Consider the following 72,089-nt stretch of genomic DNA (forward strand, 5'->3'; position numbering starts at 1 on the left):
GAACAACATCCAGTAACAATTTGTAAAAATTTTGAGTAAACGAACACGCATATAATAAAGTTCTTTGTGTTCTTGTTTTACACAAATTATAAATGCATTTTATTTATTTTGGGATATTTCGCAATGGCTTGCATTTTAATTGCATCTTTGGACTGATTAAAAATGCAATCCGAAGAGTGCATTTAAATTCAATCCAAAACACTACATCAAAAGCTGTGATTTGGCTCGAAAATGGAGGGCATCCTACCTGTGTGCTGTGGAAGCAAAATGAAGTGCATCTTAGCTGCGCGCTCTCTTGTAAAATTCATAAGTGAATTCATAGGAAAAGATGCACTCCAACGGCAAATGTACCGTACACTTTTAGTGATTCAACTGCATCCGCGGATGCAAACTTTTTGCTAGGAAGTAGCAGCAGTATTTCAAATGGTATTTCAATGGAACAAATACCTCTCATACAACCCACTGTGCCCAATGTAAACAAACAAAGACAGTGGCGCATGCGCTTTGTAATGAATTTTCTGATGTATATACGTCATACAATTGTTAATTGAACAATGTATTGGACGGGATAGCATTTGTTTTTGTGTTGATGCTGCTGTTTGTTGGCTACTCTCTGTCTCAGCTGCTGTGGTTGTTGGTAGCTGATGACTGTTTTGGGTTAATATATTTTTTTTTGTTATTTTCCGAGTTTGTTAATGTTGTTGGTTTCGGTGTGTGTGACTTATGTTTGTTACTCACATAGAGCATTTTGTTGCTACTGTTGTTATTATTTAGTATATCAATAACTTTTGCACGATCTGTTTAACAAAAAAGAGTCAGTCACTAAATGTACGCGCCACAGTAAACAACGTATTAAATTTGCGACGAAAAAGCAACAAATGACGCGTACAACAGTCTAAATGCGCGCCAAAGATTTGAAAATCTAGAATAGTATATTTTTTAATATTTCCGGGGCAAAAGTCACGGCATATAAAATTGTCAATTAAAAAAGGTTCCAATATATGGTTTAAGTGGAACTAAGATAAAGTGCGATTGCCGCAAAAATCAATTGTGATTTAAAATTATTGCATGTCGATTGAAATGATTATTGATGCCGACATCTTCACGCCTATTTCCGAGTAGTAAAGTGCAAAATAACGTGGAAAATTTGTTAAATTAGTTTAAAAACAACGAAAGAGAGAGCTTCTGTGGAATATTTGGATAAATAATAAATATATAGAGTAATAAAAAGTGTATTTGTAAAAAAATACTGTGGAAAAGTACTCCTTAACAAATCCGCTTTAAAGATTGAATTTTAAGCCCCAACGTTTCTAGAAAAAAGGTAAATTTCAAGCCCTCATAAATATTTGTACCAATTCACATCTACAAATCCGGTTAATTAACTAAAACTGTGAGAAAATTTGTTAGATTTGTTTATATGCCAAGGTGAGGCATTTCTAAACGAAAATATAATAATTAGCACACAATTTAAACCCTTCAAAATTATATATTTTGTTACCATTGTGGAACTTAAAACGGAACTAATTTTTTAGATACTAATTCAATTTGTTATATCTACGTAGAAGAAGTAAGTAAATTATGTTTTTATTATGATGATTTTTAATAAAAATTGTTTGGTGTAGACATTGTTGCTAAAAAACACAGTTTCCTCAAGATCTATTTATAATTTCATCATGAGTTTCCTACAACCCATGGTGGAATAAGAAGGTGTTACATCAAATCATACTAAACGTCAAATTTGGTCACAATAATGTATTATTGTGAGTTGCTTGTTTACATTTTGTATGTGTTTTATTCACAATAATGAATTTTGACAACTAGTGTGATAACCAGCTGTTTTTGCCGCTGTACCTGTATTATTGTGCCATGCTACAACCGTTATAAGGAGGTGTTCCGTGAAAAACAGCTGATCATCTAAAATACATTAGGCCTGTTCGATAACTTCGCAAGTAAAAAGTATTTGCAAGTTCTTGTAACTTTTTCTCATTTCTCTTTTACTGAACAAGTTTGTTACCGAACAGCATTTTGTAAAAATTTGTACAAATATGTACAAATTTGTACAAACTTGTGGGTTATCGAACAGACATATTATTGTGATTTACACTATTCCCAAATTTAATAAAAGCAGCAAAAATCTTCATTCATTCAGGGATATTTCCCGAAAAAAGTGTAAGTGATGCCAATTTTTTTAAATAACACTCAAAGGACAGATTTTAGTTGGCCCTTTAGGTAGGGGTCATGGCACAATAATACAGGTACAACGGCGAAAACAGCTGATTATCACACTAGTTGTCAAAATGCATTATTGTGAATAAAATAACGTACAAAAGGTAAACAAGCAATTCACAGTAATGCGTTATTGTGAACAAATTTTGACGTTTGGTGTGGTAAATTGTCCGATTATTGTTATCGATGTAACACCTTCTTATTCCGCCATGGTAGGGGTACAACTTTGCTAAGTACGGGAACGCTTTTCTGCCAAGAAATATTACAAAATAGTACTATATTGCAGATTGTAAAGTGCAGCTCGTATAAACATGTTTTTCTCAAAGTGTTACAGCTGTTCCATAATTTGGTTCCTAATTACTTTTATATACATGTTGATATGTATTTTTTATAAAGCCAATAAACCTTTCTTTAAAGCAAACAATTAACAAACAAATAAAATCAATACACACGTTTGTATTTTTATATTTATAGAATATAAAGTTATATAGAAAAATATAAATGTTTACAATAAATGAATGCTAATTAACATTCATAAGGTTATTTGACCATGTCACTGTGACTGAAATGCTTTCGTCCAGTATGAAAGAAAGAAATATGCGAAAAAGTGTTGAAGGGGATTTTTTGGTGTCTTTTATTTGATTACTGTCAAAATTGTATAACTTTTAATTGAGAATGTTCAAATAACTACACTATTCTGCCAGATTTTAAGTTTTTTTTTACTAAACGCGCTTTGAAAGCTCTCCAACCATAATAGAATAATAAATCTATTATTTTAGAAAATATTAGTTTTATTTGACCTATTTGTAAAGAAAATATTTATTTTTACAGTGTTTTATTTAGCTTGCTTTCGTGTCCGTTTAAGGCTATATTACACCAAATGTCTTCCTTGTGTATGTTTTAAATTTTTTCATCTACATGTTGAACACGTAGTGTGACTCCTACAAGAAATATCGTATATCAAAATGATGTGGGAACTCATATGTTTCTTTTTCATTTAGAGCGCTCCCTATTCAGTTATGTATTTTTGTGTGCAGTTAGTAAATAAATTTATGGAAAAAGAGAATTTAACCAAAAAACTTAGAAAATGAGTACAGAAAATGCAAAAGTGAGATATTTTAGCAAAATAAATAGTAGGCCTGTTCGATAACTTTGCAAGTAAAAAGTATTTGCAAGTTCTTGCAACTACTTGCCAGTACTTCTCATTTCTCTTTTAAGTGGGGTACACACGATCAATTTTGCTCAAATAATCGGTTGCTTGCTAGTGTAGCCGCTAATTTTTGTAAGTCATCAGGCAACCACAAAATATTTTGTGGTTGCTGGACAGTTTGACATTTATCGATATTTCCGAAAAATCGACAGTCAAAACTGATCGTGTGTACTCCGCTTTAGGTTTATTACATTATTGGTCTGTTCCAGTACTGCAAGAATCTACTAATTTTTCCGATAACATAAAGGAAAAAACGTGATCGAAGTCCCGGGCCACACTAGAATAATTTCACTAAAATTTTAACATGAAGTTATGAGTCTCTAGATTGAGTTCCATAGTAGAGTAAAATCATGAAATTGCTGTAATGGGAAATTCGGCCTAAGAACACCTAATTTCATGAAATTTTTTAATGAAATTTACTCTAGTGTGGACCGGGACGAAGAAATAGTAGCTTATTGCAGGTTCTGGAACAGAGCATATGTTGTTTACATTTATAGGTTATGTCAGACGAAAATGTACATGCGGTGTGAACGAAAAAACTAAAAGTAGTATGGAAAATGCGAAACATAAAGAATACGATGTGGATAAAAAGAAGTGTCAGAACATACGAGTTTGATGCTGGTGTAATATAGCCTTTAGTTCAAATCTAGTAACTCATTATACCCTACACCACACTGTGGTAAGGGGTATTATGTCTTTGTGCATTTGCATGTAACATACAAAAGGAAACGAAATAGACCCATAGTTCCTTTTGTCGATGGTCAGACTAGCACGATTTCAACATGGCGACGTCAAGTTTATAGGCGAGGGGTATGAAGTAGTGAAACCCATGTACATGGTTTTCTGTGTTTGTTGTGTTGTCTCTTCTTGTTGTTCGTTGCAAGATTCTTTCTTCCATTTTCTTTCATTTTTATTTTCTCAAGCAAACGTTAACAACAAAGCAAGCATAAAAAGATTTAATAAAAACATTAAATTAATGAAATAGTGAAAATTTAACTATGTATTAATATTAATTTAATTATAAATGTTAATTATTTTGTGCTGTTTTTAGTTTATTTATGTTTGTTTTGTTTTTTTTTTTTTGGTATGAGAAACACAACAAACGCGAATAGTAAAATAAAGAGGACCCGAAAAAATCTTAAATTTCACGTTAACGTGTGTGGACACTAACGAAACTTGAAAAGAAATTTTAACGAAATTGGTTTCAAGAAACCTTGCTAGTCTGACCATCGACTTTGGGGATATACAGTAATGCAAGTTCATATTCTAACAAACCTAAAAAATGAATAAAATCGTTATTAATTCCATATTTTATGTGCAAATACGAAACAATTAATGGGAATTACTATAACCAAAAAAGATTTAAGAATAACATAACAATTTTTTAATTTGTGTGGGTGGCAAAGTTGGTATTCGTACACCTATGAGCACTATACATTTGGCGTTTTTTTATGATTTTTAAAGAAAATTACCGCAAATTTTTGTTCTTTTCGTCTTTTGGAATGCCTCTGCTATAGAGATATGTAAAAATAACGATAATTTAATTAAAAAATTTGCATGAATAACAATTCGTACGAATATTTGAAATACTTAAGAAAAATGTGGTAGATAAGATTACATATGACAATTAATTCCCGAATTTTGGACGAATATAGCTAATAGCAGTCGTTCTACAACAATATTCGAGGTCTAATATGAAAATAAATGTTGTCAGCGTTTGGAAATGCAAAGAAACGTAATCCGGGCTAATAGCACGGTTACACTACAGCTTTTTGTTGGGTTAACCCACTTCATGAGGATTTATTTGCTTAATCTGGTCAAATCTGACCAGTAGTGCGATTCTTTAACACATTTTTTGAGTTACCGACCAAAATCGGTAAAATTAAAACGCAAAATTATGAATGAAGAGTTCAAATAAAAGTTGACAACACTCTTGCTATCGGTAGAACTTTACGACTGCTTTTTATTCGTCGCTAACTTACCGAAAAACATCGGTAATTACCGAAATTATAAGCATTTTAATTTTACCAACAATAGTCGGTAACTCAAAAAATGAGTTAGAGAATCGCCCTACAGATTTGCCATACAAAAATTAAATCCTCTCACGGCTGGGTTTATTTTAAATCCGGCACAAATCTACTAAAAATGCAGTGTTGTATTCGATGTATGTGCAAAAAATGCAACTATGCTCACAAAGAACTAAAAGTTGCAACTGTTTTTACAACAGAGTTTGTCGTGTTTTACACTTTTACGATTGGTCGTATGAGATTTTATGGCCTTTATAAATCTGAAGTTATTCGAAAATTATAAAATTATTTATTTTTTTACATTAGACACTTTTTTTTAACAAAAAGTACCATGATACAAAAATGTATCCCTGCGTGTAAAATATACGAATATGAGCAAAGAGGGGACGATATCTCATACGAGGAATCGTACAAGTGTAAAACACGACTTTATTACATTTTCGGTAAATGTTTTCTTTGCTCACTATTTATGCATTTTGTCCCATATTTGTTGTTTTCCAATCACTCACAATACTGTTTAAATACTTGTTGTAATGCATCAATAGTTACCATTTTAATTTTTGGAAACTATTGTTTGATATTTATGTGTTATTTTGTATGAATACGTAAACAAACATCAGCTGACAGTTTATATCCTCGAAAAGCTAAGTGTTACCAGCAAAGATTAACCCACTGGATCTATTAAACCCAGTGGGTTAACCTTCAATAGTGTAACCAGGGTATAAGATAAAGTAAACACATTTTTGGTTTCCACTTGGTAAAATTCGCAAGTTTCGTTTTATGTTTGACATAAGATGTATTGAAGTTTTAGAATAGGGTTCCGCCGTCTGAATTCCTATAGGGCAAGTATTGATGGCACTGTTCCAAACAACTGCCCTGCATGCGGCACAGGCCCGCATCATACTCTGCACTTTTTCAAAACTTACTCAACTAACTCCAGTAGATCTGTGGCTACTTCTCAACGAAACAGCCACATTCCTAGGACTCTAGATAGACCCACAAGCAGTTTAAACAGAAAGATAAACATACAAACTTATGAAATACTGTTACAACAATAACAACTTTAACGGTTTATTAAAAACAATTCATAAGCCCCTTTAACCCAAAATTATTTTTAAGCGGAACACTTTAAAATTCTTCTGCTGGGGTTCTATTGAGTTTCTTACCGCGGGTGGGAGAAAATTCAATATTTCGAAGGACTAAAATGACTAATGAATAAAGACCCAGACGTCTTTACAATGTGAGTGTTTGTAAAGCACTCCGAAAGTCTAGACATAACATATAGACTGTGCACAGAAACACTTGCTTAATTAACACTTCATGTGGGACTTGAGAATTTTATCTTAAAGAAATCAATAGAAAAGAAACATGCTGCCCATGGTTTGACTATGAAATGTATGAAAACATCTGTCAACCAATTCAAGATAGAGCCATTATCATAATAATAAGCGACAGTTTAAACGTACTCTTAGTTTAAACGTTTGTTTTGTCATTTAAAATGATAGTCAGCTGACTATTCCTACAGACCGAATTTAATACACCCAGTGGGTTTCAAATGTTAATTTTATTGGGTATACGTCAAATAAATCTTCCTAAAGATTGCTAAGCCGGCAAAAAGCTATAATATAAACGGCCACAGTTTTCATTTTGATTAATTACTTTTCCTTCTTCTAGCGAATATACATATTATTTCCATATAATTATATTAGTAAATAAACTGGGAAGAAAAAAATATAAATTGTAGGGGTTTTTTTCATAATGTTTACATTAATTAATAATACTAATTTACCATAACGCATATAATTATTATTGAAATTGCAGTTAGCAATCACTAAATAAGCATATGTCACTGATCAAATAAAAAAACGTATAATTATTTTTATTTAATTTGTTAAAAAATATATAATTGCATATTAAATTCTGGCATTTGCATGTTGTTTTTTATTATTCCGTTGTCTCGACAGTGACTCAAATTTATTTAGTTCATTATTATTGCTTTACTTTTTTAGACAAAACACTTAAAACTGATATAAATTTGATATGGAATATTATCATAGTTATAAAAAACAAAACAATTACAGACATTAAAAAAACAATAACAAGCATATATAATAAAATAAGATTTGGTATAATTTTTATGCAAATTGCGCAAAGGGGATTTTGTAGAATAAACAGAACACATTTTTAAACTTAAATATTATTTGCGGAAATTCAATTGATATCTAACTAGTTTTGTGCAGTTTCGAGTATATGGTATCTTGTTTTTGTTTAACCTAAGACATCAGGAGCCTGAAGTAGTCCTTTAGAGTACGTTTACATTTCACTGCATATACGTTAAATAAAATTTGATTTATGATGAGGATTTATTTAAAGTATACGCAGTGAAATTTACAATTGAAATTCACTGGATTTAATAAAACACGTCATTTATGGTGTGGAACCCATTGAAAAACACTTCTTTTATAGTACGGTTATATTTATGTAATCGAGTGTATATCAAATGTCAATTCCTTTGCGTATACGTCAAATGGAAACTCATTCGAAATTTATTCGATTTCATTTGACTTTTAAGCAATGGAATTGGCAGTTGAAAGCGAGTGGATTTCGTAAATGTAAACGTACTATTACGTCCCAGAAAAAAGCTTATTTATAGCACGGATATACTAGAGCTTTTTGCCGGGTTAACCCACTTTATGAGGATTTATTTGACATTTGCGCAATGGAATTGACATTTGAAACCCAAACTCACTGGGTTAATCCGGTTAAGTGTAACCGGGGTATTAAACTAGTGCTTATTATAGCCGGTTTACGTTCGGTATCGATTCGTGATTTCATGCGAAATCAGGCAAAATTTACCACACAAAAATTAAATCAGGCAAAATTTACCACACAAAAATTAAATCAGCTTATTAGATGCCAGAAAATATTCTGCTAGTTTCCACTCATTCTAATTTTTGTAGCAGTAAATAGGAGAAGAGATTTTTATTCAGCGTAAATTTTTGTTTAAAGAGATGCGCAGGTTTTACTAGTAGGGGAACGTATTTCCATCACAAAAGGGGAAAATAGTGCAAGTAGTATTATTTTACAGTTTCTGGAATACAACTTTTATCAATCGAAATTACTGATTTTCCATATAATATCTGTCAAATAAATGGCGTATTTGCCCCAAAAACTGGTTTATGGTTCAAGCGTAAAGTAATGCCTGATTTACACTATTCATAAATCCTCATCTGGATTTAATAAATCCAGGGGCTCAATTTTGTTTCTATGAAAATGTGAAATGAAAACATTTATAAAGGAAAAAACTGTCAAATGAAAAAAATTATAAAGGAAATATTTTTCATTTCAAATTTTCATAGAACAAGAATCCAGCCCCAGTACAAATATCAGTAGATATACCAAATACCAGTAGACATACCTTTGGAGAATTTAAATTGCAGTCAGCTGAAATTTCTTTTTTGTATACATACACAACATCAAATAAAAAAGTGCACTGCATTCTTTTGCCAACCACACTATAGAATCTGAACAAATATCGAAACTTAAAACAAACTTTTTATTTAATTTTTTTCCGATTTCCCTTCATTTCTTTTTTGCTTTTTTTTTTGTTTGGCCTGCTGAGTGTAATTGACAGTTAGCAAAATGTAAACAAACTGCACGTAAGAATACTTGCAACTTTTGGTACTTTTCTACCAACAGTTGATTGGATTTGGTATAAACAGTGTTGTATACGAGGATTTCAACTTGATTAAAAACAAATCCAGTCAATACGAGGATTTTGTATGGTAATCTGGCAGATTATGACCGAATTTAGCAAATAAATCCCCCAAATGGTCTATTATTGTATTTTGTAAATATATTTGTGGGATCATCTGAAAATAGGTGTGTACGATAACCCAAAAGTTTTTACAAATTTGTACAAACTTTTCCAAATGCTGTTCGATAACAAACTTGTAAAGTAAAAGAGAGCGAATTTGGAGAGAATTTTGGAGAGTTTTGTGACTGAGAACCATGGTGGAATAATAAGGTGTAACGCCAAAAACAGCTGATCTTCATACCAGTTGTCAAAATGCGTTATTGTGAATAAAATCACATACAAAATGTAAACAAGCAATTCACAGTTATGCATTATTGTGAGCAAATTTGACGTTTGACATGATTTGATGTAACACCTTCTTATGCTTGGTTTACATTTACGAAATCCACTCGATTTCAACTGTCAAATCCTTAGGTTAAACGTCAAATGAAATCCAGATGAGATTTCATTTGACGTTTGAGCTATGGAATTGACAGTTGAAATCGAGTGGATTTCGTAAATGTAAACTTAGCATTCCACCATGCTGAGAACTTATAGAACGGTTACACTACAGCTTTTTGCCGGGTTAACCCACTTCATGAGGATTTATTGCTTATTCTGGTCAAATCTGACCAGATTTGCCATACAAAAATTAAATCCTCTCACGACTGGGGTTATTTTAAATCCGGCACACATCCACCAAAATACAGTGTTGTATTCGGTATTTGTGCAAAAAAAATCCAACTCTACTCAAAAAGTACCAAAAGTTGCAACAGAGTTTGTCGTGTTTTACACGTTTACGGTTGGTCGCATGAGATTTTATGGATTTTATTTGAAAATCATAAAATTATTTATTTTTTTACATTAGACACTTTTTTAACAAAAAGTACGCTTGATACCATGATAAAAAAATGTATCCCTGTGTGTAAAATATAGCAATATGAGCAAAGAGGGGACGATATCTTATACGAGGAAAAAGTGTAAAACACGACTTTATTAGTTATTTTGTATGTATACGTAAACAAACATCAGCTGACAGTTTATATCCTCGAAAAGCTAAGTGTAACCAGCAAAGATTAACCCACTGGATCTATTAAACCCAGTGGGTTAACCTTCAATAGTGTAATAGTAAGTTTACATTTACGAAATCCACTCGATTTCAACTGTCAATTCCTTTGCTTAAACGTCAAATGAAATCCAGTCGATTTCAGATGAGTTTCAATTTGACGTATACGCAAAGGAATTGACAGTTGAAATCGAGTGGATTTCGTAATGTAAACCAAGCATAACCGGGGTATTACAAGTTTTTACAAGCAACATTTTCCTTGTAATGCTTTGTTTACATTCGGCGTCGTTTCGTGATTTCGAAGGCGTTTTGTAATTTCGCTCGGAATCAAGCAAAAATTATCATGATTTCGCATACAGAAATTAAATCTCATTTCGTGATTTCAGCGAAATCAACATCGAAATCACAGTACTCATGATATACAACCCTGTTGTTGCCTTAAAAAGTACCAAAAGTTGCAACACTTTTCACGTATCACAATTAACAAGGTAGATGGTCAATTGCTGCAACAAAAAATTCTAGTATCAAAATTTATAAACAATGTGAACAAATATTAAATTATGTACTATGCATGGTAGAATGATAAAAGGTAGTCGCATCTGTCAAATTTAGGAAAATACAGCCCTGTATGTCTGTACGGGAGCGTGTCAAATACAAAACAACAATAGTACATGACATTTCATAATATATACCATTACTTTTTGTGTTTCGAAAAAAAAAAAACATTGGACCTTTTAACAAATATTCGTACTCTGACTGGTAAGGCGCTAAAAACACTTTTGACAACACCGAATTTAAACAATCCCACATTATAGATGCTATGGAAAAACGATTCTTGAAACATACACCACAATAACAACAAAATCTAATGGAACAAAGAAATTACAACAAATGCGTTCCTGGATAAAAGGATCAACAACAGGAACAACAAATGTAGCGCTATTGAAACACACAGGATTGAGTGAGGATTTTATTTCTTCAGAAGCAGCAATAATCATCAGTGAAAACTGAATTCTCAATATATGAAAATTGGGTCGCAACCAACATCTCTACTACAACAACAGCAACAATTATCCGTGCCTAATATTGCATGGAATCAGTCAGATTCGTAAGAATCGTACTACAATCGTACCTGTAACAAAAAACTTATATGTATACAAGGACAATATTCAAGGTCATTCCAACAATTGGCGGGGCAAATCTACAATTTTCCAAGGTTCTAGTATTACAACCAGGCCACGTAATTTCTGACAGCTGATAAATATTCTATGTAGCTGTTTCTTTCCCTATGGTAGTGGCAAATAATTCCCGACATTTGTATTGATATAAAGTTTTGCAACATTTTATTAATAAAAACGCCTTAAAATATAACATACATGTAGTTTCGCTTGATTAAATTTGTTATAATAAATCAGAATATATAATTGTAGTCCGGTCGGGTTGTTGTTGGTGGATTTGATCATGAACAGTTTAACTGTTTTATATGTGGTGTTCCCTGAAAGAATCCAAAGTCTGTTGTTGTAACAATGTTATTATATGTTTGTAAGTTCCTATCCTGCATAATCTGGCTCTGGGTCAATCTCCAGTTCAAGGAATGTGGCTGTTTCGATGGAATCTACTAGTCATTTGAGCATACGTTTTGCGCGGTGTCATCGATCCATGTACTATAGGAATTCAGACGGCTGGACCATACCGAGCGTAGTCGAGCCAAAACTACTCTGATTTGTCGTGCAGCTGACGCTCCTCGGCTGCGATAGATGTACACATATTTGGATCCAACGCTTAGATTTCTTCGCAAAAATGATCGATTTTAACAGCCGTAGCCCTTAAGGTGCTTTCCTTCCTTGCCGATTTTCAACAAGCAAACATTCACCAAATTTGTTGTGGGAATCGACATTGCTCAATAGGACTTTTTTCTTTAAGATTTCTTGCAGATCTTGATAAATATCCATAGCGCCACCAATGGTCAACAGTAATTTTAAATGTATGTATTTGTCGATTGTGTTTGAAGACAGAAGAAAAATTTAATTTTTAAACAAACATTTTTCGTTTTAATTTAAAAATGGAAATTAAATTTAAACTGACATTTTTACATACATACAAATGTAAATAAACACACATACATATAAGCATTCAGTGTCAATTTCTTTTTGACAATGAACGTACTTCAAATTTAAAATTTGAAAAAAATTTTAAACAGCTGTTAGCATGAAACTACCTTTCTTGTTGTACCATGGTACTATGTTACAATCCTATTTTTCAATATGTTCCCATACTTTTGTAATGGTAATGTTAGAAAAAAGGAGAATTCTCAAAAATTGCTTTCCCATACAAATTTCTTAAAAAATACGGGAACGGAAAAATGACAGAAATTGCAAAAACTCCAGCAGAAATGTCAAAATCAACATATCAGCGTATTCAGATGCCAATAAACATGCTGCTAGTTCCTACTAGGCCACATTTGTATAGCAGAAAACAGCGATATTTTTGTTTAAAGGGAAGTGCAAGTCTTGCTGGATTTCGGAGTACGGGAACGCATTTGTAGCACTAAACGGGAAAACTACTGCTAGTAGTAATATTTTGCAGTTTCTGAACACAACTTATATCTATCAAAATTAATTATTATGATGTCTCAACGATAAAATAATTTCTTATATTTTCATTGGTTAGTATTATACACAATTAATACGATATATAGATAATTTGCGAAATAAAGCAGTAATATGCCATTTAGATATGACATCATTAGCCGGATTTAGCACATTATCAGGTTTTATTTGCTAAATCCAGCCAAAATCTACCAGATTTCCCATACAAAAATAAATCCTCCTATTGAGTGGATTTGTTTTAAATCTGGCATAAATCCTCGTATACAACTCTGTTTTTTGCAACATGTTGCTAGAAAATACAAAAAGTTGCAAGCTGGCACAAGAAACAAGGTAGATGCATCGGTGAATTGCTACACTAAAAATAATTTAAAATGTAAAAATTTGTAAGCAAGGTGGAAAAATTAAATTTGTTTTGATGTACAAAGTTGATTTTAATCAACCAAGACTAATATTTACGATGTCTAAACGATAAAATAATTCGTTTATATATTTTAGATGGGCAAATTGCGATAGAATAATTCTTTATTTGCTCTTTAGTTAGCATTAGTAGCATAATGTGCTAACATTTTCAGTATTACACAATAAATTTGTATTTTGACGTGTGTTTTTTGGGACGAATTCAACTTACAAAAAATTCGTTTGACGTTTCAAATTCGATCAGATTGGCTGATGCATCTACCTTGGTAATTGTGCTATGAACAAAAATCAGCTGACTGCTATTTAAATCCTCCAAAATGTATATCTAAATGCAATGAGATTTGTACTGGATTTATTAAATCCAGTCGAGGCTTTATGGCTAGTCTAAATGAGCTATAAAGTTCTATATTGTTGTATATTTTTGATGACTAATTCAATTTACAACAACTTGTTTTAAAAATTCATGTTCGACCAGCTTCGCATATGCATCTACCTTAATTATTGTGATATGTTTGAAATCAACAAAAAATAAGTGTAAACACCGGGTGTATTTCAGGATTTCGTGAAATCCAGTGGATTTTGGAGCGTAAGTGTAAACATGGCATAAGAATTTGCAAGTTTGATCAGCTGATTTAAATTCGAATGGATTGTGGCGGACTTTGCAATTCTTGGCAAAAACATAAACAAACATTTCGTTATTAAAATAATTACAAGATAAAAAAGAGAAGGGATAACTAAATAAATTATGGAAAACGACTTATTTTGTAAAATAACTTATTTTGTAGTTTGTGGTGATTGTTTTGTTTATAAGGTATCAAATCCCAGCAAAAAGCGGCGCATCCATGGAGTAGGAGGAATATGTGGACGGCCAGCCGTTAATATATGATATGGAAAGAGAATTATTTGTGTAGCAATGGAGTATATGTATAATGCTTGGTTTACATTTACGAAATCCACTCGATTTCAACTGTCAATTCCTTTGCGTATACGTCAAATGAAAACTCATCTGAAGTCCAAAGGATTTCATTTGACGTTTATGCAATGGAATTGACGAGAGAGAGTAAAATTAGTGGAGAGAAGTTACTGAGAAATTGCTGAGTACTTGCAAGTACTTTTTACTTGCGAAGAAGTTGGGCGGATAAGATTTGATTTAACAATCGAAGGTTGTTTACGAAAATATTCGATTATCCATTGCCACAAAAATAATTCTCTTTCCATATCATAAATTAATGGATGGCCGTCCACATAGTGTTCCGCATACTCCATGGATGCGCCGCTTTTTGCTGGGACACCTTAGAAATAAAACAATCATCACAAACTACAAAATAAGTTATTTTACAAAATAAGTCGTTTTCCATAATTTATTTAGTTATCTCTTCCCTTTTTATCTTGTAATTATTTTAATAACCAAATGTTTGTTGATGTTTTTGCCAAGAATTGCAAAATCCACCACAAAAAATTCGAATTTAAATCAGCTGATTAAACTTGAAAATTCTTACAAGGAAACTATAAGAATTGTAAGTTCTCAGTCACAAAACTCTGCAAAATTCTCTCAAAATTCCCTCCAAATTAGATCTCTTTTACTTTACAAGTTTGTTATCGAACAGCATTTTGTAAAAGTTTGTACAAATTTTTGGGTTATCGTACAAACCTATTTTTAATATGTTTAAAGTGCAACGTCTAAATGAATGTGACCCAAAAGGGTTAATTGCTATTCATTATAATATTCACATCAAAACAACTAAAATATTGACACAAACTTTTATATACCTAGTCATCACAAATGATACAATATACATCAGTTTTAAGATATTCATTAAATACGTCACTTATCTTCAAAAGAGAGAACAAAATAGAAAATCTCATATCATTCTCATGACTTATTGCTAATATAAGGTGTGTTCGTTTACTCGATAATTTGTACGAGTCCAGTAACTTCTTGTAAACGACTAAGGCCTTTTGCATTGTACTGTAGAGTAAACGAACAATATCCAGTAACAATTTTTATAAATTTTGAGTAAACGAACACACATATAATCTCCACATTTTAAATCCTCAAACTAGACAATGTTGTTTTTCTTAATAAATAGTATTTGTAATTATGATATAATTCAAAAAATGTGGCATATAAAAGCAAAAACAATTGAAAACGTGACCCATTATGTTAGCCAACAGACCGACAACGAGATAAGAGAACCTTTTTACAGTGTTTTATTGTTTTGTGAATTTAATACCTGAATTAAATTTAAGCCTTAGGAATGTTCACGTTTTTTTTTTTTTTTGTGTTCGTTCTTTTTTTGTTTTGTCATTTTTAAACTTGAAACAATGCAACCTCAGCGAAATTCTTTGCAATATATTTTCGAAGTAATAAGACCTGAGGATAAAATTAAGTTAGACGCAAAAGTTTCAAATTCTCGTGTCTGTATTTTATGACTAAGATTAAGGAAATTTTCCATTAAACTATATGTGGTAATTTTAGCTGGGAAATTTGATGATGATAAGAATGTTGTTGATTTTTATGTTAAGGTTGCGATTGCGTTTAAAGGAAATACTTTATATTCGCTGATAATATATTATCTTATTTATAAAAACAAAATCATGTGGATAATTTTCTGCATTGACACCATGCATTTAAAATGAAATATACATATATCGTCGTTTTTTAAGTCGCATTTACATCTAATAACAATGCGTCGTTCAAGTTGTCAATTTTATTTAATATATCTGTCAAATAAATTCCGTATTTGCCCCAAATACTCGTTTTAAATGCTAAAAAACACTTATAAGATGATTAAGTGCATTAATTCGATTTATTTGACATATATTGTATTAAAATGAAAACTTAAATCCACTTCTAAATCCAGCATAGTCTAAACGCACTGTTAGGTGTCAGTGTAAATTAGGTTTTACTTTTTTCTGCGATCATGATGCAATTACTTGACGTTTACACAAGATAGTCTGTCTGCAAATACAACTCTGATTTACTAATTTTCGTAGACAGTAAACATGGACATTTTTGAATAAATGAAAACAAAACAGTTTCAAATACAAAAAAAAGATGACAGAAATGGATCACACATTGAACAATTTGAAATGTAATGTAAACAGAAGTGTATAAAAAGATTATTTTCATTCATAATATTAAAAACTACGTCAAAAGAACAATTGTTTATTTTTTGAAAAGTAATACATGAACCAGGGATAAGCCCCCTCCCACCCACGAAATCAATTTCATGAAATTGTGCGCTCTTAAGGTGAGAATACAATGAAGGTGTGAACAGAATGCTGCCTAATTCATTTGATTTAGGTAGTACTTGGCCTTTATTCTTTTACATGAAACTGAGCGTGAAAAAGCGGCGTATTTCATTGTGTTTCTACCTTGAGAAATTCATGCTTATCCAAACCTGAATTTGTGTAAAGGAATAAAGAAATCCAAAATCTCATTTGAATTAGGTAGTACCTGGCATTTATTCATTTACATGAAATTGGGCGTGAAGCAAGCAACAAAAGTGATTGTGCTCAAGTTTCAGCGTGTGCCATACGACATGTCATAATTCCTGTATATAATACTAACAAATGTACAAAAACAATATTTTATCATTGAAACATCAAAATTAGAAGTTTTTATTGATAAATGGTCTATACCAGAACTCTAAGAATCTAAAAATTTTTACTATTTCTTCGATAACATAAAGGAAAAATTGCAGGTTCTGGTACAGGCATAAAGTTGTGTTCCAGAACATGCAAACTAATACAACATGCACTATTTTTGTCTCGTTTTGTGCCAGAAACGCGTTCCCGTACTAAACTCGAACTTCTCTTTAAACAAACATTTCTGCTATACAAATTTAACCGAGTGGAAACTAACAGCTTGTTTGCTGTCATCTGTAGTGGGATTCTCTAAGGCATTTTGTGGTTACCTACAAAAATCGCTAAAATTATGAATGAAAAGTACAAATGAAAGTTGACAACACTGTTGCTATCGGTAGTACTTAGCGACTACCTTATTTTGCTAACTTACCGGCAAACTTCGTTAATTAACGAAATTATAAACATTTTAATTTTAACGATTGTTGTCGATAACCAAAAAATGCGTTAGATAATCCCACTACTGATTGTCTGATAAGTTGATTTTGACATTTCTGCTAGAGTTTTTTCAAATCCTGTCATCTTTCCGTTTTCGGACTGTTTGGACGAATTTGTATAGGAAAGTATCATTTGACATTTCGCTCATTTGCTAATTTTACCACAAAAAAGTACAGGAACACACTGAAAAACTAATATTGTAACAAAGCAATTTAATTTTTTTTAATTTGTTTACAAATTTTGATATTACAATTTTTTGTTGCAGCAATTCGCCATCTACCTTGTGTATTGTGATACGTGAAAAGTGTTGCAACTTTTGTAGGCAAAAACAGGGTTGTATATCATGAGTACTGTGATTTCGATGTTGATTTCGCTGAAATCACGAAATGAGATTATTTCATTTTTGTATGCAAAAGCATGGTAAATTTTGCTTGATTTCGCGCGAAATCACGAAACGCACAAGACTATTTCGATTGAAAGTCCTTCACGCTAATATTTTTGTTTAGGTTTTCATTCGATAACTTCACAATAAACATGACAGATTGGGTGAAATCACCTGGTCTTAAACGTCGTTTGCATTAGAGCTTTTTGCCAGGTTAATGTTTGGTTTACATTCGGCGTCTTTTCGTGATTTCGAAGGCGTTTCGTGATTTCGCGCGGAATCAAGCAAAAATTATTATGATTTCGCATACAAAAATGAAATCATATCATTTCGTGATTTCAGCGAAATCAACATCGAAATCACAGTACACATGATATACAACCCTGTTTTTGACTGAAAAAGTACCAAAAGTTGCAACACTTTTCACGTATCACAATAAACACGGTAGATGGTCAATTGCTGCAACAAAAAATTTTGGAATCAAAATGTTTAAACAATGTGAAAAAAAATATTAGATTACTTTGTTACAATGCTATTTTTCATTGTGTTCTCGTACTTTTTTAATGGTAATGTTAGAAAAAAGAGCGAAATGTCTAAAACTGCTTCCCCATACAAATTTCTTAAAAAATACGGGAACGAAAAAAAACTGCAGCAAATCAACGTATCAGCTATCGTATTTAGATGATAATGAACATGTTGCTAGCTTCTACTATGCCAAAATGTATGGCAGAAAACAGGAGAATAGGGTGTTATTCGGCGCTATTTTTGTTTAAAGAGAAGTGCAAATCTTGCTAGACTTCGGAGTACGGGATCTTTACACAAATAATACGATATATAGATAATTTTCGAAATAAAGTTGTAAAGTTCTATATTGTCGTATATTTTTGATGACTAATTCAATTTGCAACAACTTGTTTTGAAAATTCATGTTCGAACAGCTGCGCATATGCATCTACCTTGATCATTGTGATATGTTTGAAATCAACAAAAAAATAAGTGTAAACACCGGGATGTATTTCAGGATTTCGTGAAATCCAGTGGATTTTAGAGCGCAAGTGTAAACTTGGCATAATATTCTTTAAGATTTATTTTTGACGTATACGCTATGGAATTGTCATTGGAAATCCAGTGGGTTTACTAAATCGGGTTAAATGCAAACGTACTATTATGCTTGATTTACATTTACTAAATCCACTCAATTTCAACTGTCAATTCCTTTGCATATACGTCAAATGAAAACTTGTCTAAAATCCATTGGATTTCATTTGACGTTTAAGCAATGGAATTGACTGTTGAAATCGAGTGGATTTCGTAAAAATGTAAATGTAAACTCAGCCACGATTAAATTTGATGGAGAATTTTTATAATTTGTGTAAATGTAATAAAGTTCTTGTTCTTGTTTTACACAAATAATAAATGTTTTTTATTTATTTTGGTATATTTTGCAATGGACTGCATTTTTATAGCATCATTAGACTGCATTTAAATTCAATCCAAAACACTGCATCAAATGCCGTGATTTGGATCGAAAATGGACTGCATCCTAGCTGTGTGCTGTGGAAACAAAATGGAGTGCATCCTAGCTTCACGCTCTCTTGTAAAATTCATAAGTGAATTCGTAGAAAAAGATGCAAACTTTTTGCTGTACTCCAACGGCATTTGTACCGTACACTTGTACTGATTAACCTGAATCCACGGATGCAAACTTTTTGCTGGGCTCATATCTGCGACATTTGCGGAACAATAGCATACAAAAAGTTTGCATCCGCGGATGCAGTTAAATCACTAGAACAATTGCCGCTGGAGTACATCTTTTCCTATGAATTCACCTATGAATTTTACAAGAGAGCGCGCAGCTAGGATGCACTCCATTTTGCTTCCACGGCACATATCTAGGATGCACTCCATTTTCGATCCAAATCACAGCCTTTGATGTAGTGTTTTGGATTGAATTTAAATGCAGTCTAAAGATGTTATAAAATGCAAGCCATTGCAAATATCCCAAAATAAATAAAATACATTAACAAAAAATGTAAAAACTCTCCATTAAATTTGATCGTAACTAAGTTTACTTCCTCTTCTCTGCTTTTTATGACATCGAAATTGATATTGCTTCATCATCCAAATGGTTTTTCATTTTTCCTCCTACTTCAGTTCAGATTTCCAAAAAACTCGAACTCCACTTCAAAAATAATTTGCGTCTCGTGAATTACAGCAATGTTCATAACTTTAGTTTATATTTCTTTATTTTTTATAAAACAAGTTCTTAGAATTTTAACACTCTTTCTTGTATTCAGAAAAAAGACTGCGACTGTAGGGATTAAAAAATTGGCTTGCTTGGCTAAGATCCCTAGCCATTGCCAGCGATTGCTTCCAAAATGTATCGAGCGCAGTCCATTTTCATAACTCCGTTTGGACTGCATCGAAGGATGTATTGAAATCATAACTCTGCATTGCACTACTTCCAAACTTTTTTGCTGGGTATTTACATTAGAGCTTTTTGCTGTCTTAGGCCGCATTTACATATAGCAGTTTCACTGGGTATCAAATGCCATAGCGCAAACGTCCAATAAATCCTCATAAAGAAGGTTATTCCAGCAAAAAGCTCTAATGCAAACGCCGTTTAAATGACGTATTTGCCCCAAATACTTGTTTTAGGTGCAAGTTTAAAGTGAGTTTTAATTTAACCTCCTTCATGAGAACAAGATTTTTGGTCAAACACATCACTTATTTGACTTGTGTTCAATTGATTGACAACTTAAACGACACGTTTTATTAAAACATGTTTGATCTCATAAAAAATTAAATAATTTACGATTTTATTTATTTTAAAACCGGCACACAATCACCCACGAACACGCATGTTTGACATAATCGTGACATTCGCTGAAATATCATTGCACCCTTTTCCAGTGCGGCGGCTTGCTATATTGATGTAATAATGCCTTTAATATCACACTGCATGAAACTCCAAACACGTGTTTATGTGTATCAATGCGCGCTGAACCACTTAACCGTCACCTTTTGCACAGTACGACGACGCACCACATGTATATATCATGTCATCCTCAAGTGAAATTTTTCTTTCACAAATTTCTCAGTTGAGTGTCTTTTTAACGCTAATAAAACTTTGCAAGGGTATGCTGTGTCATTGCAAAGTATATGGGGAAGTTTTGAGATGTGGGCTTTTACGAAAATTTCCAAGGAATCGCAAAAAAAGAGCTATGAATATATAATGTGTAAAATAGAATTGTTTTATTTTGAAAAAAAAAATAAAGCCATTAATTCATCTTAAAATTTCCAAAGATGAATTCCCAGGAAAAGTCAATTCGGAATCCCCCCATAAAATTGTACACTTCAATAACACTAACAAGAAGATAGCTACCAAAGAGCCAAAAAACAAGTTTCCTTCTATGGTTCAAAAGAGCGGGAGAAACATCGCCTGATATTTAAGTGCACATATCACCAACAACAGACAGATGTACATGTATGTGTGTGTATATCAGCATCATTACCATCAATCGCTTGGATGCCTATGCATCAATGAATGAATACGTCATACACGTTTTGATGGTTAATGTATTCCTGAACCCTATATTAAATGGAATGAATGATGCTTAACCAAAAGTGTGCGCCTGGGAAAAGAAACTAAGTATGAATGTACTGGAAAAAAAGTTGTCGGCATCTTTTCTTATCTTAACTGTTATGTATTTTGGTTTGTGCGAATCTGTTTTGTAACGGTATACCTATGCTTTATTGTGTCTCCTTTTATTATGCATTATTTTCTTTTGATGCGTAAATTTGGTGAAATTAGGGCAAGTTACATGAATATGGGACTCATTATAAATGTTATATTTTATGTTGAACGGAGGTAGAGGATACTCGAAAAAATACTTTTTCCTTTTTGGGGAATGGAACGCCTTTTAAATGTGTAGTTTTTATAGTGACTTATTTTGAATTAAAACAAAAAAATGACAATGATTGCTAACGTAAACATAACCTAGGTTATATAAGCATACCCAACAACAAAATAGAAAACGTCCAATGAATAATCCTGAAATAACTTAAGCAAGTAACCGAAATAATAAGCATAATAACTAGGATTATTTTTACGTATACGCTATGAAATTGACATTTGAAATGGAGTGGATTTATAAATCTTAATGTACTATAAATTATATCTGGTATAGCACTAAAATGCATAATTGTACGTTTCCATATGCATAACCGGATTTAATAAACCGACTGGGTTTCAAATGTCAACTCTATTGCATATACGTCAAAATAAATTCTCATAAAGAGTGTTAAACACTGTTTGCATTAGAGATTTTTGCCGGGTTAACCTTCTTTATGAGTATTTATTTTGACGTATACGAAATGGAATTGACATTTCAAACACAGTGTTTTTTTAATCCGGTTATATGCAAACGCACTATTAACCTGACAAAAAGCTCTAATGCAAAATCCGATTAAATGTAAACGTACTATTAAGCAAGAATACCATGTCGCTTATATACCACCGAGACATTTAACTTCCTTTATGAGGATATATTTGACGTACATATATGCAATGGAATTGACAATTTAAATCAACTGGTTTTACTAATATATAATAGTACGGTTACACTAGAGTTTTTTGCCGGGTTAATCCACTCCGAGAGGATTAATTTGACGTTTGCGCTATGGAATTGACATTTGAAATCCAAACCCACTGGGTTAATCCGGTTAAGTGTAACCTGGGTATAAAATAGAAGAATATAAACGTACTATTATAACCTTCGTTGAATAAATTCTATCATAATTTGTTCATATTATTCGGATTTCATGGTCAATAGTAATTGGCCAATGGATAAAAATGTTATTTTTGTTTGTTTACTGCCTGTTTATGATAAAGTGTGTTATCTTCCAATTGGGTGGTCGGTCGGTTGGCCATATCATGATGTATTATTATTTTGTTTGGTGACACTAAAACAATCACCTACATATGTATGCACCAAGGTTTATGTGATGTTTTCAAATACATTATTTTTGAGATAAGATAAAACAAATTTGGCATTTGATTGTTTTTTTATTCAGTGATTTTGTGTCAAATGGAACATGGAATTGTGCAACATAATGTTGAAGTAATTGAAACATGGAGCTTATCTTTGGTATTATTTGATAACACAACAAACGGTGGAAAACAATATATGGTCACACTTGTTGTGTAGTATTGTAGTAATAATAAAGAACATAATTTTTAATTTATTTTTGAAGGTGGTATTTAGTAAAACGATCAAAACACAACATTAATCTTTAAGAAACTTAACTGTTATAGTACGGTTACACTAGAGTTTTTTTCGGGGTTAACCTAACCCACTTCGAGAGGATTTATTTGACGTTTGTGCTATGGAATTGGCATTTGATATCCCTACCCACTGGGTTAATCCGGTTAAGTGTAACCGGTGTATTAAGTAGTTCAACCCATGGTCAGCTAACAGCTGACTAATTTTTTCCTTTTTCCAATTCTGTCAAAAGCAGGGTTGAAATTTTTTACTGTTTTTGGCATTATGCAATAATAAAGGTAGATATATCGGTGAATTGTTCCAACAAAAAACTTCTGCTGTTATACAATATCTTAAAAATGAGAGCAAGGACAAAAAATGTATATTTGCGTTGGCAAAATTAATTTGTTGATTTCTGAATAGTAATACTTGCTAAAAAACGATTTGTCAAATATTGAAATTAATTTAAATTTTTTCTAAAAGTACAGGAACGGAAAAATACAAATATTGTAAAATATCTAGCTGAAATGTCACGTATCTGCAAATCGGATGCCAGCAACCACGATGTCAGATCAGCCAAACTTGTTAAGTAGAAGATAATAGGTCATAAGTTTGGGTACAAATTTTGCTATTTTTTTAATACTTTTCTAGCAACAATATTCTAAAGTGATTTTTATTTCTTACTCTATTTGGTACTTTGGAACATAAACAGTAAAGTTCCATGTGTGTTTGTAAAACCGACAGATACATCTACCTTTATTATTGCTCCATGCCATTTGACGTTTTAAGCCATGGCTACAGGGTTGTATTTTTGAGAGATTTTTTTTTTAGGTAGGCCAAACATTAGATTTGTTCCAGAACTATTTTTTTTACAATTTTTACCACTTTTACACATTTTACCCGAAAACCCGTTCCCGTGTAAAAAATAGTAACATGGTCGCCGCCTTCTGATTGGTGGGTTGGCATTTGTTCAAGTTTTTTTTACGTTTTTTTTTTTTCATTTTTCCATTTCCGTACTTTTGAATAAAGTTGTATGTGTATCTCATTTTTCACAGTTTGCTTCTTTTCTACTTTTACCATTAAAAAATTACGGGAACACACATATTATTTGTATCATAGTTGAACCCAATAGGAAAGCTTTTCAATTGATATTTTGGACAATTTATCGCTTAAATACTTTAGTTATCTATTAATATTGATAAAATGCATTGTTTGCGAAAAAAAACACAATCTCATTTGTCCTCAAAACAATTAAAATTCTAGCAAATTTCTTGATTTTCGCTTGCGAAAAACAAAACAATAGAAATGTTAATTTAATGACAGTCATCATAAATATAATGTTGTCCAGCTGCAAAAAAAAAAAGAAATAAATTAGTATAATAAATAGCTTTTAAAATTTAAAAGATTGTGAAGTCAGATAAATAGGAATAGAATACACACATTAATAACAAGAATATTATTCCGTTTCTTCCTTTCAAAACCAACTTTCGATAATCCAGATTTAACCAGATTTTTTTATGTTCCGGTTTTTTGAAGCTTTAAAGATAGTAACTGAATTGTAATTGAATGTGTACGCAGCTTAATGCGCATAAATGTTTCAAGAGGGCTGTTCTTCCCATTTAACCTGGAGAGCTTTTGAAATAATGATTTTATAATTCCTCAAAATTGAATATTTGTTTTTATTATAGTATATTTCTTTTTATTATAGTATATTTTTTAATGACGAAGTAAATAGCTAGATATGTTAATTAGGTTAATTCTTCTGCAATTTATTATTAAATATTTGAAATATTGTTTAGAAACTGTCTAGCGGCAACAAATTACACGAATAATATACAAATCCCATTCCATTTATTTAGCTAGGTGTATAATTTTTATTTTAACCAGATTCTGAGTAATAGCAAGAGTCATAAAGTGTTAAACATGTTTGCACTGAGGTTAACTGTTATGATAATATTTTTGCATAAATTATTGTTTAAGCGATTGCTATTGAAAACTCATCACAACTCAACGGAAATAGCATTGCCATGTTTATATCAAACGGGATTTAGTAAAACTCCTCGTTTAAAACGCATTTTACACTTGCACTTAAAACAGGCATTTTGGGAGTTTACGTCATTTATTTGACAGATATTATGTGTGTTCGTTTACTCAAAATTTGTACAAATTATTACTGGATGATGTTCGTTTACTCTACAGTACAATGCAAAAGAACTTAGCCGATTACAAGAAGTTACTGAACTTGTACAAATTGTTGAGTAAACGAACACACCTATTGTTAAATGACGCATGTTTTATAAAACATGTTAAATGTAAAATGCGTTAAAATCGTTTTCCCAAAACATGTGACAGTTTAAACCAGCAAACGTTCATCGTTCGGTTGAGGCATTTGTTGCACACTGTTTAGTATTTACTTGTGAGGGTGCCCGTTACTGGGGCTCAATTCTGTTTCCATGAAAATGTGAAATGAAAACTTTTATAAAGGAGAAAACTGTCAAATGGAAAAAATTATAAAGGAAATATTTTTCATTTTAAATTTTCATAGAACAAGAATCCAGCCCCTGGTTTAAACCAAACCCGTTTGTTGGTATTGATATGGTTACGAAGTTTTTCGGCAAATCACACACACGCGACCCGAACGCAAAGTAAGAGAGCACATGTTTTGATTTTTTTTACTTCAGTTTTGTACTGAATGTCATGCAAGCAGGTTGATGCCGCTTTATTTGTTTTTTTTTTTTTTTTTTTTTGGTACACTGAAAATATTTTGCAGTTGTACAGCAAATATGTGGAGGGAAGAATTTGAAAATGATTTTTGGTTTTGTATTAATATTTTTAATGACGCAGAATGCCTCGTCTGCAATGCAACAATAAAAAATGTAATGACGGGAAATGTGCGAAAAAAATAATATGAGTGGATAATTTTCACTGTGAGGTAGAAATCGATGTTGTTTAACAATTTTTATTTTTTTATCTAAATTTACCCGAATTTCGTTAATTTTATTTTATTATATTTAAGTTAAGACCCTAATGTAAAAATATAAAAAAGAACGAAATCGCTATCATTAATTAACTCTTAGCAATCGCAGTTTTAATAAAAGAACCTGAAGTGGATACTTTTGACTGTGATTCACTGTATATTATTTTTAATTTCAGTCATACAAAGCAAACGCGCCAACAATATACAGTGGCACAGGAAAGTATACATACACCCTGCAAAACTGCAGTTTAGGCTAAATCGTTGGGGTTTTTACAGCAACAACTGCTCTGTGTGGCTCCTTGGTGACAAAATAACCATAATTACACAAATTTATTTTAATCTAATACGTACATTTAATACAATTAAAGAAATTCAATTTTCATAACACAGAATAGTATACATACACCCCAAGGAAATACGAGTATTATCGTAAAATTTATGGAATTAGTAGCAAAATTTATACATTTTTTAGTTTTGGCGAATGTCTCTAGGTGTGTGAGATATATTTTAGAGAAAAGACAATAATTTTTGGGGGTCAAATGCCGTTACTTAGGGTCAAATTTCATATATGCCTCGTTAAAGCTGACCCTTGCTTAATTTTTTGCGTTTTTAGGTATTGTACTTTATAAAAAGTACAAAATTCGTATCAGATGGCAAATCTTGAGACCCTAAAACGCTTTGAAGTTGTTTTTGTGCATAATATACCTTCCTGAACGCAGATAAATGCACGTTTTCCCTCAGATTTCTCAGGAAGTGAATAGATTCCGCGAAATTCTTGGTGCAAATTACATATAGATGGCCTTGAATTGCCTTGTAATATTGTCGGATACAATGCCTGGGCATTAATTGAATCAGAAATGTGACATATTTTGTTACAAACCTGTTCCCAAAGCTTCTAAAGCAACAAAATATAATCACTACCAAAAAACCATGAAATTTGTACTGTGAACAACGTCGTTTTCGTATTATGATCATTACCGTTACTATAGGCGCGAAACGTTTCGTATAATTGTACATTTCTGAGTCAATTGATGCCCAAGCATTCTATCCGACAATATTACAAGGCAATTCAAGGCCATCTATATGTAATTTGCACCAAGAATTCCGCGGAATCTATTCACTTCCTGAGAAATCTGAGGGAAAACGTGCATTTATCGACGTTCAGGAAGGTATATTATGCACAAAAACAACTTCAAAGCTTTCTAGGGTCTCAAGATTTGCCACCTGATACGAATTTTGTGCTTTTTATAAAGTACAATACCTAAAAACGCAAAAAATTAAGCAAGGGTCAGCTTTAACGAGGCATATATGAAATTTGACCTTAAGTAACGGCATTTGACCCCCAAAAATTATTGTCTTTTCTCTAAAATATATCTCACACACCCAGAGACATTCGCCAAAACTAAAAAATGTATAAATTTTGCTACTAATTCCATAAATTTTACGATAATACTCGTATTTCCTTGGGGTGTATGTATACTTTTCTGTGTTATGAAAATTGAATTTCTTTAATTGTATTAAATATACGTATTAGATTAAAATAAATTTGTGTAATTATGGTTATTTTGTCACCAAGGAGCCACACAGTGCAGTTGTTGCTGTAAAAAATCCAACGATTTAGCCTAAACTGCATTTTTGTAGGGTGTATGTATACTTTCCTGTGCCACTGTATTTTTTCTATTTGAAAATTTTGCCTTCTTAGGCGAAGATCATTTTTAGTATTAATTTTTTTTTTTAAATTTATTAATCGAGCTTTTTTATGATCTATAATGCAAATGAAAAAGGAAAGCCGACGATTCGAACCAACCACTATGTTTGGCTCTGAACGCTAACACGCCGTGACAACTTTTTTCCTGTGTTTTTCATTTCATACTCAATATGAAAATCATCACCCTGTTCTGTTCTGTCAGTGTAATTTTACCCACACATAAACATTTAAGCGCTCGCTCTTCTTGGTCGGCTATGGTTTAAACGTATTATAAAACTCGTTTGAGAAACATATAGTACGTTTACATTCCACAAAAAAAAAAATGGAAGTTGTGCAATGTGGAGTAGTGAAAAATTCGCACCGTTCCACAGAGGGGAAACATAGGCCTAAAGTTGCTCAAAACTCAAAATATGAAAATCGTTTTTTTATGAAAAAATGTTGATAAACGGCAACCAGACTCTTTTCTACATTTGCTATAACCATCCTCGACTGTGTAAGATTAACCAATCCAATGCAGCAGTCGATTGAACTCAGCCATACTGAAAACAAAAAGTAAATTTTCGAAAACTAAGAAATTAGGTGAACATTAAAATGACATTATTTTCGCGAAATTTTATATTTTTCAAGATTTATTGTTTTTGTACAGTCTCCGAACAAGATTAGCATTTAATTTTTTCAGATTGATTTTACATCTTTGCTCTTTAATAATGGTGATACATATCCTCTTTGTGAAATTTTTTTTATGATAATTTTTAAGATTACTACAATTTCAATAGTGAAAAAGTCTATTTCCCCGTCGTTTCCCGACCATAGTTTCTTCTAATGTTTTATGCACTTGAGTCTCAAATATCAGATCCAATCATAAAAAGTTGCGCATATTTGCGCCATTCCGAAAAAATCTAATTTTTCTCAACTAAAATATGAAATATTTTTATATGGAATTGCAAGGTTTACTCACACTAAATTTTGCTCCGCCTTATAACCGGGGCTCTTATTTATCAGACTAAACCAACACCTATCAAATATCTTTGCATTATTCAGAAACATTCACGGCTTTTCTCATGTGAATTGAAAAAAATTTCATTTAAGTAGGTTTCAAAAAATAAAATTTGGAATGAAATATATGTATATGGGACTATATATACATCTGTACCGATTTGTTTGAAAATTGGCTCAATGTTTTTTTAGGCTTGTTCAGGTTGCATGTGTCAAATTTCAGTGATTTTGGTGCATTTTTATCTCATATAAGATGCGAATATATATGGAAGCTGCATCCAAATCTGGACCGATTTTCATTATTTTCTATATGATTAATCCTTATACATAAGATATGCTTTGTGCAAAATTTTATATCAATCGGACTATAAATGAGCTTTCTAGGGCTTTTGATCAACTTTCAACACAAATTTCCCCTCTGTGCGTTCGCAGTTGCTTAAATATCCCTATTAACAAACCAGTTTGTGGATCCCTACAAGCAGTGACATCATTTCTTCCAAACACAAAAAAGAGTGTATAAATTTCTAAGAATTTGTTATAAAGAAATTACAAATTAAAATTGTGAACATTTTTGCGGTAATTCAAGAGACGGAAATAATTTTTGGAGTGGAATCCATGTTGAAATCTGAACTGGTGATGGAAAGTCAATATAAAACACCTTCTGGATGATGAAGCAAAATCAATTGCGTTTGTATTAAATGGAAAGCGGAGTAAATAAACCCAGCTGTGGTTGAATTTGACGGAGACATTTCATAATTTAACGTAAGGTAATAAAATTCTTAATATTCTTCATTTACTCAAATAATAAATGCATTTTTTCCAGCAAAGAGTTTCCATCCATGGATGCAGTTAAATCATTAGTACAATTTTACAAGAGAACGCACGGATAGCGAGTACTCCATTTTGCTTCTCAGCACGCAGATATGACGCAGTCTATTTTTAATCCAAATCACGACTTTTGATGCAGTGCTTTAGAGGCATTTAAAGAATATATTTTAAATCAGTCTTAAGATGCAATAAAAATGCAAGCCATTGCGAAATATCCAGAATATATAAAATGTTTTTTTTTTGTGTAATACAAGAATATTAAAAACTTTATTACATTAAAACTTGGTTTAGACTACACACTTATACGATGATTAAGAGCATTATACCCCGTTTGCGCTTAACAGGTTTTATTAAACCCACTGGGTTTCAAATGTCAATTCCATAGCACAAATGTCAAATAAATTCTCATAAAGAAGGTTAACCCGACAAAAAGCTCTAGTGCAAACGCCGTTTTATATCGATTTATTTAATATAATTTGTATGAAAATTACAACTCAAATCCACTCGATTTGCTAAATCAAGCATAGTCTAAACGTGGTATAACACAAATTATAAAAAAGTCTCCATTAAATTCAATCGCAACTAAATCTACTTCCTCCTCCTCTGCATTTTATATAACCGACACTGATTTTGCTTAATCATCCAAAAGGTTTTATATGTTGCATTCCCATCACTAGTTCAGCTGTCGACATGGACTTCAACTTCACTCCAAAAATAATTTCCGTCTCGTGGATTACCACAAAAACGTTCCCAACATTAGGTTTTATTTCTTTATTACATAACAAAATTCTTAGAAATGTATACACTCTTTTTTGTCTTTGGAAGGAATGATGTCGCTGCTGGCAGGGATCAACAAATTGACTTGTTTGTACGGATCTTTAAGCAAGTGTCTATATAGTTGGGCGTCATTTCTTTATTAAATGACGCTGAAATTTAGTCCAAATTCACACGTTCGAACTGGAATGACAAATTATTCCCCTCTACTCCCTCGCCCATACTCTCAATTATTTCACCATTTACTTTGAACGTGTGAATTCGGACTTACTCAAACTTTGGATGTGTTTCGGCTTTACAGTTGTGAAATATTTTTTTCTAGTCTTAATGGAATCATTCTTCAATACATAAACATATATAAACGAAGGCTTCATTCCTTCATGAATTTTAATTTAAGACCCGCTTGGCTATCCACAAAGATAAGCTTTGTTCCGTACTTTTTAATAGTAAAAATAGTAAAAGAGAGAAAGAGAGACAAATTGTTGTCACACAAAAGTTTTTTCAAAAATTTCGGGAACGCAAAAATGGAAAAACGTCAAAAAAGCTGGAACAAATGTCAAAGTCGGCGGACCAGCCAATCAGACGCCGGCATCCATGTTAAAGACGTATACGCAAAGGAATTGACTGTTGAAATCGAGTGGATTTCGTTAATGTAAACCAAGCTTAAGTTAAAAGTATGTTTGTATGGCCAGGTTTACATCACAGGTTTTTGTTGGGTTATACATATTTACGAGGATTTTTCGGCGTATACGCAATGGAATTGACATTTTAAAACCAGTGAACTTGTTAAATCGTGCCGAAAACTACTTTTCTAGAACGTATATTTTAATGAAATTTCTTTCAGAAACTACTCAAGTGTGGACCGGGATTAATTTAATTTATTGACCCTCATGGCGTATTACATTTACAAGTTACACACTTACATTAGATTTATATTAATAATACGCCACCACTCTCTATTTTACGCAAAAAAACTGTTAAAAACAACTGGGTAGTAGGTCTTATAGCTATATTACATTACGTGTATTTCATGTGTATGTTTTGCATTTTTTTACATCTACATGTTGTACACATAGTGTGATCCATATAAAAAATTTCATCTATCAAACTGATGTGTGAACCCATGTGTAACTTTTTCGAAATAGAGCCCTTCCTATTTTTAGCTGTGTTCCTTTACTTACCTGAGGTTACCATTTCAACCATTTGTTACCATTTTTAACCTGCAAAGCGTTCCTTAACCCCGAAAAGTGGCAAAACTGGAAGCAATTTTTAAGAGAGTAAGAGGGGAGAGAGAGCGAAAATGGCTTTCTCTTCTACCATAGGCTACCAGCAAAATTTCTGCAGGTAGAAAATGGCAGAACTGATTTTTCGACGAAAATTGATTTTTTTATGCTTTTTCTGACATTGCTGCCGGATCTACCATTTTTCCGTTCCTTTACTTTTCTGGTAAAAATGTTCATGAGAGAGCAATTTTGAACAATTTTGACACTTTTCTCTTTTACCACTCTTACCATTAAAAAAGTAAAGGAACAAAGCTTTTGTATGTACAATAAATAGAAAACAGCTGATTTGTTTGTTTTGATGAAAGCAGAAATTTGCAAAATTTGCTGAAAGAAATAATTTCTTAAAGAAACATAAATAAATCGATTTGATAAAGTATTTGTTTACATTTATTGGTTATGTCACACAAAGAAACATATACTGGTGTAATAGCAAAAATTATAAATCATATGTAAAATGTCAGTTTTCGCACACGCACAAAGAATTACACCAGGACAAACAAATTCAAAACATACACATGAAATACACGTAATGTAATATAGCTATTAATTGTAAGAAAGGACGTGTCAAATATTCCGAATACATTATGAAGGAAATATTTTTCATTTCAAATTTTCATAGAACTAGAATGAATGTCTTATGCCAGACTATGAAAATTTTCATTAGAAAATTCTTTGTTATTCTCTTTTAAATTTTCATTGACGTCCACACACATTTATGAAATTATATGAAAATATTGATATTTTCATTGCTTTGCATTGGTTTGAGAGTTACAAACTTAAACTCAAAGAATAATTTTCAGATTACCCTATAAACCTCTTACCCAAGGCACATTGAATAAGGTAACCGATTCGACAAATAGCAACAACAAAAAACCTCTTGTTGTACACTTTAAATGTCAACATTTGTTATGTTTTAGTATGAAGAATTGTCGTTGTATGTTGTTTACAACAACTTTTTTGACATTTCATGTTCAATCAGCTGGCGTGAATCGGCTACCTTATTCAATGTACCTTGCTCTTACCTATAAACTCATTTTCAATCCAGGGGCTTGTCTTTTGCGTCAACAAAAATGTTTGGTAATAGTACGTTCACACTATGGCTCTATCTTAATCCCAGCAAAAAGTTTGCCTCCAAGAGGCAGTTAAATCATATGTACAAGTGATCTGGAAGTGCATCAAATTATGCATTTTCACTCATGATTTTAACAAGAGCGTGACTACTGAAAGATGCACTCCATTGCACTGCATTTTAACTGACCCTTTGGCACTGCATTTTAACTGACCCTCTGGCACTGCATTTTAACTGAACTTTTGGCATTGCATTTTGACTAACCCTTTGGGGGTAGAATAGGATGCAGTTCAAAGCACGTGTTTTGATACATTCTGCGGAATGTGTGCAAGCCATTACAAAATATCCCGGAACAAATAAAATGCATTTATTATTTCTGTAAAACAAAAATATTAAGAACTTTATTACATTAACACATATTATGAAAATTCTCCATTGAATTCAATAGCAACCATGCGTGTTTCCTCCGCTCTCCATTTAATCCAGGCTGAACTGTTCTTGCTTCATCTGCTAAATGGGTTTGATATTGTCTTCCCATCACCAGTTAAGATTTCGACATGTACTCCAACAGCACTCCATTGGGAAATTTTCTTACCAAAAAATGTTCGCAAATTAAATATTTTTTATTAACAAATTTTTGGAAAAGTTAACACGCTTATCTCTTTTTGGAAAATGTAGATATGTACAAACTGATTTATGTACTTGTAGGGATCTCTAACAACTGCTAATAAAATGTAGCGAACGGAGTGCCTTTTTCGCGACTCCGTTTGGACTGCATCCGGATGCTGTTAAATTGTGAGGAATTGGAGTGCCTTTTTCACGACTCCGTTGAACTGCATCCGGATGCTGTTAAAATGTGACAAGTGGATGTGATTCTTTGGATTGCACCCAAATGCAGTTAAAATGTGAGGAATGGAGTGCCTTTTTCACGACTCCGTTTGAACTGCATCTAAACATACCGTGAAAGAACTAGTCCACACTGCACTATTTCCAATTTATTTTGCTGGGATATTTAACAGCTGTTTTCATACATTTCAATTCAAATAAATAGAGGTGGAGCATTTTAAACCTTGTTTACACTGCCACCTAAAACAACTTTTTTTGTCAAAAATAATGTTTTGTTAAAACTTTTAAGAGGTTTTTACATGTAACGTATTTTATAAAGACGCATGTCATTTAAGTTGTCAATTATGTCAAATAAATGACAAAACATCTGTTTTAAATACATGTGTTATTTGTTGATTTATTTGCTATTCAAAATGAAATAAAATGAAACAAATATAAAACCGATCTTATGTAGGGATGAATAAAGCCCTAAACACATCCAACGTTTGAGTAAAGTTTTGTGTCATTTCTGGTAGAAGAATAAAGAAAAATTGAAACTTGGCAGCACTTTGTCTTTTATTCATCTACCAGAAATGACACAAAACTTTCCTCAAACGTTGGATGTGTTTACAGCTTAATAGTAGGGTTCTAAATTATTGGTAAGCAATTACAATCATATTGTTGGGCGCCAAAATAAGTGATGGGCGTCGTAATGTGTGATCTGTCCCAAAATATGCAGATCAGTAATTGTTGTGTTCTAAATTTTTGGAAAGCCTACAGCATACTCGTGTAGTTTGGGCGCAAAAATAGATTGTTAGATTCTACATTCTTGGGAAATATAATACATTTGAATGTTTAGTATTGGGGTTATTGTGATTATAATAATAAACGTTGGGCGCCAAAATATCTAATTAGCAGCAGTATTATGTTTTTCTTTTTTATACAGAAGAGGAAGAAATTAATGGCTATTTTGCACTATTCAGACTATATTCGTTGGAATATTCAAAAAATAAAAAATGCAGATTAAAAGTCAAAAGTCAGATCACAACAATTGTTTGTGAATGATATATTTTTCTTAGAATCTCAAGTTCACTTGATTTTAGGGCTATTTGCTCATGTTAGTTTGTCTTGTGTGTAATAATTGTGGAATCAAATTCCAAAAGTTTTTATTTGCTCTTTTTTCTTATTTTACACATTCTACAGTTTTAAGCCCAAGTAGCCTGAATCATTCTTTGTACAATATGGTAGCTGGTTGTCGTGGAACCTCTTTAAATTATTGATCCTCCTCCACTTTGGTAAATCCAGCATTCTTATAAAATGTTCTTATCAATTTCTTCGGACACCCGTTGCATTGTATTTGACATCTACATATATTCATATAAATGTCAATTTTTTTATTCATATACACTTGAAAACTGACTTATATTGTTGTTTTTGTTGGTTAACTAACTGGAAATAGACAATTAAAATCAAACCTCCGTAATAATTGATTAGTGAACAAATTAACAAAACTTTTTTTATCACCAAATAACAGGGTATAATTGCACCCACAGACACAACTAGCAACATGTACACACATATATATGTATAGTGTAAGTGCATATTTACTGTTATCAAGTAAATCCAATTGAAGTATTTGCAATATGAGAAGAATACCTGGCTGAATGGATGATCAACAACATATACTACATACATACATGCACATATACGAGTACATTGCCTGGACTGGCACTTCACATACCGTGATTATCGGCCACATTGACGTTGTCCATCCATATAGTAAGTACTTCTATGTAGCACTCTCCAATACTTAATAGTGGTGTATTGTAGTTGTTTTACTACTGTTGTTTGTTTCGTTTCAATAAATCGAAAGAAAATACAACAATAAAACAAAACGAAAATCGCGACACAAAACAACAACAGTCGCCGATACCAATTTCAGAGCCAAAGGCGCTTAATTCAATTTTTGGTATGATCAGTTAATGTTGGTCAATCACTAAGAACGGTTGACTGGTTTTTTTTCTGTGTGCTCCTCCTCCTGCTTTATTGGCGCGACACGAAGTTAAAAAAGAATAATTTTTAAAAGGAACCGTCAACAAAATATATTACTGAAAAAACAACAAAACTTTTATAAAAGACTATTTATTTTTAAAGGTAATTTTTATGAATGAAAATGATTGATGATCTTCTGTGTTGTGTGTTGATTTAATTAATTTTTATTGTGCTTAAAATACCTCGTGCAAAAAAAAAGGACTTTTGTTAAACAAATAAGTTTCAGTGAAGTGAAAAAAAAAATAATTTGAAACCCAACAGAGTGTGATGATGAATATTAAGCAGTTTTTTAATATGAAAAAAATACAATAAAATGAGATCCTGCTAACAATAAATGAAAAATTGGTCGAGGTTGAATGTTAAATAAAAATAATAATAAATGTCATTATTCGCAAAATAGGGGACTTACTCAACGATATACATATAATATAAACGAAATTAATACCAACCAAATGCCAAAATACTACTGATATGACTTTTCTTTTGATATAAACACGGTTTAACATTTGCAATGTCATATCCCAGCAAAAAGTTTGCATCCGCGAATGCAGTTGAATCACTACAAGTGTACAGTACATTTGCCGTTGGAGTACATCTTTTCCTATGAATTCACTTATGAATTTTACAAGAGAGCGCGTAGCTAGGATGCACTCCATTTTGCTTCCACGCACACAGCTAGGATGCACTCCGTTTTCTATCCAAATCACGGCTTAAAATGCATTAGATTGAATTTATATGCGTTCTTCGGATTGCATTTTTAATCAGTCTAAAGATGCAATTAAAATGCAAGCAATTGCGAAATATCCCAAAATAAATAAAATGCATTTATTATTTGTGTAAAACAAGAACACAAAGAACTTTATTATATAAACACAAATTAAAAAAGTTTCCATTAAATTCAATCACATTTGAGCTAACTTCCTCCGTTCTCGATTTAATCCAAGCGCATCTGATTTTCTTTCATCATCCTAAAGTTTTTTATGTTGCCTTCCCATCACTTGTTCAGCTTTCGACATGGACTCCAACTCCACTCCATTAAAAATTTCCGTCTCGTGAATAACCGCAAAAATGTTCGCAACTTAAGTTGTTATTTCTTTATTTTATATCAAATTCTTCGAAATGTATACACTCTCGTTTATCTTTTAAAGGGATCAACCAACTGTTTTTTTTTTTTCTGTAGGGATCTCTACAGCAAATGCTTATAAAATGTATCGAACGGAGTGCATTTTTCATAACTCTGTTGGAGTACATCGACAGATGTTGTGAAATCATAACTCCAATTGCACAACTTCCAAAATTTTTTGCTGGGATTGGTTAACATTGCGTTTACACATGACAGGACAGTTGAGTTCATGTATCGATTGTCAAAACTCCAAAACTCTGTGACGTCCAGACAACTGCGAAAACAGTTGTAAACTTATGAATGGAAATCGTCGATTTCTTTTTGTTTTCAGTTGTCATATTTATTTAGTATTTATAGTACGTTTACATATAACCGTATTTAATAAATCCACTGGATTTCAAATGTCCGTTCCACTGCGTATACGTCCAATAAATCCTCTTAACGGAGGTTAACCCCACAAAAAGCTACAGTGTGTATGGCGTTTTATTTAAAAAATATCTTGCAATAGTCTGGAGGTCTACGTCTTCAATTATTGACAATTAATACATGTACTCCATTGTCCAGTCCATTGTAAACCAAGGGTTATAGATCCTATCCCAGCAAGAAAGTGTGCATTCGAATATGTAATTTAATCACTAGTACAAGTGCAGCTGCACTGCATCTTTAAACATGAATCCACTTATGATTTTTATAAGTGAGCTCTGAGATAAGATTCCATTCTACAGCACGTCTTATGCTTGGTTTACATTTACGAAATCTACTCGATTTCAACTGTCAATTCCTTTGTGTATACGCCAAATAAAAACTCATCTAAAATTCATTGGATTTCATTTGACGTTTAGCAATGGAATTGACAGTTGAAATCGAGTGGATTTCGTAAATGTAAACTTACTTTTATGGTTGAGTGTTTTGCATTAAATTTTTTTATCAATTCATGGTCAAATCCTCAATAATTTTTAATTACAAGATTTTTAGTACTGGGGTTAACCCCTTAACACACATTTTAAAATAATAGTGTTCCAGAACTAAAAAGTTTTTACAATTTTCCCTGTACTACAAAGAGTTGCAAAATGTCCATTTCTCTTTAGAAACATTTTACATCACCAATTAAGGTGAGCAAAAGATTGTAAAGCTGAAAACACATCCAACGTTTGAGTAAAGTTTTGTGTTGAGATTTGAGAAAAAAAACACAACAGGGCGACGCCGACATCAAAGTCCAGAGTTGATCTGTTTGCCGGCATGTATTTCAAATGAATTTGAATTTTTCGGCATCATGCACAACAGTGTAAAAACGGCCAAAACGACACAAAACTTTTTCCCAACCGTTGGATGTGTTTTCAGCTTATGGGTAATTACACGATATGTTTTTTACATATGAGTTGTCACTTTTTATATACAAAATGTATATGCAAAGTGACAATGCATATGTAAAAAACATATCGTGTAAAGTACCCATTAACATGTTTGCCGGCTTCTGATTGGCAGGTACGCCGATTTTGTTCCTTTCATTTTTGACAGTGGTCCGTCCCTTTTCTTTAAAAAAATGGTAAAAGTTGGAAAAGTAGTGAAAGCTGTGAACTGCTCTCATGTCAATCGTACGCTTACATAAGTAAAGCAACAATTTTGGAGTAAAAAGTTGTAACACTTTAAGATTCTTGCACGTAAAGAAGCAGAGCTAAAGTAAGAAAACATACCAAATGTCTCCATTCAACAGTAACTGAGTTTATTTGCTCCCCTTCTCCCGTTTTATATAAGCGCAACTGATTTTGCTTCCTGACCCAAAAGAGGTTTATTATATTGTCTTCCCATCAGCAGTCTAGATTTTGACATGGACTCCAACTTTACTCCATTAAGAATTTCCTTTTCTCGAATTACCACTTTAGGTTTTTATTTTATAACAACATTTTGGAAATGTACAGATTTTTTGGTCTTTAGAAGAAAGGATGTTGCTGTTTGCGGCGGTCTACAAACTTGCTTTAAACAAATGCTAAAAAATTGTATCAACATTGTTCGACTTCCAATCTGTGTTGCTAAAACACCGTTGCATTAGAGCTTTTTGCCGGTTTAAACTTCTTTATGAGGATTTAATTTGACGTATTCGCCGCAACGGAATAATTTACTGCTCTATTCCAGAACCTGCAAGAATCTACATTTTTTTACTACGAGAACAATTTCTCCTTTATGTTATCGAAAAAATAGTAAAAATTAGTAAATTCTTGCGAAAATCACACTTTTTATAACAGACATTTATTTCTGTCATTCTCGAAAAAATTTTAAAAATTTCATTTATTGTAACATGTCACGTGTTCACTTATGAAATGTTTTTACACGTCAATTTTAATTGACGTCTATATTACATGTTAAATAGTTTGTAATTAGAGAACGTTACTGAACGTGAAACAATGAAGATATCTAATAAATGTAGATGATGACATTTTTCTACGCACTGAGTACATGAATAATTGCAAAACATACATATTTCTCGTGTTTATTTCACATGAATTTGCATTGCAATAGCTGTGCCTTTTGCTCGATATTTTGTAATAAAATTATTACAAAATGTTATTGGATGTAGTGTTTTTATGCAACTTTTGACAGTTGCGTCATTGCAAATGTAATGAAAATAACTATTTATTCGACCCTGTTTATATTATAGCCTTTTGCCGGGTTACCCTTCTTTAGGAGGATTTATTTGAACTATAAGCAATGGAATTGACATTGGAAACCCAGTGGGTTTGTTAAATCTGGTTGTATATAAACGTACTATTATATTATTACCAGATAACTTACTTCTTAGAATTGATAATAATCGCTGAAGCATATAATCTAATAGTACATTAAAAAAATCCATTGGTTTTACATTAATACACGTCAAATAAATCTTCATAAAGGAGGTAAAAGAGCTTTTTCCCGGGTTAACCTTCTTATTTATTTGACGTTTGCGCTATAGAATTGACATTTGAAACCCAGTGGGTTTATTAAATCCGGTAAAGTGTAAACGGGGTATTAATTTTATACTTAATCCGGATAGTGAACTATAAAGTAAATATGGCTTAAGTTATTGAAAGTTTATTTACAATAGCTGTGACTTTTTAATCCATATTTTGTAATAATTTTATTAGCTGTGTTCCAGAACTAAAAAGTTTTTACACATTTTACTCCAAAAACCGTTCCCGTACACAAAAAAGTTGTAAAATGTTCACTTCTCTTTAAACAAAAATGGCGCTGAATGACGCTCTCTTTAAAAACTTTTTACACGACAAATTTGGGCGAGTAAAAAAATAGTAACATGGTTGCCGGCGTCTGATTGGCTGATACGCCGACTTTGACATTTGTTCCAGTTTTTTGACGTATTTTCCATTTTTCCGTTCCCGAACTATTTCAAAAAACTTGTGTGTGAAAACAAATTTTTTGCAGTTCTCTCTTTTACGAGTTTTACTATTAAAAAGTACGGGAACGAAGCTATTATTTACATTAAAGTTTAAATGTAACATTTTCTACTTTCCCATTAAAAGAAAAGTAAAGCCTGATTCAAGCTATTCATAAATGGATTTAACAAATTCTGTACAAATCTTATGGGCCAAATACATACGGTGCGTTGTGTCACGCGTTGCGCGTTGAAAACAACAACCACATGAAAAATGTGTGAGTGATGCCAAGTTTGTTCTTGAAGTTTTCGTGTGGTTGGTGTAACGCGACGCTCAACGCGCCGTATGTGCCGGGGCCTTTACGGTATACATGGCCCCAGCACATACGTTCCGTTGTGCGTCGCGTCACGTGTTAAGAACAACAACCACATGAAAAAATGTTAGTGATGCCAAGTTTGTTCTTGAAGTTTTCATGTGGTTGTTGTAACGCGACGCCCAATGCGCCGTATGAAAGTAAAGTTTTGTTTCTGGTAGATGAATAAAGGCAAAGTGCTGCCAATTTTCATTTTTTTCTTTATTCTTCTACCAGAAATCACACAAAACTGTTAAAGGTAGCTTAAAACGCCAGCGTCGTGGTTTCAATCTGTCAAATTTTTTGTTATAGTACACTAGAGTTTTTTTGCCGGGTTAACCCACTTCGAGAGGATTTATTTGACGTTTGCGCTATGGAATTGACATTTGAAATCCAAACCCACTGGGTTAATCCGGTTACGTGTAACCGGGGTATTATTGTAAATAAATTGTATGAAAACGTAAACAAACATATTGACATCTTGAATAATTTTTGGCAAAAATAGTGTTGTTGTTATGCTACTTACGTGACCTAGTAAATAGATCTGAGACATAACTTTGGAGGATTTAAATGGCAGCAGCTGATTTTTGTTTATGTATACATACACAACAGCAAACAAAAAAGTACATTGCATTCATGGCGGAATAAAGCTGAAAACACATGCAACGTTTGAGTAAAGATTTGTGTCATTTCTGGTAGATGAATAAACGACAAAGTGCTGCCAAGTTTCAATTTGTCTTTATTCTTCTACCAGGAATGACACAAAACTTTACTCAAACGTTGGATGTGTTTAGGGCTTAAGAAAGGTGTAACGCCAAAAACAGCTGATCATCATACTAGTTATCAAAATGCATTATTGTGAATAAAATCTCATACAAAATGTAAACAAGCAATTCACAGCAATGCATTATTGTGACCAAATTTGACGTTTGGTATGATTTGATGTAACACATTCTTATTCCACCATGATTGCATTCTTTTGCCATCGCCATTAAATAAACAAATCAAACAATACAACTTACAATATCGAAAATAGCTAAACTTCAGCTGCCTCTCTCAGATCTGTTTGACAATAATGTTTTTAAAAAATGTTTACTTATAAAAATCACCAGTTTATGCTATACTGGTATTTATGCTAATTTTCTGTTTTTGCTGTGGGCGGAAATCTCAAAAAAAAACGTATTTTTTGTGGCAAGTTGTTTTAGAGTTCACGATCTTTAAAATTTGTTCACTATCAAGGTAATCAACAACAATAAGCAGTTTTTGCATTGCTGTTATACGATTTTTGATTTGATTAGTATGCCACCGTGGTGCAATGGTATGCACACCCGCCTTGCACACATAAGGTCGTGGGTTCGTTTCCCCGGCCAGGCAACATCAAAACACTTTTCAACGGTGCCCTATTATAAAATCAATCTCGATTTATTTGACGTTAAGGCCGTGACAGAATCAGCTCGTTGCTTGCTTTCAAATGTCAAATTATATGGGGGACGCCGGCTCTGGCCTTCCTTTATAATTTGACATTTGGGGAAGCAAGCAAAGCAAGCGACGATTGATTCTGTCACGGCCTTGGCATTTGGGAAGCAAGCAAAGCAAGCAACGATCGATTCTGTCACGGCCTTTAAATGTATGAAAGAAATCCATTAACACAAGCATTTAAAACAAGTGTTTTGAGCAAATATGTATGTTACTTTATTTGAAAGGTATTCAAAGGAATTGATACTTAAGGTAAAGTCTCTTTAGGCAAATATTTGCTCCAGCGACCGGCAGTGTGAGCAAGTGAGTTTTGGGAACTCACGTCATTTATTTGACAGATATTTTATGGAATTGACACCTTAAATGACGCATGTTTTATAAAACATGTTAAACGCAGTTTACACTTGCATTTATAAAAGGTGTTTTGGGTAATTTACGTCATTTATTTGACAGATATTCTATGAATTTGACAACTTAAATGATGTATGTTTTATAAAACATGTAAGATGTAAAAGTCGCTTTAGATGTAAAAGCGGCTATATTTTAATAACAATTGAAAGTAGTTTGGTGTAAATGCTACTTAAGTCAAGATAGAACCATTATCCCGGCAAACAATTAACATCTAAAAATGCGGTTCAATCACTAGTACAAGTGTACTTGAATTTAATAGAATATGCACGTCATTTATTTGGCAGATATTAAATGGAATTGACAACTTAAATTACACGCTTTATAACAACATTTAATGAGTAATTGACTGAAAATTATGCTAAATCATGGCAATTAGATTTATGTTCATCTTTGGTATGTCTTATCAAAATGGCAAATTTCAGGGGAAATCCAATAAGAAACTACATATGTATATACAAATATACGTTTACAACAAGAAGTTCAACACCCTGACAAACTTTATTTACCTATAATCAAATATCAATATTAACAGTTTATCACCGGCAGGCACCACTACCGCTTGCTGCCTGCCGCCATATCATAAAACAAGAACAAATTGCAAGCAACGAAACAAAGTGTTCTATTCAGTCAGTCACATGTAGCAAATTTATTGAGGGCCCATATAATTCCCAATTGATGTCATTGCGCTTAACTGGCTAGAACCACATATAAAACCTTAAGCCGAGTGCTTTGTGTTTTAATTGCAAAAAATTATATGTATGATTTAATGTCTGAAAGCATATAAGACCAATATTTAAGAATGATTAGGGAATTCTGCAAACAAATTTATGAACTTATGGCGATATCAAATATCGTCTGATAAGGTAATCGAATTTAAAAGATTTCATAATTTGTGGTCAATATGCCAAAAACAAATTACCCACAATTTATCTCGAGGAATTTATGAAATTATTGCTTGGCTTTGGGTCATGGACGCGATTCTAGTAAATATATATTAGATAATCTTTAAATGGTCATACGACAGCAAAACGTGTTAGTTTTTGACATTTTAATGAAAACTGATATTTTTAATTAATTTTAAAAGATTTCATAAATTAGGTGGTCATTATCACAAAATCAATTGACTTATTTTTCTCCCAGAAAAGTTCTTATCGATTGGTTTTTTGGCTGATGTCCAGAAAATGTACTTGAGATTATTTAATTGCGGTAAGAAAGTAAAAAAATAATAACGACTATTTTGCAATACTTTTGATAATAATCAAGGTTATTACACGAGTACTCAAGTTGATAAGCAGAGTGCATTTACCTGAATGTTTAATATTAAATTACCCAATTCTAATCGGTAGTGATTTACAAGTGGTGGGTTTTCTTTTGAAACAAAGGTCAATGGTATGATTTGATTTGAAGTGGCGATAAGTGTAGTCTGAATTGTATTGAAAATGTAAATGCGCGTATAGACTATACCCTTTTATGGTGATAAAATACATTATAGTACGTTTATATATAACCGGATTTAACAAACCCACTAAATGTCAATTCCATTGCTTATATTTCCAATAAATCCTCAAAAAGAAGGTTAGCCCTGTAAAAGGCTATAATATAAACATGGCCTTATATAGATTTTTTGACGTAAAATTTATGAAACGTACTTGTTCTTAAAATAATTTACGTTCTTATAATTATTTAATTTGATAGATATTCACCCTGCGTTTACAAAAGACAGGACAGTTGACTTCATGTATTGATTGTCAAAAAACCAAAACTTGCCTCTGTGACGTAGGCGTCCAGACAACTGTAAAATCAGTTGTAAAATTATGAATGAAAATCATAGATTTCTTTTTGTTTTCCGTTCACATATTTTGTTTTTGTACCTATTCTTTTGTTTTCAACACATTTAAATTATCATCTCACTTCTTTTTTTACAAAATGTCAAAAATGTGTTAACCCTACTGTCTATGAAAAAATGATGGACAGCTGGGAGACAAACGACAAATGTATGTATGTGTTACTAAATCAGAGTTGTATTTGAAGACAAACTGTCTGGTGTAAACGCCTAGTCAATAGAATTGACAGCTTAAATTATGTGTTTTATTAAAGAATATTTGAAAATGCGACTTATAGTACGTTTACATATAAGATTAAAAAAACCCACTGGGTTTCAAATGTCAATTCCATTGCTTATATTTCAAATAAATCCTCACAAAGAAGGTCAACCCTGCAAAAGGCTAAACACCTTCAAGAGGATTTATTTGACGTAAACACCTTGACAGTTGAAAGCCGCCACTAAATGTCAATTCCATAACGTATACGTCAATCAAATTCTCGTCATAAATCCAATTGGTTTTATTTGAATTATATGTCATGGAATTTACATTTGAAATCCAGTGAGTTTCGTAAATGTAAACGTTCTATTATAGGCCATTTAGATATAAGTTAATTAGACGGATTTAGCGCATGTTTGCATCAACAAAAATCAGCTTATACTACGTTTACATTTACGAAATCCACTCGATTTCAACTGTCAATTCCTTTGCGCATACGTCGAATGAAAACTCATCTGAAATCCATTGGCTTTCATTTGACGTTTAACCAATGGAATTGACAATTGAATTCGAGTGGATTTCGTAAATGTAAACCTAGCATTACTGCCATTTAAATCCTCGAAAATGTATATCTAAATGCTGTGAGATTTGTATTTTTTAAACCTTGTGGAGGATTTATGAGTTGTCTAAATCAGTCATTAACCTCCTTTGTGAATTAAGAATTTGAATTTAACTATATGTTAAATAAATCTCATATTTCCTTAAATCTCGAGCATTATAGTACGTTTACATCACACATTTGGAAAATATGGTGGATTTACCAAATGTGTGATGTAAACGTACTATAATGCTCGAGATTTAAGGAAATATGAGATTTATTTAACATATAGTTAATCTAAATGCACTGTAGCAGTTTATCAAACATACTTGTCTATATGTAAACATGATTTTAATAGTACGTTTAGATTTACGAAATTCACTCGATTTCAAATGTCAATTCCTTAAAGTATACGCCAAATAAAATCCAGCGGATTTATAACTAGGATCATGGGATAAGTAAAGAGGTAGATCTAGCTGAAAACAATTTATAGATCCCTGGTTTTTCCTGAATTCGTATTACTTCAAAATCAGCAAACACAAAAGCAACAAGTGGGTTGGTTTATAATACTTTTTTGGGCATTTTATAAAAAACGCGAAAAATGAATGAAGTGTCAAAGTTTCTCCATATAATCGAATTGTGGATATGATGAAATTATTGTTTCAATGCAAAGCTGAAGTATTTCTTCCATGCAAATATTCTAAAAACAGTTTTAAAAATCGTTGAATTCGATTGTTTTTAAAATTGTTTGGCATATTATTCAAACAGCACCCATACACAGATTGTGTATATAATTATGAAGTTTTACAGCCTGTTTCACTATGTCGAACGAAAATGAAAACGAAAGAAAAACAACTAAACTCGTGTACGATTTTTAAATTTTGTAGTCGTTTTAAAGCAAACACAAAGTCAATATTGCTATGAGAGCCAAAGTTTGGGTGTTTTTCGTTCGCAATCATTTTCTTTCGACATAGTGAAACAGGCCCTTAGTAACACTCGAAAGAAAAAGAAAAATAAACTAACAGAAAGCTTTAGGCAACCTTTCTAATTAAACCATGACTAGGATTTATTTGACGCATACGTTATGCAATTGACATTTGAATTCTAGTAGATTTATAAATCTAAATGACTATAATAGTACGTTTAGATTTATAAATCCACTCGATTTCAAATGTCAATTTCATAGTGTATACTTCAAATAAATCATAGTTTTAAGTCCACTCGATTTGATTTGGCATTTACACTATGGAATTGACATTTGAAATCGAGTGGATTTCGTAAGTTTAAACGTACTATAATCCTCATTTGATCCGCATTTACATCACACAGATTTTAACATAGCCCGTCATTTAAAGTGCCAATTCAATTAAAAAACTGTTAGATGTAAATTCAGCTTTAATTGGTCATCTTTATAAATATAACTGTTGGCCCATTTGATTAATTGATCGATTTGAACAATATCCTCTAATGTGAGTCTATCAATATTATTTTTTTTCATACACATTTTTCACCTAATTAGATACCAATTAATTTTTAATTCCACCAAGAAAAACGTGATTTTGCAAAAACTAAAGCATTAACGTTTTACGAAAGTAAATAAAAAACAATAATAATTTTAAATAGTTAATCATTTGGCATTAAATATGCAACAACAACAAAAGAGTAAACACACCTCCACAAATACACAAAAAATATTGTTTACTAATTAATAGCCAAATGTAAATTGAAATGATTAATTAAATTTATATATATTTTTTGTTTTCATGTGCAGAGATGTCCACAGATACCATATCGACATCGAAAGAGAAGTCATGTTCAGTGGCAACTCTAAGCGACTTTCACTCAAGGTAAGTTAAAAAAAAAAATTATTAATTTTTGAATTGAATCGTAAATGATTTGTGTTCCATTGTATTTAGGACAAATCTCACCGAAAAAGGCCAACAAATTGATGAATATGATCCCTTTGCCAATCGCGATCAGGAGAATGGACAATCAACAAGTGGTGCCTTGGCCCATTTACTAAAATCTTCATTGGGTACGGGTATTTTGGCCATGCCTTTGGCTTTCTATAATGCTGGTCTAATATTTGGTTTAATTGGTACCCTTGTTGTGGGTTTCCTCTGTACCTATTGTGTGCATATTTTGGTAAGTATTTAGAAAACGGTTTTTGTTTCTTTCAGTGTAGTTAAACAAATGGGGGGGTTTCACACCTAGAGATTGATAATGAGAAAGTTGCACGTCATTGCCGTTACACTTGTCTGAGAGGTCCATTATGATTGAAGTGTTCATTTAAGTTGATGTTTGATTAAATTAATTAATATTTAACAAAATACAATTTATCAATAATTAGTTTTTTGTTTGTTACTTTTTATTTTATTACAACAAATATACAGTAATGAGTCGGCATGTGTAAATTAAATTTTTTCTACCACTGATTGATCACTCTATTTGTGTTTAAAAAACGGAAAATTAGTTCAAGGCTTGTCAAATGAGATTCATTACTAATATCATATCATTGTAATATAATTGTAAGTGTTAAATTCTATATAAAAATGTTGTTAAATGTCGAGCAGTATACCTATAACGAAATTGACTCTTTGGAGTTGGTTTTTAAAAACCAATTACTTTGCTTTTAGCACAATTGTATTTTTTAAGTACGTAGTTGATAATATGTGTCCTATCAATAACTTCGTTGTCTTATCAATAATACTTATTCAGGTTAAATATACAATTAACGAGAAGTCCATTGGCAAGAAAACATGCATACATAGGTACCAACTGAATTTGTTGACTATCCTCAAGAGTTCATCTTTATTGATGACGTTAATGTCAGTTTTATATATAGTTTATATTATCATTATACATACATGACTTTAGTTCATATTAAAAGATGAATTAGTTAACATTTAGACTAGATATAATATTGTTTATGTTTTCACAATTTGTCGTCAAATAAATGAAGATAATGGCACGGTTACACTACAGCTTTTTGCCGGGTTAACCCACTTCATGAGGATTTATTTTCTTAATCTGCTCAAATCTGACCAGATTTGCCATACAAAAATCAAATCCTCTCATGGCTGGGTTTATTTTAAATCCGGCACAAATCCACCAAAAATACAGTGTTGTATTCGGTATTTGTGCAAAAAAATCCAACTCTACTCAAAAAGTACCAAAAGTTGCAACTGTTTTTGCAACAGAGTTTGTCGTGTTTAACACGTTTACGATTGGTCGCATGAGACTTTATGGAGTTAATAAATCTAAAGTTATTTGAAAATCATAAAAATATTTTTTTTTTTTTCATTAGACACTTTTTTAACAAAAAGTACGATTGATACCATGATACAAAAATGTATCCCTGTGTGTAAAATATACCAATACGAGAAAAGAGGGGACGATATCTCATACGAGAAATTGTAAAAGTGTAACACACGACTTTATTAGTTATATTGTATGTATACGTAAACAAACATCAGCTGACAGTTTATATCCTCGAAAAGCTAATTGTATCCAGGAAAGATTAACCCACTGGATCTATTAAACCCAGTGGGTTAACCTTCAATTGTGTAACCGGGGTATAATGCACTTTAATATCGTATAGTCGAAACGCACCTTTAAAGTCATCTGTCTCAATGATTTATACGTCCCGGTCCACACTATAGTGATTGCATTGAAAACAAATTATGAAATTATGCGTTTCTAGATCGAATTCCACAGCAGGGTAAAATCATAGCTCTGTTCCTTTACGTGCAAGAATCTTCAAGTTTTACCACTTTTCAAAAAACGTTTCTTTACTTCAGACACCAACAATTCATATGGCAGCAGTTTACAACTTTTACTACTTTTGCCGGTTTTACCATTTTCAAAAGTAAAGGAACAGACCACATGAAATTGTTGTAGTGGAGAATTCCATCTAATAGCCCATTATGATATGACTTCATTAGCCGGATTTAGCACATTATCAGGTTTTATTTGCTAAATCCAGCCAAAATCTACCAGATTTCCCATACAGAAATAAATCCTCGTATTGAGTGGATTTGTTTTAAATCTGGCATAAATCCTCGTATACAACTCTGTTTTTTGCAACATGTTGCTAGAAAATACAAAGAGTTGCAAGCTGACACAAGAAACAAGGTGGATGCATCGGTGAATTGCTACACTAAAAATAATTTAAAATGTAAAAATTTGTAAACAAGGAGGAAAAATGAAATATGTTTTGATGTACAAAGTTGATTATAATCAACCAAGACCAATAATTACGATGTTTAAACGATAAAATAATTCGTTTATTTATTTTAGATGGGCAAACTGCGATAAAATAATTCTTTATTTGCACTTTAGTTAGCATTAGTAGCATAATGTGTAACATAATGTGTGATCAGCTGATTTAAATTCAAATGTTTTGTGGCGGACTTTGCAATTCTTGGCAAAAACATAAACAAACATTTGGTTATTAAAATAATTACAAGATAAAAAAGAGATGGGATAACTAAATAAATTATGGAAAACGACTTATTTTGTAAAATAACTTATTTTGTAGTTTGTGGTGATTGTTTTTTTAAGATATCAAATCCCAGCAAAAAGCGGTGTATCCATGGAGTATGAGGAACACTATGTGGACGGCTAGCCGTTAATTTATGATATGCAAAGAGAATTATTTTTGTAGCAATGGATAATCAACTAATTTTCTTAAACAACCGTCGTTTGTTAAATTAAATCTTATCCGCCAAACTTCTTGTTTGTCAAATCAACTGACTTCTTGCAAGTTTTTTGCAAATTGTTGTTCGATAACATTCTGCAAATTTTTAGCTTCGAGAGAGGAAAATTATTGAAGAGAAGTTACTGAGTACTTGCAAGTACTTTTTACTTGCGAAGTTATCGTACAGACCTATTTTTTAATGAAATTAATGCTTGGTTTACATTTTAGAAATCCACTCGATTTCAACTGTCAATTCCATTGCTTAAACGTCAAATGAAATCCAATGGATTTCGGATGAGTTTTCATTTGACGTATACGCAAAGGAGTTGACAGTTAAAATCGAGTGGATTTCGTAAATGTAAACCAAGCATAACTCTAGTGTGGAACTTACGAAATCCAATCGATTTCAAATGTCAAATCCATTGTTTATTCTTGGTTTACATTCGGCGTCGTTTCGTGATTTCGCGCGGAATCAAGCAAAATTTATCATGATTTCGCATACAAAAATGAAATCATTTCGTGATTTCAGCGAAATCAACATCGAAATCATAGTACACATGACATGCAACCCAGTTTTTGCCTAAAAAAGTACCAAAAGTTGCAACACTTTTCCCGTATTACATTAAACAAGGTAGATGGTCAATTGCTGCAACAAAAATTTTTAGTATCTAAATGTGTAAACAATGTGAAAAATATATTAAATTACTTTGTTACAATGTTATTTTTCATTGTATTCAGGTACATTTTTAATGGTAATGTTAGATAAAAGAGCGAATTGTCAAAAATTGCGTCCCCATACAAATTTCTTAAAAAAATACGGGAACGGAAAAAATGACGGAAGTTGCAAAGACTCCAGCAGAAATGTCAAAATCATCGTATCAGCTGTCGTATTTAGATGCCAATGAACATGTTGCTAGTGTCTAATAGGCCAAAATTGTATGACAGAAAGCAGGAGAGAAGGTGGTATTCGGCGCTATTTTAGTTTAAAGAGAAGTGCAAGTCTTGCTAGATTTCGGAGTACGAGAACGCATTTTTAATACTAAACTGGAAAATTACTGCAAGTAGTAATATTTTTTTGAACACAACTTTTATCTACCAAAATTTATTATTACGATGTCTCAACGATAAAATAATTTTTTATTTTTTTCATTTCATACTATACACAATTAATACGATATTATGCTAAGTTTACATTTACGAAATCCTCTCGATTTCAACTGTCAATTCCATAGCTCAAACGTCAAATGAAATCTCATGTGGATTTCATTTGACGTTTAACCTATGGATTTGACAGTTGAAATCGAGTGGATTTCGTAAATGTAAACCAAGCATTATGATAATGTTACGATAATTTTCGAAATTAAGTTGTAAAGTTCTATATTGTCGTATATTTTTGATGACTAATTCAATTTACAACAACTTGTTTTGAAAATTCATGTTCGATCAACTGCGCATATGCATCTACCTTGATTATTTTAATATGTTTGAAATCAACAAAAAAATAAGTGTAAACAGCGGGGTGTATTTCAGGATTTCGTGAAATCCAGTGGATTTTGGGGCGCAAGTGTAAACTTGGCATTAAACTTCATATGAAATCTAATGGATTTGAGATGAGCTTTTCGGTTTCGTAAATGTGCTATAATAGTTATTTGTAATAAGTCCCAATTTACATTAGGCGAGTTTACTTGCGGCAATTGTCAGTTTGTAGGTGAGAGAGGGTGCTGAGAGGCAAAGGGTTACCATATGCCTCACCTCTCTCTCCTACAAAATGACAATTGCCGCAAGTAAACTCGCCCAATGTAAATTGGGACTAAGGGTAGTGTCCATGGCAGAACTACCAGGTAGTGGTATCACACCAGCTGATCGAATATGAAAAGTCAAATCCCTTTATAAAAAAATTATTTTTGTTGTAATTTCCCCAACAACATAAAGAAAGTTTTGACATGACATATTCAAATTTTTACGATGCCACTACCTGGGTAATTGTGCCATGGTAGTGTCATTTAAATTTGATATGTTCCTTTACTTTAAAAAATAGTAAAAGTGGCAAAAGTAGCAAAAGTTGTGATCTGGTCTCCTATCGATTGTATGCTTACATCAAGTAAAGGAACACTTTTCGAGCAAAAAGTAGTAAAACTTGAAGATTCTTGTACGTAAAGGAACAGAGCTATTGTGTCATTTAAATTGTCAATTCTATTAAATATCTGCCAAAGAAATTACATAAGTAAATACGAAGGTGTCAATGTAAATAAGGGTTTATGTATAAACGTACTCTTATAGCACGTTTACAGCGAAGTAGATTCCAACTGTCAATTCCTTTGCGTATACGTCAAATGAAAACTCATTTAAAATCCATTTAATTTCATTTGACCTATAAGCAATGGAATTGACAGGTGGAATCGAGTGGATTTCGTAAATGTAAACGTACTATTAGTTGTCATGGTTAAACAAATCAAAGTAATTTTGAAAATATATTATTCCACTTTAAATCCCACGAAGAATGCCCGTAATTTCTACGCGTAGTTATCTATGAGTTCATAGATATCCCCCGTGTAGGCAAAATTTCATAATTTCAATCCATAGGTAACGTTACCGGGTCAAAAACGGCCGTGTTTTTACGAAATCATGAATGAAAATCACCAATGTTACCACATGTTTTCAAAATGTACACACCTCGGTAAATGGCAAGTAGAAATTACCACAAGCGTAGGTAATGATAACTAATGGGTAGCTACCTACCCGGTTACCTAGGGCTAGAAATTACTGGCAGAAGTCCGATATATATGTTCCTACGTTGTTATAGTACGTTTAGATTTACGACATCCGCTGAATTTCAAAGGACAATTCTATAGCGTGGATTATGATTTTTTTTACTTATAGGCAATCTAAACTTACTATTACTCCCTTCTAATTGGAAATTCTTTTTGTTGATTATTTTTTATTTAAAAACGCACTTCTATTTTTTAGGTTAAAACCTCTCACAACATTTGTAGAGATGCCAAAGTGCCAGCTTTAGGTTTTGCCGAGACCGCAGAAAAGGTATTCGAATATGGTCCAAAACCATTAAGACCTTGGGCAAATTTTGCCAAGTAAGTACAGGAAATTATTACAAAAAACATTTAACAACGTGTAATTTGTAAATATTTGTTTCTCCCCTAGACAATTTGTTGATGGATCTCTGATGGCCACCTACTATGCTGCTGCATGTGTTTACATTGTCTTTATTGCTACCTCATTTCATGATGTTATCAATTATGATTTGGGTCTAAACTGGGATGTACGCATTTATATTGCCCTAACATTGATACCATGTTTGTTTATTGGACAAATTCGCAATTTGAAATGGCTTGTACCTTTCTCCGCCTTGGCCAATGTCTTTATTGTGATTACATTTGGTATTACGCTGTATTATATGTTCAATGGAGATTTGGTATTTAGTGATAAACCCTATGTGGCGAAAGTTACACAAATCCCCTTGTTCTTTGCAACTGTAATCTTTGCGATGGAAGGTATTGGTGTAGTAATGCCTGTTGAAAATTCCATGAAAAAACCACAACACTTCTTGGGATGTCCTGGTGTTTTGAATACAGCTATGATAACTGTTGTTTCGCTATATGCTGTTATTGGTTTCTTTGGTTATGTACGTTATGGGCCGGAAGTGAGAGGCAGTGTTACATTGAATTTACCCGATGGTGCACCGTAAGTTTTCGATGGACTTTTTTTCTTTTTTGAGATGAGATATTTTATAAAGGTTGGTTTTTTTTACAGTTTGGCCGATACTGCAAAATTATTGATGGCTATTGCAATTCTTTTCACCTATGGCCTCCAATTCTATGTTCCCAATGATATTCTATGGAAGAAAATCAATCACAAATTCGATCCCAAAAACCACAATAGAACACAAATTTTGTTGAGAACTGGTATTATTTTGATTAGTGGTGGTGTTGCTGCTGCCATACCTAATTTGGAACCTTTCATCAGTTTGGTTGGTGCTGTATTCTTCTCACTGTTGGGTAAGTGGAACATGTAAACGGGATTAACACTTAGCACTTAGGTGTATTGAACGTACATTTACAACAAAAGGGTTTTGGTAATGTTGCAATTCCATAGTATGTCTGTCTAATAAAACACGTTAATTAAGTTTAAAATATGTAATTTAGGAAAACGTGTTTTATTAAAACAATTTTGTTGCAAATAATATAAGAATTATTGTTCCACAAACATCCCAAATTTGTTGCAAATGTACCTCATGTTTACTCTTTAAAAAAATTTTTCTTAAAATGCCTATTATATTTATGTCTATGTATATGAAGTAAATGCGCTATTATGTTTATAAATGATGTCAGTGCATTATTATCTTTTTGTTTATGTACATGATGTAAATGAGCTACTATCTTCATGTTTATGTATATGATGCAAAGGCGCTATTATGTTTATAAATGATGTAAATGCACTATTATCTTTATGTACATGATGTAAATGCGCTATTATGTTCATGTTTATATACATGATTGGTCTGTTCCTTTAGTCTGTGTTTAGACACACAAATTTGCCGGGAAAATAAATTGAGTTTTTTGGGAGAGAGCGGAGAGGAAAGAGCTCCTCAAAACTCTTTCCTACCCCCTATTGCCTAAAAACTGAATTTACTTTCCCGAGTAATTTGTGTGTCTAAACACGGACTTACTTTTAAAAATGGTAACAGTGGCAGAAAATGGTAAAAGTGGTAAACTGCTTTCATATAAATTGTATGTTATTAAAAGTAAGGGAACACTTTACAGGTTAAAAATGGTAAGAAATGGTAACCTCAGGCACGTAAAGGAACAGAGCAGATGTAAATGCGCTACTATCTTCATGTTTATAGCTGTGTTCCTTTACTTACCTGAGGTTACCATTTTAACCATTTGTTACCATTTTTAACCTGCAAAGCGTTCCTTAACCCCGAAAAGTGGCAAAACTGGAAGCAATTTTTAAGAGAGTGAGAGGGGAGAGAGAACGAAAATGGCTTTCTCTTCTACCACAGGCTACCAGCAAATGCTCTGTTCCAGAACCTGCAAGAAGCTACTATTTTTTACTACGATAACACTTTTTCCTTTATGTTATCGGAAAAAATAGTAAAAATTAGTAGAATCTTACAGTACTGGAACAGACCAAAAATTTCTGCAGGTAGAAAATGGCAGAACTGATTTTTCGACTTTTGTTTGACGATTATTTCACAAAATGGACGAAAAACCGAAGAAAAAGTCGAACACTGACAACACTAGGTGTGTCTTTTTACGTGATAATTTGTAATAATTATTACGAAATGTTGCTAAATGCTGTCTTTTTACACAAAAGTTCAGTAAAAGAGAGCGAAGTGAGAGAAAAATTTTGACAGTTGTTTGCTGAGAAATTGCTAAAAGTTGCTGAAAGAATTTTTCCCAGCAACATTTAGCAAGTTCGATCAGCTGTTTTTTAATCATCTGCTAATGGTCGGCTGCTCAATGTTTATCTTATTTGTATGGAAAAAATACTATAAATATTACGATTCAGGTTTATTTATTGATTATTTTATTAATATATTCATTATTTTTTATTTATTTTGCTTAAAATTGAAGAACTTCTTAATTGCTTTGGAGTTATTTTTTCGTTCATACATTGGCGCCAATGTTTTTATTTTGGTTATCAACTGTTATCTTGCTAAAGTTTGCTAAATGCTGTCTTTTTACTTTTTTCTCTATTTTCGTATCAAAGAGCAAAATCTCTCTTACTCTCTGAAAAGAAGTTACTGAATAATTATTAATGAAAAAGTAAAAAGACACAACTACTAACAGCCAGTTTCTGTATGTCGAAAGAAGAATGTGTGCGAATGAAACACGACCAAACTCTTGTGTGTTTTTCAGTTTTTTTTTGTTTTGAAGCAAAAGCAAAGGTAAAATTATTTCGAAAACTAAAGTTTGGGCGTGTTTCATTCGCACACATTCTTCTTTCGACATACAGAAACAGGCTGTTAATTAAAAACTGTGAAATAAAAGACGAAAATTGATTTTTTATGTTTTTTTCTGACATTGCTGCCGGATCTACCATTTTTCCGTTCCTTTACTTTTCTGGTAAAAATGTTCATGAGAGAGCAATTTTGAACAATTTTGACACTTTTATCTTTTACCACTCTTACCATTAAAAAAGTAAAGGAACAAAGCTTATGTATATAATGTATATAAATGCCCTATTATGTTCATGTTTATGTACATGATGTAAATACGCTATTATCTTCATGTTTACGTCTATGATGTAAATGCGCTATTGTCTTTATGTATATTATAGCTTTGTTTCAGAACTAAAAAGTTTTTACAATTTTTACGACTTTTACACATTTTACCCGAAAACCCGTTCCCGAGCACAAAAAAGTGGTAAAATGTTCACTTCTCTTTAAACAAAAATGGCGCTGAATGGCGCTCTCTTTAAAAACTTTTTACTCGACAAATTTGAGCGTGTAAAAAATAGTAACATGGATGCCGGCGTCTGATTGGCTGGTACGCCGACTTTGACATTTGTACCAGCTTTTTTGACGTTTTTTTCCATTTTTGCGTTGCCGAACTTTTTGAAAACACTTTTGTGTGGCAACAATTTTTCTCTCTTTCTCTCTTTTATTATATATTAGGTCTGTCTGGTTACCCTAAAATTTGCAACAATTTGTAAAAATTGTACCTCTCTCTCTACCTCTCTACTACCTAGCCCATAAAATCAATTTTCTTTCCCATTAACTTTAAACGTCTAAACATCTACTAAAGGAGGTTAAAGACGCATTTATATCTAACAGGTTATTTAAGTTGTCAATTCCGTTGAATATTTACAAATTAATGACGTATTTCCCCCAAATACTGGTTGTAGGTGCTAGTGTAAATTAGGTTTAATTCAGCAAAAAGCTCTACACGAGACATGGCGTTAGTGGCCATCATAAAACCTAATTTATTCGACGATTTAAATGAGGCATTTTATTGAAAATAGTTTGGTGTAAATGCGACTTTAGCGTTAGCCCCCTACTATTCTATTATTATTTGTATTCATTTATTTTAGATTTATATAATTTTTTTTTATTAATTTTCTTCTTCTTTATCGTTTTAGGTATTTTCGTGCCCAGTTTTGTAGAGTCTGTCTACTTGTGGCCCAATATGGGTTTTGCCAAATGGAAGCTTATCAAAAATATCTTATTGGGTATTTTGGCCATTTGTGCTTTGGTGGCCGGTGCAACTGTCAGTATTGAAGAAATCATTGACATGTACAAATAATAACATATACCAATAATATCCTCGCCCACACTAACACACATTCCCACAGAGTTGTAAGCCATAAATTAGAGCTAATAATATTATTTAGTTATAATTTTTAATATATATATTTTTTATAAAATAAAATATTTTTAACAATAATAGTTAAAATATTTTTTGTATTATAAAAATGTATTGTTATTGTGCTTGTTTTTTTTGTAATGTATGTATTTATTATTCCAAACGAAAAAAATGAGTAACTAAAATTCTGTTATGTATTGATTTTTATTAAATTATTAGCCATAGGAATTGAAATTAAGGTGCTTTCTGTTTAATGCAACTTAATAGACTGCCCTTGCAAATTGATATTATTTCATAAGTTTTTTTTTATTTTTGTGTAATTTAGAATAAGTTATGGAAATTCTCTAGGGACCTGTGTAAAAAAAAAGTTAACAGTTAATTTTCAAATATTTTAAGACAATATCTAACCTCAAACTTGATTTCCCCAAAATTTTACACAAGCCCTTAGTAAAATGTTTCTTCCCTATAATTACGCGCACAACTTGTACTTAAAATACATACATACTGTTATAAGTTTTATACATAAATACATATGTATTATTAACATGATTTTAAATAATTATTTTTAAGAAAGCGAAATAAATTGAAATGAAAAACATTTTTTTACAAAAATCACTCAACGGATTTTTTTAACGCATTATTAAGATTTTTATTTATTTTTTTAAGGTTTGTACGAATTCTGGCGCAGAATAATTTGGATTTATTTCAAGATTTTTTATTATTTCTTTATTTTCAGCGAAAACAAAAATAAAGTTATAACAAATGTAAACATCTACAAAAAGATATGGAATTCTGTTAACGATTTATGTATATATTTTCTCATAACAACAAATAAGAAATATTATTAAATATTATTTCTTTATATGAGAATAAAAACCGCTGTAACTATTGCGCCCATCGGCAATTTTGTGAACGAGAACAGATTTGAAACCAGTTTTTTTTTTATTTATTAATCGTCAATACAAAGGAAGCCTTATAGGCCTATTATACATGTATTGCTGTATAAACTAATAAAAAAAGACTATTTTATAATTACATATTATAAATACAATTCTATTAAAGAGTTAAGACAATTAAGTGGCTCCTCCTTTAGTTTTATTTTAATTAACAATTGTAGGGAAAGTTCAATCTTTTTTAGGAATTTTTGGAATTTTGTGAATACAAAGCAAAAATAAAAAAATGCTTAAAAATGAAAATAAAACTGAATTCAATAAAAACATTTAGATTTCAAAAAAAAAAACCATGGCGCTAAGTGCGTTAAACTCTATACCAAAAATCGTAGATGGAGTTGCAAAAGATTTTTGGTTTTTATCAATGAACAATCGTTATATTCAATTGGTAACAGTAAACAAATTGCAAAAAAAAATTTATTTATATTCAAATTATTTTTTATTCCTCATCAAAAAATCGTTTATCGACGTCTTCTAAATTGCGATGAAGGAATATTATGTTGTTAATATTTATATTTCGTGAGTCTGAGTGCCTATCGACTATCAAGTTACGGGATAAAGAAGTTGTTTTCTTAGCATACGCAATACTGGCGGGCACGGCCAAAACTTTACAACTAGTCTTATACAATAGTGGAAATGTATGTCTATTTTGATACCACCACGAAAGAACATTAAATTTATTATCTAAAGTAACTTTTGTGCTTTCATACATTTCCATTTCCCGAATTACAGGATTCATATTTTGTGACTGGGTGGTAACAAAATCTGAAAAAATGTCATCTTTTGTAGTTTCTTGATGATTCTCCTCCATACTACCATAACTTGATGATGGTGGGAGATATTCATTGTAGGTATACATTATCTCCATGCATTCATATTTGACTTTTTTTCGTTCCGTCTCATTGTATATTAATAATTTATTCGCAGGTGGAAAAAGGTACAATGCGATTTTATGAAGGCTGCTTAAATTTGGCACAATTCTCTCATCGAAATTCTTGAGGAGTTTTTTTTTAATTTTTTTAACAATACCCAAATCATTGGAATTAGTTGTACATAGTTTCTTTAAACGATGAATATAAACTATGACCAAATGAAGTGTTGCATTGTGTTCATCCCGTAGAACTTTTAAAGCATCGGCTATTGGTTCAAGAAGCTCGACTATTCCTTTTATTTCATTGGAATTTATGAGGGAAATTTTGTCCAGATTATCTGCTTTTTGTAAATCGTTGTAAATTGCATGCCAATTTTTATCAATAAAAGAAAACTTTGTATAAAGATTTGTCCAACTAGGTGAGTAGTTGTTTTCTAAAGACGCAGTAGGTATGTAGGTAAAATGAGCGAGATGAGCGCAGTTTATATATAGAGTCATGACAGCGGGCAAACTTTTTAAAACCTCGCATACAGAGTCTTGAATTAAACTGGAAATACAAATGATGTGTTTGACAGAACCAAGCGCAGTTTTCATATTCGTTTGATTGTCTGTCACAATTATGGCTTTTCCTCCATACAAATTGCAGTTGAATTTCGCAAGCAAGTTTTCAGCTGCTGACAAAATGATATCACCTGAAATAACTGGGGGAAATATGTCAGGACATGAAGTTAGATTTTGCTCTTGCTCAACTTACTTGGGAGTGTTTTAAGTCTAATTCGTAAATGCCTGGCAAATAGCGTTCCAAAGTTCACATAGTGCATGGAAAATGTTATAAAGGATTCATTCCGATATGTACCAGACCAAATATCTGCCGTCAAAGCAAAACCAGTATCTTTAATGGAACTTATTTCGGATGATATTTGCTCAAAGCGGCCTTCGTAAATGACATCGATTGTGTTGGAAATCGCTGTTGTTGTTGGTATAATACTATTCACATTAAGCTTTTTTCCATATGTTGCTCCAAGAGAGAGGCAAAATTCGATTAGTTTTTTTAAACCTGTATCTTTGGTTATTTTTAATGATCTACAATTCTCTATAGACCATTCCGTAAAAATTCGTAGAGCATCTTTTTTCAGTTCCGAACTCAGCTCCCCTTCAGTTGGTGCTGCTGTTACATCGATTCTGCTAGACTGGGAAGTTCTTTCCTGAAAAGTGCCCAAAGAGAAGAAAAAGAAGAAAATTACACTTTGGTCTTAAAGACTTTTTGCATTACTATGTATGAATAATAAATAAATAAAAAATTAAAGATGAAAATATTAATTTTTATTTTTTTAAGTTTTGCCTTTTTAGGGCGAAGGCCATTATTTGTGAGGGCATGAGAATAACCATTATTTGTGAGGGCAGGAATAACAAAAAACTTTGTCATTTGTGTCCAAATGACGAAAATTGTCTAGCAACAACAACATCTAATATGCCTGATGATGTTAACCTAACCAGTTAACGAAACGATCGTCGCATAGCGGTTGATGTGTATGTAGGAATTCGCTAGATATCAATTTTTCAATGTAAATCTCCTTAGGTCATATAGTTCGATTAATTAAATTAATTAAAAATCTCGAAAATATTGATTATTTCCGTTTTTTGAATTGAATATGGACATCCGGAGAAACCGTTTTGAGCACATGTCAAAAGGGCCTAGTTTTGTTTGATTGCATCAGATTATTGGCCAATAAACTTTTTAATATAAAATAAAGCGTATTCCACTAAAGGCTTCTTGAAAAAAATCCACTTTGATTCCCAACAACAGATCATCCTAAAAAAAACGTTAACAAATCTCCACAGTAACAATATAAATTACTTACCTCTACATTATTTGGTTTTGCAAATGACATATCATTGACAAATTTTTCATCCGTTTTGATCTCACAACTCAACTCCATATCACTTAAACATTCATTATTTTCCATAGATTTGGCCTCCACATCAGCTTCATCGCTAGATTTTCTTGGACAACATATATGATTTAAACTTGTTTCTGAAGCAGTGTATTTAAGAACAGTATGACATAAACGGCAAGCCAACAGATTGGAGGATATCTCTTCGCCCAAGTGATTTTCAATTTTTCCAAATTTTGCCCAAAAACGGCCAATTCCTCGTTTCCTATTTATTCTGTAATCCCCATTTTCTATTTTCGATTTTATTGAAATCAAATTGTGCTCATCAGTCGATGCAACTGAATTGCTGTTGCTATCCATCTTAAACTGTATTTCATAAATAAATTAAAAAATATATAAAAATATACAGTTATATAGGTACATAATTAAGTTGACTAATTATTGCAAGACCAAAAATTACCCCCTGTTTATGTATGTATTTCGAAACGAAAATGTGTGCGCATGAAACACACCCAAACTTTAGTTTTGGAAATATTATTTCCTTTGCGTTTGCTTCAATACTTACGCATTCATTTTCTTATCGACATACATAAACAGGCCCTTACAAAATTTTAAATAAAACATCATTTTATTGGTATAAATAAATATCATTATTAATATTTTTGTTGTTTATTAATAAAATAAAATAAGAAAGAAGCTAAAATTCACTACAAATTTTCTTAAAATTGACAAAAAGGAGAACAACTCATTAGTTGCACTGTCAACTAAATAATTGCAAAATTTACAATTTTTGGTTCTAATATTTCGTATGCCGATCTTGGGAATCAATAACAGCTTGTAAACGTCTCGGAATTCAATAAATAAGTTTCGGAATGTAATGTTCCAAAGATATTTTTTGACATACTTCTTTAATGCATTTTATTTAGTCCCTCCTGTTAGTGGGCGACCTATTCCCGAATTTTTTCTTCAGGTATACCCATGAATTGTCGATGTTGTTAATAGGTATCTAGACTTTGGACTGGGGTGTCAATGACTTTGGTGCAGTTGTATAACAACTAAGGCACACATAAATAAGATTTATGCTTAGGAGGTTCGTTGTCTTGTTAGTACTTATATTGCAATTTGTTTTTTTTTTTTTTTTCAGGGTCGACAGGACCAAATTTCTTGACGCTATTTTTTAAATCATGTTTTAAAACATCTAATGGTTTGTTCCTTTACTTTTGAAAATGGTAAAACCGGCAAAAGTAGTAAAAGTTGAAGACTACTCCCATATGAATTGTATGGTTCCTGAAGTAAATGAACACTTTTCGAGTAAAAAGTGGTAAAACTTGAAGATTCTTGCACGTAAAGGCCCAGCAAAATTTTATGGAAGTGGTTCCATAAGATGCCATGATTTCACTGGATCTTTTGCATTGGTTCAAATGAAGTCGTGAAAGATCCGATCTTTTCATCAGCATTTGAACCCATTCGAAGGAAGTCGTGAAAGATCCGATCGTTTCATTAGCATTTGAACCAATTCAAAGGAAGTTGTGACAGATCCGATCTTTTCCTTAGCATTTGAACCAATAGAGATCCAATAGAGATGAAATTTGTGTTTTTATTTTTACACGTGTATATATTCTTTTATTTATCTAAATATGAACGTTTAAAGCAATGTAAGATTTATTATGCTAGGAAGTCCCAATCATTGAGCTAAAAGTAGAGTCGGACTGCACTCCTTGGTATTAGTCGTGTTCCTTTACGTGCCTGAGGTTACAAGTTTTTACCCGCAAAGTGTTTCCTTACTTTTAAAAGCATACAATTTATATGAGAGCAGTTCACCACTTTTACCATTTTTGCAACAATTACCATTTTTAAAAGTAAAGGAACAGACCAATTATAAAAGTTCTTTGCCTGCTCTTGAGAACCCTGCTCAACAAGTCGAACTGTAGATCCCTAAAAACAACAAACATTTCCAAAACGTTGTAAAATAAAATTCACGAAATAGTAATCTGCAGTTGGAGTCAATGTCGAAATCTGCACTGCATTGATGGGAAGTAAAATCCTTTTGTAAGATGAATCAAAACCTGTTGCGGAGGAAGTTAACTCTGTTGCGTGCAGCGGCGGTGTTTGGACTGCAACAGCTGGGACGGCCGGAAGTCAAGTTTCTCACTTAAATTTCCAACCTGTCGCATGCCAAACACATCGTTCCCGAAGTCTGGAAAATAGGCCAGCTACTGAAGCCCGAAAAGGATGCCAGCAAAGGTGAATCTTACAAACCGATTTCGCTTTTGTCGCCCGTAGCAAGGACCCTTGTGGCTATAGATCTTCCAGCATCATAAATAACTTTCCAGTTGCCGATCAATAGCATAGGATCCGTAAGCAGCACGACAACTGCGCTGAAGGCCATCTCCATATTAGCAGAGGACTCTCTCAGAGTAAGCCGTGCTCATAATCTAGAAAGAGAAGTCTAACGTTACAAGAGAGTACCTCTAGATCAACAAGCCTTTCAACCAGGTTCAAGTAGCATTCACACGAATGCAGTCGCAGATGCAGTAAACGGTTATCGTGTGAATGCGGACCTTGGAGAACATCCACCATCTATCGCAGCTGAGAAGCGCCAGCTGTCAGGACAAACCAGAGTAGTTTTGGGTCAATACGCTCGGGATGGTGCAGCCGTCAAAATTCCTATAGGGCAAGTACTCATGACACCGTGGAAAACATCTGCCCAGCATACAGCACAGGCCCCCACGACACACACATTAAACCTATGCTTCTACGTAGGTTTCATGCTGCTACAACAACGACACACTGCTCCTTTTCAATTGCTCTACCAATCCTGCTAAGAAACTTAAGTTTGCAGCTTTGTGGTTACAAACCATATAAATAGCGAAATAGCCACATTCTTACGACTGATAGACCCAGAGTCAGATTAAGCAGAAAAATGAGAATACAAACATATTAACTACTGATGTAAACTTTATGATGATAAATAAATTATAGTTATTTCATTAATTCCTTTGAATTAATAAAATAAAAAAAATGAAAATCATTTTTCAATACAGCATTTTCCATTTTCCGAACAAGACGTGAAAATTACATGCCAAAGGGTTGGTGAAAATGACATGCCAAAGGGTTGGTGAAAATGACATGCCAAAGTTTAGTGAAAATGCTATTCTTGGGAATTGGTTAAGATGGCATACCAAAGGATTGGTATAGATGCCATGCCAAAGAATTATTGAAGATGCCATTCCATCGAGTTAGTAAAGATGACATGCTTAGGATCTAAAAATGAATTGCATCTTTTGGGGGTCACGCTCTTGTAAAAAGAATGAGTGAAGATGCTGAAAAAATGACATTCCATTTCACTTGCACCCATTCTTGAATAGCATCTTTGGCATCGAACATTTTGCTGGGGGAACAGAGCTTAAATAAACCTCCTCTGTTATTGTTTCCTCCAAAATCTGAATGTTACCAACGTCACTGTTTGGTATACAACAATTTACGGTATGTATGTATTAAATTTTTGTTTTCCATGGCAAAATGTTCGATGCCAAAGATGCCATTCAATCATGGGTGAAAGTGATCTGGCATGTCATCTTTTTAGCATCTTCATCGATGAATTTTATATGAGCGTGCACCCCAAAAGATGCTATTCATTTTTGGATTCAAAGCATATCATTTACACCAATGCTTTGACATGTCATTTTCACCAATGCTTTGACATGTCATTTCCACCAATGCTTTGGCATGTCATTTTCACCAACCATTTGCAATGACATTATCATTACGACGAGAGTTTTAACAACGTTGGTTGTGATTTCGAGTCTCCGACAATATCAAGCCTATTGTAAATTATTAATCTTATATATTTAGAAAAAATTGTATAAATAAAACACAAAATTCATCTCTATTGGATCGATGGAATGGGTTCAAATCAGTGATCGCCAAAAACACACATTTGCAGATTATAACTTGCGATAGTGTGAGTGGAACAGAGTGAGGCAGAGAAAATTTTTGGGTCTCTCTTGTGCTCTCAATGAGCGTGAATTTGTTGTTGTTCACAACGTGTTGGCATCTACACAGGCTGTGAGCGATAACAAATTTACGCTCACTTAGAGCACATGGGCAGGGATGCCAGATAAGTTTGGTCGAAAATCGGCACTTTTCGGGTGCCAAAATCGGCAAAATCGGCAAAAAATTTTCAAAATCGGCAAAAAATCGGCAAATCAAATAACGTTTATTTCAGTTCAAATTAATGCCATATTTAATAAGCATAAGTTAAAAAATAAAATTTTAAGTGCAACAAAATAATTAACAATTCATAAACCAACAACCACGAAATGTGTTTCAGACAATTTGGAGTCGATTTAGCAATGTCCGCCCTTCTGTCTGTCTGGCTGTCTGGTGCGCACGATAACTCTCGAACGGATGAGCCGATTTTTCCAAGGTTTGGCTTTCGTTATATTTTGTCCAAACTTAGTTTAAGTTCGAAGATGGGCAATATCGGTCCACTCCTTCAGGTACCTCTCCCACAAAAGTTCGAAAATGTTCGGAAAATTTGTGCGTACGATAACTCTTGAAGGGAATAACCTATTTGGTCCATACTTTGCACATCGTGAAATGTTTACCAGACTTAGATGAGGTTCCAATACGTAATAAATCGGTCCACTCCTTCGGGAACCTCCCATACAAAATTTTGGAAAAGTTCAGTTTAGGACCTGCTTTCAGATCGCTTTGATTTTTGTTGTGGCAACTTGTATTCACTTCCCCCATACGACGGTACAAGTTTCATCAGGGGCAAGTCCATACTTCCTCAGAAAATAGCCTGAAAGGTACAAAAAAGCCCTATGACACCGTGTGTAGTGGTTGGAGCGCAAGATAACTCTCGAACGGATCTGCCGATTCAGTTCTAAATGTGAACTTCTTAATATTTTTAATAAGCCCTACCGGTCCACTCCTTCAGGTACCTCTCCCACAAAAGTTCAAAAATGTTCAGAAAAATTCTTCGCACTTTAACTCTTGATGGGAGTGACCGATTTGGTCCATACTTTACATACTTTATGGACTATATTTGTCCACTCTTTCGGGTACCTCCCACACAAAATTTTGGATAAATTCACTTTAAGACCAGCTCTCAAATTACTTTGATTTTTGTTGAAGCAACTTGCATTCACTGCCTCAATTACGACAGTAAAAGGTTTTTCAGTGGCAGGTCTATACTTCTTGAGAAAACAGCCTGCAAGTTGTAAAAAACCCCTATGGCACAATAGGTAGTGGCTGGAGAGTTCGAATACTACGTTCGTCTACACTTTGGATATCGTAATATTTCTTCGAATATTATATGGAATTCAAAGCTGGTGCTTTTAGGTCCACTCCTTCCGGTACTTCCCTATCTATCGGTATCCCCGCAAATTTTTGAGCTTTAATCCCACCCATATTTTTGTCGGTTCATACGCCCAAAATTTTGAAAACTCTCCAAAATACATAAGTTTTTTTGGCAAAAAACCTATTTCAATCCACACAAGCTGAGGGTATATCTCTGTCGGCAAAGCCGACTGATACTTTTTTACTTGTTTTAAGTAGTCTTTAGTAAAGAGAATTCCTTCCATCGAGTCCCTAACTAATCGATCTCGCACTTGTTTTTATTTAAATTTACTTGGCTAGAAACTTTTTCCACATTTGCTGAAGAATGTGCCAAGACTAAAACATGTTTAATAAATTTGGACAAAATAGGAAATAATGATTCAGAATTTGCACATATTAGCTCACGTTCAAGAATCTTCAAGTTTTACCACTTTTTATTCGAAAAGCGTTCCTTTACTTCTGACAAAATGCAAGTCATATGAGAGAAGTTTACAACTTTTACTACTTTTGCCGGTTTTACCATTTTCAAAAGTAAAGGAACAGGCCAATTAATTCACACATTGTTTTCCAAAATTCTAGCAACTCTACGTTTTTATCTTTAAACAAATTTTTGAAATTTGATTCTTGCTTTTCGTTTATGTTTATAAAGCATTCGTATTCCTTTATAATGTTGAAAAATGAATCTTGTGTGCCATTTATTATAAAACTTTGATTTATTGAAGCTAGGCACTTACATTTATTTTCAAAATTAAACCACTTCAAAATCTGAGCACAAAGTTCAATGTAAAGTTTGTGCAGTTTTTAATTATTTCCACTAACCCACTTTTCGACAATTTCGTTTTTTGAACAATTTCCTTGACGTATATACTGAAGTACACGTTATAGTAATCAATCATACAAACTGTTTTTATAAAATGTTAAAAAAATTTTATTATTAATCAAACTCCTCTTGACGATATAGTTGTCTTTGTTATTCTAACAAATTAGTTCTAGCAACCACAATTTTCATACAAAATGGAAATTGTATGTGAACAATTTGCCTTAACTAAAAATCGGCATTTTAGGGGTAAAAATCGGCAAATCGGCATTTCTATTTTTTTGGACTAAAAATCGGCAAAATGCCGATAAATCGGCAAATCTGGCATCACTGCACATGGGCTCTCTTGTGAGTCACAATGCCTCCTCCTGGAGTGGAAACATAAACAATGCGTTAACCGAACGAATGTGTTTACAGTGTACGTGTGTGTCGTATGCCCGCGGGCATAGGAAAGTTGTTGTTGGTGGTCATCACTGGTTCAAATGCTGATGAAAAGATCGGATCTTTCGCGACTTCCTCTGCTGATGAAAAGATCGGATCTTTCACGACTTCGTTTGAACCAACGCAAAAGATGCCATGAAATCACGTCATCGCATGGAACCCCTTCCTTCAAATTTTGCTGGGAATTGTTATTATGTAGCACTTTTCTGACTTTTCCATTTGACGCACTTACTCCAAAATAGTTTTTAATTAGAAAAATCAATTTTCTGGTGCTGTTTTGGGTTCTTGCGTGTGTATTTGTTGCAAATTACTTAAGCCAAACAGCACAACATTTATATTTACGCACATTTTCATTCATAAATTTAAATTTTCTATTTCTACATTAAATTATAAAAACTGTTTTCACGTCTCATAATTACCATATGCTGGATAGATATTGTTCCTTGTTTCAAATACCTTGATCAGGACAACGAGAACTATCCGATGAAAAAGTTCAAAGATATCAGTTTGCGCTCGAATAGTTTAGTTCGAAAGAAGAAGAAAACTGCAAAACCAAAACGGTTTTTTTTGTTTTGTTTCTTTCTTTCGTCATTCTTTTACCCTCTTTCCATCCATTTTCGATCTATATATCTCTGGCTGGTATTTGAGTAGTCGATATTAGGTGTGTTCGTTTACTCAACAATTAATTCAAGTTCAGTAAGTCCATATTTACATTTGGCAATTTTCCTTGGGGGAATTGCCAATTTGTCGGTGAGAGAGGGTGCTGAGAGGCAAAGGGTTACCATATGCCCCCTTTCTCCATCAAATTGGCAATTACAGCAAGGAAAATTGCCTAATGTAAATATGGAATTATGTACATCTTAGCTTCGTTCCCGTACTTTTTAATAGTAAAACTCGTAAAAGAGAAAACTGCAAAAAATTTGTTTTCACACACGAGTTTTTTGAAATAGTTCGGGAACGGAACAATGGAAAATACGTCAAAAAAAACTGGAACAAATGTCAAAGTCGGCGTATCAGACGCCGGCAACCATGTTACTATTTTTTTACTCGCTCAAATTTGTCGTGTAAAAAGTTTTTAAAGAGAGCGTCATTCAGCGCCATTTTTGTTTAAAGAGAAGTGAACATTTTACAACTTTTTTGTGTACGGGAACGCTTTTACGAGTAAAATGTGTAAAAGTCGTAAAAATTGTAAAAACTTTTTAGTTCTGGAACACAGCTCTTGTAATCAGCTAATAGTTAAGGTTACATTACCCTGCGTTTACAAATGACAGGACAGTTGACTTCATCTATTGATTGTCAAAATACCAAAACTTGCCTGTGTGACGTAGGCGTCCAGACAACTGCAAAAACAGTTGTAAAATTATGAATGAAAATCATCGATTTCTTCTTGTTTTCCGTTCACATATTTTGTTTTTGTTCATGTTCATGTTCTTTTGTTTTCAACACATTTCAATTATCATATCACTTCTTTTTTACGAAAATGTCAAAAATTTGTTAACCCGGCTGTCTGTGAAAAACTGATGGACAGCTGGGAGACAAAAGACAAATGTATGTATGTGTTAGTAAATCAGAGTTGTATTTGAAGACAAACTGTCTGGTGTAAACGCCTAGTTAGAGTTTTTTGCCGGTTACACTTAACTGGATTAACTCTGTGGGTTTGGATTTCAAATGTCAATTCCATAGCGCAAACGTGAAATAAATTCTCTCGGAGTGGGTTATCCCTCCAACGAACGAATTTAAATTGGAATCGTCTTACAGAAACAGGCGATAAGTAAAGATAAATCACTATGTACATTTCATATTACTTCTTAGAAGAGAACTACTCCAAAAATACCTCATATAAGAGGCTGTACAAAAATTATTAAACATTTATTGGGACATAACAAACATTTCAATAGCCACTACTCTTGGAAATATCTCTTTTTATACCCTAAACCACTATGTGGGGAGAGTATTATAAGTTGGTTTTGGCCAAAAAGTTTGTAACGCATCGAAATAATGGTAGTAGACCCATACTTACATATACATATATACTTATAAATGAATGTCTCGACTAGCTGAGTCGATCTGGCTATGTGTGTCCGTCCGTCTGTCCATCTAAACATTGTAATCACGTTACAGGTCGCAATTTTGATCGCATCGTCAAGAAATTTTGTGTGTTGATGGGGGTCCCGGAGGGGCAGAAGCCTATTGATTTTGGTGATGGTCGGATAATATTTAGGGGTCGGAATGGGCAAAAAACTTATGTGGATAAAAAGACAACGTTTTTTTCCAAAGCAAATATCTCAGCTTCTATATGGGGTATACCAAAAGCAAAACCTGTAGTGCGATTCTCTAAGTCGAAGGTCACACTAGTGTGTTTCATTGAAACAATTTCATGAAAACAAGGGTTCCTAGGTCGAGTTTCACAGTAGAGTGATATCATAAAGTTGCTGTAGTAGGGAACTCGATCTATAAATACCTAAAAGTTCCAATGAAACCACTCTAGTGTGACATTCAACTAACTCATTTCTGAGTTACCGACAAAAATCGGTAACATTAAAACGCAAAAATATGAATGAAAAGTCCAAATAAAAGTTGACAACACTGTTACTATCGGTAGAACTTTACGACTACTTTTTATTGGTCGCTAACTTACCGAATAATATCGTTAATTACCGAAATTATAAGCCCAGCAAAAAGTTTGCATCCGCGGATGCAGTTGAATCACTACAAGTGTACAGTACATTTGCAGTTGGAGTACATCTTTTCCTATGAATTCACTTATGAATTTTACAAGAGAGCGCGCAGCTAGGATGCACTCCATTTTGCTTCCACAACACACAGCTAGGATGCACTCCGTTTTCGATCCAAATCACAACTTTTTATGTAGTCTTTTGGATTGAATTTGAAGGCACTCTTCGGATTGTGCTTTTAATCAATCCAAAGATGCAGTAAAAATGCAAGCCATTGCGAAATATCCCAGAATAAATAAAATGCATTTATTATTTGTGTAAAACAAGAATACAAAGAACTTAATTATATAAACATAAATTAAAAAAGTTTTCATTAAATTCAATCACAATTGAGTGTACTTCCTCCGTTCTCCATTTAATCCAAGCACAACTGATTTTGCTTCGTCATCCTAAAGCATGGTATAAGTAAAGAGGTAGATTTAAATGAAAAAAATCTATAGAACCCTTGCTTTTCCTAAATTCCTAAAACTTCAAAATTAAGCAACAAGTGGTTTTGTTTACAACTCCAATTTTGAGCATTTTATAAAAATCGCGAAAAATGAATGAAGGACCAATGTTTCTCCGAATAATTAAGTTGTGGATATGATAAAATGTTTGTTTCAATGATATCCTGACGAATTATTTCCATACAAGTGTTCCAAAAATAATTTTAAAAATCATTGAATTCGATTGTTTTTAAAACTGTTTGACATATTATTCAAACACCACACACACATACACAGTTTGTGTATATTGTTTTGAAGTTTTAGGAATACTCGAATGAAAAAATTTAAATTGACATAAAGCTTTGGCTAACCTTTCTTATTAAACCATGTCCTAAAGGGTTTTTATGTTGCCTTCCCATCACTAGTTCAGCTCTCGGCACGGACTCCACTCCATTAAAAATTACCGTCTCGTAAATTACCACAAAAATTTTCGCAACTTTAGTTTGTATTTCTTTATTTTATAACAAATTCTTCGAAAAATATTCACACTTGTTTCTCTTTTCAAGAAATTAATTATGTCGACAGCGATCAACCAGCTGTTTTTGTTTCGGGTAGGGATCAATCAACTGTTTTTGTTTTGTAGGGATCTCTAAAGCAACTGCTTATAAAATGTTTCGAACTGAGTGCATTTTTCTTAACTCTGTTGGACTACATCGAACGATGTTGTGAAATCATAACTCCAATTGAACAACTTCCAATTTTTTTGCTGGGAGCATTTTAATTTTACCGATATTTGTCGGTAACTCAAAAAATGAGTTAGAGAATCGCACTACTGAAAGTAGAAAATATCACATTTTTAATGATGTAAAGCAGACTTTCAAAAACCAAAGCCTGACTATGAAAATAGAAGATCCCATCTTTACAATGATGCAAACTAGGTCGTCGTAGGTGACCAAATAACGGAGATATCGCAATAGTCAGTAATACATGCCATTTTTCCATTTTTTTGGAAATCACGTTACAGGTCGCAATTTTGATCGGATCGTCACGAAATTTCGAGGGTTACTGAGGGTCTCACAGAGGAAGAAGCCTATTGATTAAGGTGATGGTCGGATAATATTTAGGGGTCGGAATGAGCAAAAACTTTATTTGGACAAAAAGTCAACATTTTATTCCAGAGCAAATATATCAGCATCTATAAGGGGTATACAAAAAGCAAAACCTGGCAATGAAAGTAGAAAATATCACCTTTACAAAGATGTAACGTAGGTTGTCGTAGGTGGTCAAACAACGACGATATCGCAATTGTCGCTAATAGAACCCAACTTTTCATTTTTGCGATTTTAATAATAATGACGGATATACCTTCTAAAAGCAAGGCCTGACTAAGAAAGTATAAAATACCATCTTTAAAATTATGCAAAGTAGGTTGGGGTGGGTAGTCAAATAATAGAGATATCGCAATAGTCTTTAATGCTTCCCTTTTTTTCTTTTTCTGCAATCACACTACAGGTCGGAATTTTGATCGGATCATCACGAAATTTTCTTACAGAGATAGAAGCTTATTGATGTTGGTGATGTCGATAGTAGTCAAATATGAAATTAAATATTAATTATTTT

At 32.6% G+C, this 72,089-nt stretch overlaps 1 protein-coding gene across 2 annotated transcripts; it reads left to right on the top strand.

The window, feature by feature from the left end:
• Nucleotides 1-777: 777 nt before the first annotated feature.
• LOC141405324 (proton-coupled amino acid transporter-like protein acs) lies at nt 778-56,986 on the top strand. 2 transcript variants are annotated; one of them, XM_073989538.1, is made up of 7 exons: nt 778-1,321; nt 46,737-46,812; nt 46,882-47,110; nt 52,632-52,753; nt 52,824-53,363; nt 53,433-53,677; nt 56,766-56,986. In XM_073989538.1, exons 2-7 carry the CDS (start codon nt 46,739-46,741, stop codon nt 56,927-56,929), a joined length of 1,374 nt encoding a protein of 457 aa, XP_073845639.1. In that variant the 5' UTR covers nt 778-1,321; nt 46,737-46,738; the 3' UTR covers nt 56,930-56,986. The 2 variants fall into 2 exon arrangements, with proteins under 2 accessions (XP_073845639.1, XP_073845638.1); XM_073989537.1 differs by lacking the exon at nt 778-1,321 and adding an exon at nt 35,491-35,697.
• The last annotated feature ends 15,103 nt before the right edge of the window (nt 56,987-72,089 follow it).

Source organism: Musca autumnalis, unplaced genomic scaffold (genome assembly GCF_047663935.1).
Source record: "Musca autumnalis isolate F117 unplaced genomic scaffold, ASM4766393v1 scaffold_5, whole genome shotgun sequence".
Classification (NCBI taxonomy): Eukaryota; Metazoa; Arthropoda; class Insecta; order Diptera; family Muscidae; genus Musca; species Musca autumnalis.

What these genes read in the sequence shown, in the direction of transcription:
- LOC141405324 (XM_073989538.1), top strand. Translation starts at nt 46,739, where the DNA reads ATGTCCACAGATACCATATCGACATCGAAAGAGAAGTCATGTTCAGTG. An exon ending in CTAAGCGACTTTCACTCAAG is followed by an intron (nt 46,813 to 46,881) that starts GTAAGTTAAAAA and finishes CATTGTATTTAG; the next exon opens with GACAAATCTCACCGAAAAAG. An exon ending in AATTTACCCGATGGTGCACC is followed by an intron (nt 53,364 to 53,432) that starts GTAAGTTTTCGA and finishes TTTTTTTTACAG; the next exon opens with TTTGGCCGATACTGCAAAAT.